The sequence below is a fragment of the Oncorhynchus clarkii genome, chromosome 9 (genome assembly GCF_045791955.1).
Source record: "Oncorhynchus clarkii lewisi isolate Uvic-CL-2024 chromosome 9, UVic_Ocla_1.0, whole genome shotgun sequence".
NCBI classification, from domain to species: Eukaryota; Metazoa; Chordata; class Actinopteri; order Salmoniformes; family Salmonidae; genus Oncorhynchus; species Oncorhynchus clarkii.
This window is the reverse complement of record NC_092155.1, coordinates 74,568,534-74,640,622: the sequence shown is the minus strand read 5'-3', so window position 1 is coordinate 74,640,622 and position 72,089 is coordinate 74,568,534. Positions and strand designations below refer to the sequence as shown.

The 72,089-nt window shown below is 42.5% G+C and overlaps 3 protein-coding genes across 4 annotated transcripts in view; 1 reads left to right on the top strand and 2 right to left on the bottom strand.

The window, feature by feature from the left end:
* The window catches only part of LOC139416947 (enolase 1a, (alpha)), a 29,068-nt gene extending 20,720 nt beyond the window's left edge, over positions 1-8,348 (bottom strand). Inside the window, exons 1-2 of one of the 2 annotated variants that reach the window (XM_071166134.1) lie at positions 7,984-8,348; positions 154-248 (exon numbers count right to left, since the gene is read on the bottom strand). In XM_071166134.1, the coding sequence (XP_071022235.1) occupies positions 154-238 (85 nt within the window). In that variant the 5' untranslated portion in view covers positions 239-248; positions 7,984-8,348. The remainder of the gene's footprint in view (positions 1-153; positions 249-7,983) is intronic. The other variant, XM_071166135.1, reaches the window with a different exon arrangement.
* Positions 8,349-17,234: 8,886 nt separating this feature from the next.
* On the top strand, positions 17,235-42,600 carry LOC139417418 (solute carrier family 2 member 5). The gene is made up of 12 exons (XM_071166696.1): positions 17,235-17,294; positions 18,297-18,395; positions 18,662-18,822; positions 19,009-19,133; positions 19,657-19,809; positions 20,051-20,176; positions 20,585-20,772; positions 21,727-21,837; positions 22,134-22,235; positions 30,649-30,724; positions 35,068-35,195; positions 42,376-42,600. The coding sequence occupies exons 1-12, from the start codon at positions 17,247-17,249 to the stop codon at positions 42,598-42,600; spliced, it is 1,542 nt and encodes a 513-aa protein (XP_071022797.1). The 5' UTR covers positions 17,235-17,246.
* Positions 42,601-44,357: 1,757 nt separating this feature from the next.
* On the bottom strand, positions 44,358-63,413 carry LOC139416946 (carbonic anhydrase VI). Its single transcript, XM_071166133.1, has 11 exons — positions 63,271-63,413; positions 62,066-62,245; positions 61,398-61,546; positions 58,306-58,401; positions 53,323-53,389; positions 52,646-52,803; positions 49,850-49,976; positions 48,717-48,800; positions 48,600-48,632; positions 45,892-46,097; positions 44,358-45,283 (listed from the first exon to the last, which is right to left on the bottom strand). The coding sequence occupies exons 1-11, from the start codon at positions 63,380-63,382 to the stop codon at positions 44,870-44,872; spliced, it is 1,626 nt and encodes a 541-aa protein (XP_071022234.1). The 5' UTR covers positions 63,383-63,413; the 3' UTR covers positions 44,358-44,869.
* Positions 63,414-72,089: the final 8,676 nt, after the last annotated feature.

Below are 72,089 nucleotides of genomic sequence, written 5' to 3'. Positions count from 1 at the left end.
AACAATCACGCCACATGACTTAATAATGTAAAGTAGAAGTTCCAAAAATGATTCGGGCAAAGGCAGCGTCTGCAAGGCATGCACCCAAAGTCGAACACAAACCCTTGAGAGAACAAAGTTTACAGATAATACTGGAGCAGGGCTATCTCTTACCTTTCTTGGTGTACAGGTCGACCTCCACGGTGGGGTTTCCACGGGAGTCGAAAATCTCACGAGCATGAATCTTCAGGATCGACATGGTTCTGGAACTACACAGGAGAGAAGAGAGGAGAGAAAGAGGGTGGGGAGAGAGGAGAGAAAGAGGGTGGGGAGAGAGGAGAGAAAGAGGGTGGGGAGAGAGGAGAGAAAGAAGGTGGGGAGAGAGGAGAGGAAGAGGGTGGGGAGAGAGGAGAGGAAGAGGGTGGAGAGAGAGGAGAGGAAGAGGGTGGAGAGAGGAGAGGAAGAAGGTGGAGATTGGAGAGGAAATGAGAAAGAGGATGTTAGCGCTTAAGATGGCAGCCACCTCACTCTCTCCCATTTAACCAGTGGATACAGTTACTATTAGAAGTTATAACATCAGAATTATCAACAGTGAAAATAAATGGTGCTCGTCAACAAACAATTGAGGCCTGGATAAATATACTTGACTCTGTAAAGAACAATCTCAGCTAAATCAACACATATACAAACCAGTTATACTGTATATATATTTATCTATATGTTTTCTTTCCATTCAGTCCCACGGGGAAGGGGTGTGGTTCTCTGGTCGTTGTGGGGAGAGCGGGGGAGGATGTACGGGAGAGATTCAGAGGATTGATGGGGGGGGGGGGGGGGGGGGGGGGGGGGGGGGGCGTATCTATCAGTACCACATACATGTCTGTGAATACACACAACAAGTAGGTCACATGGGGGGGGGGAGGCATTGTGCCGTGAGGTGTTGCTTTATGTGTTTAAAAAAAACAACAGTTTTGCTGTTCACTTGCGCTAATTGAAATGGAAGGTAGTTGCATGTCTGGTGGGGTAAGTGTGTGTGTGTGTTTGTGTGTTTGTGTGTCCTGCTTTGTTAAAACACAATGTTTCTTATAAAAACTAGAAGTGATGCAGTCAGTGTCTCCTCAACTCTCAGCCAAGAGAGACTGGCAGCAAAGTATTTATATCAGTCCTCTGATTACAATGAAGAGCAAAACGTGGTGCCCTGTTCTGGGTCAGCTGCAGCTTAACTAGGACCTTATGTGTAGTACCTATATGACTGGACAATAATCAAGATAAAAACTCAAGCCTGCTCCTTGCTTTGTGGAGTGTGGTGTCAAAAAAGCAGACAGTCTTGTCCCCATCTTTACAACCATTCAATCTATATGTTTTGACCATGACAGTTTATAATCTAAGGTAACGCCACGTAATTGAGTGTCCTCAACTTGTTCATCAGCCACACCATTCATTACCAGATTCAGCTGAGGTCTAGAACTTAGGGAATGATGTGTACCAAATACAATGCTCTTAGTTTTAGAGATGTTCGGGACCAGTTTATTACTAGCCACCCATTCCAAAACTGCAACTCTTTGTTAAGGGTTTCAGTGACTTCATTAGCTGTGGTTGCTGATTATTATATGGGTGAATCATCAGTATACATGGACACACTGGCTTTGTTTAATGCCAGTGGCAGGTCATTGGTAAAAATAGAAAAGAGTAGAGGGCCTTGAGAGCTGCCCTGCGGTACACCACTCTCTACATGTTTGACATTAGAGAAGCTTCCATTAAAGAAAACCCTCTGTGCTCTATTAGATAGATAGCTCAGAATCCACATTATGGCGGAGGTTGAAAAGCCATAACATACGTTTTTTCAACAACAAGTTATGGTCAATAATGTCAAAGGCTGACATCTAACAGTACCGTTCCCACAATCTTCTTGTTATCAATTTCTTTCAACCAATCATCAGTCATTTGTGTCAGTACAGTACATTTTGAGTACCCTTCTCTATAAGCATGCTGAAAGTCTGTTGTTAATTTGTTGACAGAGAAATAGCATTGTATTAGGTAAAACACAATTTTTTCCCAACAGTTTGCTAAGAGCTGGCAGCAAGCTGATAGGTCGGCTGTTAGAACCAGTAAAGGTCATTTTACCACTCTTGGGTAGAGCAATTACTTTGGCTTCTCTCCAGGCCTGAGGACAAACACCTTCCTCTAGGCTCAGATTAAAGATATGACAGAGAGCTGACTCTATAGCCACTCCTACCATCCTCAGTAGCTTTCCATCTAAGTTGTCAATGCCAGGAGGTTTGTCATTATTGATTGATAACAATATTTTTTCCACCTCTCCCACACTAACTTTACAAAATGTAATCCTGCAGTGCTTTTGTTTAATTATTTGTTTTTTTTATGCATGAATACAATGGCTCACTGTTTGTTGTTAACATTTACTGCCTAAGTTTGCCCACTTTGCCAATTAAAGTAATCATTAAAATAATTGGCAACATCAAATGGTTTTGTGATGAATAAGCCATCTGATTGGATGATGGAGTTGAATTAGTCTTTCTGCCCATAAGTTTTTTTTCTGTCGTTCTTTATATCGTTGATCTTGGCTTCATAATACAGTTTCTTCTTCTTCTTGTTGAGTTTAGTCACATCATTTCTCAATTTGCAGTCAGTCCGCCAGTCAGATGTGCACTCAGACTTATTAGCCCCTCCTGTTGCCCCATCTCTTTCAACCATACAGTTTTTCAATTCCTCATCGATCCATGGAGCCTTGACAGTTCTAACAGTCCGTTTCTTAACAGGTGCATGTTTATCAATAATTGGAAGAAGCAATTTCATTAATGCATCAAGTGCAGCTTCTGGATGCTCCTCATTAGTCACATCAGACTAACAAATATTTTTGAACATCATCCACATAAGACTCACAGCAAAATCTTTTGTATGATCTCTTATACACTATTATAGGCCCAGCTGTTGGAACTTTGGCTCTCCTGTATATAGCCACTATACTGTGATCACTGTATCCAATGGGTACGGATACAGCTTTAGAACAACGTTCTACAGTATTAGTAAACATGTGATCAATACATGTGGATGATGTTGTTCCTGTAGTGTTTGTAAACACCCTGGTAGGTTGATTAATAACCTGTATTAGTAAACATGTGATCAATACATGTGGATGATGTTGTTCCTGTAGTGTTTGTAAACACCCTGGTAGGTTGATTAATAACCTGTATTAGTAAACATGTAATCAATACATGTGGATGATCTTGTTCCTGTAGTGTTTGTAAACACCCTGGTAGGTTGATTAATAACCTGTATTAGTAAAAATGTGATCGATACATGTGGATGATGTTGTTCCTGTAGTGTTTGTAAACACCCTGGTAGGTTGATTAATAACCTGTATTAGTAAACATGTGATCAATACATGTGGATGATGTTGTTCCTGTAGTGTTTGTAAACACCCAGGTAGGTTGACTAATAACCTGAACCAGACTACAGGCACTGGTAAGTGAAGCTTCCTGTTGAGCGGACAGCTTGATGAAAACCAGCTTCCTGTTGAGCGGACAGCTTGATGAAAACCAGCGTCCTGTTGAGCGGACAGCTTGATGAAAACCAGCTTCCTGTTGAGCGGACAGCTTGATGAAAACCAGCGTCCTGTTGAGCGGACAGCTTGATGAAAACCAGCGTCCTGTTGAGCGGACAGCTTGATGAAAACCAGCGTCCTGTTGAGCGGACAGCTTGATGAAAACCAGCGTCCTGTTGAGCGGACAGCTTGATGAAAACCAGCGTCCTGTTGAGCGGACAGCTTGATGAAAACCAGCGTCCTGTTGAGCGGACAGCTTGATGAAAACCAGCGTCCTGTTGAGCGGACAGCTTGATGAAAACCAGCGTCCTGTTGAGCGGACAGCTTGATGAAAACCAGCTTCCTGTTGAGCGGACAGCTTGATGAAAACCAGCTTCCTGTTGAGCGGACAGTTTGATGAAAACCAGCGTCCTGTTGAGCGGACAGCTTGATGAAAACCAGCTTCCTGTTGAGCGGACAGCTTGATGAAAACCAGCTTCCTGTTGAGCGGACAGCTTGATGAAAACCAGCGTCCTGTTGAGCGGACAGCTTGATGAAAACCAGCGTCCTGTTGAGCGGACAGCTTGATGAAAACCAGCGTCCTGTTGAGCGGACAGCTTGATGAAAACCAGCTTCCTGTTGAGCGGACAGCTTGATGAAAACCAGCTTCCTGTTGAGCGGACAGCTTGATGAAAACCAGCTTCCTGTTGAGCGGACAGCTTGATGAAAACCAGCGTCCTGTTGAGCGGACAGCTTGATGAAAACCAGCTTCCTGTTGAGCGGACAGTTTGATGAAAACCAGCTTCCTGTTGAGCGGACAGCTTGATGAAAACCAGCGTCCTGTTGAGCGGACAGCTTGATGAAAACCAGCGTCCTGTTGAGCGGACAGCTTGATGAAAACCAGCTTCCTGTTGAGCGGACAGCTTGATGAAAACCAGCGTCCTGTTGAGCGGACAGCTTGATGAAAACCAGCTTCCTGTTGAGCGGACAGCTTGATGAAAACCAGCTTCCTGTTGAGCGGACAGCTTGATGAAAACCAGCGTCCTGTTGAGCGGACAGCTTGATGAAAACCAGCGTCCTGTTGAGCGGACAGCTTGATGAAAACCAGCTTCCTGTTGAGCGGACAGCTTGATGAAAACCATATTCAGGCCCGTGCAGATAATGCAGAAGAAGTGCTGCAGACAACGTCATGTGATGCACGTGTGTAGAATACCTGTACAAAGTTGCTGCTGTCACACCCTGATCTGTTTCACCTGTCTTTGTGCTCGTCTCCACCCCCCTTCCAGGTGTCGCCCATCTTCCCCATTATCCCCAGTGTATTTATAGCTGTGTTCTCGGTTTGTCTGTTGCCAGTTCGTTTTTTTTGTTCGTAGAACCTACCAGCATTTTGTTTCCCTGCTCCTGTTTCTCTAGTTTCCCGGTTCTGACTATTCTGCCCGCCCCGACCCTGAACCTGCCTGTCGTCCTATACCTTCGCCCCGCTACTCTGGATCACCAAGAGGACCTACAGAGAAGAATGGGAGAAACTCCCCAAATACAGGTGTGCCAAGCTTGTAGAGTCACACCCAAGAAGACTCAAGGCTGTAATTGCTGCCAAAGGTGCTTCAACAAAAGTACTGAGTAAAGAGTCTGAACACTTATGTAAATGTAATATTTCAGTTTGATTTATTTTAAAAATGTTAAGTTGCAAAAATGTATTAATATCTGTTTTTGCTTTGTCATTATGTAGATTGATGAGGGGGGAAAAAACAAATAAATGTGCCTCCTTTTTTCCTCCCCAATTTCGTGGTATCCAATTGTTTTTAGTAGTTACTATCTTGTCTCATTGCTACAACTCCCGTACGGGCTCGGGAGAGACGAAGGCTGAATGTCATGCGTCCTCCAATACACAACCCAACCAGCCGTACTGCTTCTTAACACAGCACGCATCCAACCCGGAAGCCAGCCGCACCAATGTGTCAGAGGAAACACTGTGCCCAAAGCGACCTGGTCAGCGTGCACTGCGCCCGGCCCGCCACAAGAGTCGTTAGTGCGTGATGAGACAGGGATATCCCTACCGGCCAAGCACTCCCTAACCCAGACAACGTTAGGCCAATTGTGCTTCGCCCCATGGACCTCCCGGTCGCGGCCGGCTGCGACAGAGCCTGGGCTCGAACCCAGAGTCTCTGGTGGCACAGCTAGCACTGCGATGCTGCGCCACCCGGGAGGCCCTGGGAAATAACAATTTAATCTATTTTAGAATAAGGCTGAAACTTTATTTATTTTTTAAAGTCAAGGGGTCTAAATAATTTCCCAAATGCACTGTACATGTACCTCAGTGGGTTTGTCTTCTTAACCCTGGCTTATGAGCTTATCTACCTTACCTTATACATTTACTGTGATGTAGCCTAGTCCTGAGCATTTCTCTGGTCTATTAGCAGCCCAGCTATCTCTTCACATTCCAAGTCTCAAGTGTGTGGAAAGATAGATTTTAGACCAGACAGAGGCTCTATATTCAGCTAGCTTCCCAAATGCCAACTCTATAAAAAACTAGTGTCCTATATAGGGAATGGGTCACCATTTGGAACACAGCCAAGGCCCTGGTTGCCCCTAGAGCAGAGTTCCCCAACCTAGTGGCCAGAGGGACGAATTTGGCCTGCGATGTGGTTTTATTTGGCCGCTGCAAATCTTTCCAAGAATTTTAATTATTGGACATAAAAGACTATAAAAAAAAAACAGGAAATCAGCTCCCAAGTGATTTTAATTTTTGGACATTTGTTCCCAAGTATTTCTATGGCATAATAGAGAGACACGTGATAGTATACAAGGTTTGAAATGATCAAATATTATATCTGTTTGTGCTTCTTGCGGTCAATTGTACTGTCTACAAATGATTTGTCATTATGTTCCGGCCCCCTGACCATCCGCTCAAGAAAAATCGTCCCGCGGCTGAATCGAGTTGATGAACCCTGCACTCGAGTGACTGGACTATGTAATACAGAACATAGCGTATAGATCTGTTTGTTTTTTAAAATCTGTATTTGCCTTGACTTTCAGTTCATCTACCCCTCCACTGTTATAAATGCATGAATGAACCCCATGTTCCAGTCTCAACCACTGAAGCCTGTCAGACAGACACTCCACCAACCAACCCCTTCTGGACCAATGGAAAATACTCTGTCCTTAAATGTAGATCGTGTGGAAACTCGCCACTGGTTCAAAATGACAGAAAGGGAGGGCAGAGGGGGCAACTGTCGGCCCGCATTAACAGACGCATACACACAGAGACACGACTCTTGATCTCTATAGCACTCACAGTAATGTTTAGCCTACAGTCGGAACCACACAGCACCTAAAGTCCCCTGACATTTAAGGAAACAAAACATAATCCCTGTGGTAGTAATAACAGTGATAACACATTAAGTTATAACAGGTGGTGTTTTTGTCCGTCTGCCTTGTCTGATAAGGCTTCCTAAATGGCTTCCTCACAATGGAAATAAATTACAAAAGAGACTTGACATTCCAGGATTAAATTCAGCTTCTTGCCTCGATCTGTTTTTCATTATCTCTGAGTGGGTATGACAAGGAAGTTAAAATATCTCTAACAGATGGGGCTCCCGAGGGGCTCACCAGGCGGCACAGCGGTCTAAAGGCACCACATCTCAGTGCTAGAGGCGTCACTACAGACTCTGGCCGGGGTAGGGCGCCATTGTAAAACATCATTTGACTTGCCCAGTTAAATAAAAGTTCAATAAAAATCAATAAAGAATGTAAATGAAACTATTAATATAAATATTTATCTTAGTAAACGTGCACGATGTCTATTCCATTGTCGGCGTGCAAATAGAAACATTGTAACATTGATTTCTCAACATCTCCGAAAGAGAACCACAAAATAACCACAGTTGGCTACATTGTTTCAGCGACAGATTGCTACATTCTGTAGCTACACCCTCCCACATCTAGTACTAACTTGGCCACACTGCATACCAGCGAATGGCAAGCAAACAATAGTGAACTGTCTTCATCTAATAAAAATGGTACGGAAAGGTGTGGCAGAGTATTTCAGTAGTTAGGAAACACTGTTATGTGATTGCAACTTGACTCCCTTTCCTCTCCCCCAGACTCACACACTGCTGTATCTAAATGAGTAACATCTCGCCAGCTGACGGTTTAAAATAGACTAGCTACCAAGCTTCAAGACATGGCCAAGCAACATCATGTCATGAATAGCATTCCAAAAACTGAAAGCTCCAAAATGAAAATACAAAAGACCAAAGATATAGACCACTGAGAGAACTCGGCATTTTCGGTGATGATGATGATGATGAAGGGGATATGTCATCAGATGTCATCTACAATGTCATCAGACAAATTGTCTAAAACTAGCGGATATTTTATCAAATTTGAGACAAGAAGAAATTATAGTCATTACTAAGTAAACTAATGCCGCAAAATAATAAATACAATACATGTATTCATCTTACCTTTATCAGGCCTAACCGTGTGCAAGGGTAGTGTTCTCTCTCGTTCGGTCAACAGAGAAGGCGCTCGTGACAGGCCACCGTGCTGATAAGTGGACAGAAACCAGGAAGTGATTTCCTCCTCGCTATCTGATTGGCTAGGATGGACTCACGCGGCATATGAGAGTGCGAGACATACTGCACGTTCTCCAGCGGAATCACGACTTCGCCTAGAAAAAAAAAAATGATCTGGGGTCTTTTAAACCTTAGCGTCACCCCCCCCCAAAAACGTAAGAGATATCCATGCCTAAAAAAAACTAAATGCAGCAGAAATGTAATAGGCTACAAATTGATGAATTGATCCAACATGAGTGGTCACGGAGAAGGGTGACGTAAACGATGCAGGAAACTGACGCAGAATTGAGTACGTGCAGAATATCAGCTGCTGGTCTCCTCTGCGACATCAGCTTGCATCTCATGTTTCAGTGTCTTTATGTCTCAAACTCTGTAGGTGAGGCACATTTGTTTCGCCGGGTTGAAGTGCAGGCCTGATATATGTCATTTCTCATTTATCCCGGATGTAATGGGATTTTATTATGAATGTATTATGTAACAGATGATTGAATCTAGTACCACTTTCCTTATTACACCCCAGGCTCTACCTTGTAAAGCCATTCAGTTCAAATGAGTGTACCCAAGTCCCATAAACGTGTCACACTGTTGAATATGTTCCAGAATAGCCTGCATTTCTTAATTATACTTTGACTTTAAGAACAAAAAAGTCCCATGTAAAGTATTTTCTGGTCTTGTCCATCCATGCATGATGTACCAATTCAATTATCATCCAGCAAGAGGCCTATAGTAACAATTTAGAGATTGGCCCTCCATTTCTAAAAAGGAATATCCTGGAGAATGAATAATCTTGTGCTAAATGAATTACACACTAAATCAAACCAACTCTGACTAAATTGCTGTCTGGTGCATGGAGTACAATAGAGGGAGTTTTGCTGGCAGTGTTTCATCTTGAATGATGAAAGGGGCCATGTTAGAGGAAGGGCCATGTTAGAGAGAAAGGGAATGTTAGAGAGGAGGGGCCATGTTAGAGGAAGGGTTATGTTAGAGAGAAAGGGAATGTTAGAGAGGAGGGGCCATGTTAGAGAGGAGGGGCCATGTTAGAGGAAGGGTTATGTTAGAGAGAAAGAGAATGTTAGAGAGGAGGGGCCATGTTAGAGGAAGGGTTATGTTAGAGAGAAAGGGAATGTTAGAGAGGAGTGGCCATGTTAGAGAGCAGGGGCCATGTTAGAGAGGAGGGGCCATGTTAGAGAGGTGGGGCCATGTTAGAGGAAGGGTTATGTTAGCGAGAAAGGGAATGTTAGAGAGGAGGGGCCATGTTAGAGAGAAGGGGCCATGTTAGAGAGGAGGGGCCATGTTAGAGAGGAAGGGCCATGTTAAAGAGATTGGGGCCATGTTAAAGAGATTGGGGCCGTGTTAGAGAGATTGGGGCCGTGTTAGAGAGGGGCCATGTTAAAGAGATTGGGGCCATGTTAGAGAGGAGGGGCCATGTTAAAGAGATTGGGGCCGTGTTAAAGAGATTGGGGCCATGTTAGAGAGGAAGGGCTTAAAGAGATTGGGGCCATGTTAGAGAGGAAGGGCCATGTTAGAGAGGAGGGGCCATGTTAAAGAGATTGGGGCCATGTTAGAGAGGAGGGGCCATGTTAAAGCATTCCTTGCATCCTATCTCTTCGCCTCCTTGTCAAACTGTATTGAAGGACAAGGTCCCGACCATCAGGATCTTCTTCATCTTCTTCATCTTCTTCTTCAGGAAACAGCAGAGGGTGCGCTCCCCTATCTACATCGACGGGGCCGAGGTGGAGAAGTTGGAAAGTTTTAAGTTCTTCGGCGTACACATCACTGAGAAACTGAAATCGACCACCCACACAGATAGTGTGGTGAAGAAGGCACAACAGAGCCTCTTAAACCTCAGGAGGCTAAAGAAATTTGGCTTGTCACCTAAAACCATCACAAACTTTTACAGATGCACAATTGAAAGCATCCTATTGGGCTGTATCACCTCCTGGTAAGGCAACTGCACAGTCAGAAACGGCAAGGCTCTCCAGAAGGTAGTGCGGTCTGCCCAACGCATTACCGGGGTCAAACTACCTGCCCTCCAGGACACCTACAGCACCCGATGTCACAGGAAGGCCAAAAAGATCATCAAGGACATCAACCATCCGAGCTGGGTATATGTTGTGTAATTTCTTAAATATTACTTCGATATTAGATATTACTGCACTGTCGGAGCTAGAAGCACAAGCAATTTCGCTACACCAGCAAATAACATCTGCTAATCACATGTATGTGAACCAATAACATTTGATTTGATTTGACGACTGACTGCTTGTTGCAGTGACTTTGAGCCCAATAGAGCCACAACGGCGCCATCTGCTGTCAGCTCTCTGCTATTGAAAATAGCAAGTCATAAAGTGAAAGTGAGGGGGGAAGGGTTGCTGTTGAACATAGTAGCGGCAGGATCTCAAGTCAGGTGACACCACCGGGGTTCAAGATTTAATTTCTCGCTATGGCAACACACACACTAAAGCTTTTAGGTCCCACTGGTTCTGCCGGGTCAGCTATAGACAGAATACAATGTCAGTTTCTTACAGAAGTTGACAAGTGAAGAATTTATTATGTTCTATTTCTATTTTATTGTCCTCTGGTTTTTGGGTGACTACAGTCAGGTAAGTGTAACAGTATAACTTTAAACCGTCCCCTCGCCCAATACCCGGGCGCGAACCAGGGACCCTCTGCACACATCAACAACAGTCACCCACGAAGCATCGTTACCGATCGCTCCACAAAAGCCACGGGGGGAACTACTACTTCAAGGTCTCAGAGCAAGTGATGTCACTGATTGAAACGCTATTTAGCGCGCACCACCGCTAACTAGCTAGCCATTTCACATCCGTTACATAAGCTTGGCTAGGACCCGTCCATGGTCTTCCTAAATAGTTACAGCGCCATGTAATAAGCCTTAACTCATCTTTAAACCAGTGTTTCTCCACTTCCTGTTTCTACAGTTTATAAACAAAAAGGCTGTTATGTAATCTATAGCTACCCTGTCAGAGAGTGGATGAGCCATAAAGTCCATGCCTCTCATGTCTATCGAGTTTCAGATAGACAGCATGATGAAGGATGTGTTTTTTAAATGTTGTGATCTCAATACTTATCAACCCCATTTCAAGACTTCCTGGTCTGGATAAGATTATTGAATCCTGGGTAAATGTACAACTTTGCTCTTTTTTTTATCTGAGAAATGTATTTAGAATGTAAACCAGTCAGGGTCTAGGACACAGGGTTTAGGACACAGGGTTTAGGACACAGTACTATTACAACAACCACTACAGTCAGGGTTTAGGACACAGGGTTTAGGACACAGGGTTTAGGACACAGTACTATTACAACAACCACTACAGTCAGGGTTTAGGACACAGGGTTTAGGACACAGGATTTAGGACACAGTACTATTACAACAACCACTACAACAACCACTACAGTCAGGGTTTAGGACACTGGGTTTAGGACACAGTACTATTACAACAACTACTACAGTCAGGGTTTAGGACACAGGGTTTAGGACACAGGATTTAGGACACAGTACTATTACAACAACCACTACAACAACCACTACAGTCAGGGTCTAGGACACACGGTTTAGGACACAGGGTTCAGGACACAGGGTTTAGGACACAGGGTTTAGGACACAGGGTTTAGGACACAGTACTATTACAACAACCACTACAGTCAGGGTTTAGGACACAGGGTTTAGGACACAGGGTTTAGGACACAATACTATTACAACAACCACTACAACAACCACTACAGTCAGGGTCTAGGACACAGGGTTTAGGACACAGGGTTTAGGACACAGGGTTTAGGACACAGGGTTTAGGACACAGGGTTTATTCCTGGGCATTTAATTATCACAGTAACCAGTTTAGCTGTTAATTATCGTGTCGATACTTTAGACTCCAAAATGAAATGTGCTGCTTTATTTCTGGACCTGTCAAAAGCTTGTGATACTGTTGATCATGGTATTTTATTGAACAAGTCCTTGATAGGCATGTTGATGGTATCACAATGAGCTTAGCCATCGTCATTGACGGGGTTCAGTCTGCATGTCTTGAAATACATAAAGGTGTACCACAGGGGTGGATTCTGGGACCTGATCTCTTCACTATTTATAGAAACACCATTGGTCAATCTGTTTTTTTTTTAAAATGGTAAACTTTATCTATAGGTAGATGATACTATATATTGTGTATGCTATTACTCCGACTGTTGATCTGGCTGTGTCAAAACTACACTCCCATTTTAAAGGTACCATATGCAGTAATCGATTGGTGATTTAAAACTTGTGCTTAATACAGGCAAAAATAAAATACATGTTGTTTTCAAACTCTCTCGAAGAATGTTTCAGATGAACTACATGTTCACTCATTAGATGGTTCTCCAATAGAACGTAGATTTGATGGTTAAAAAAAAACATATAAGATGATCTGGTTAAGAAGCTAAGATTTAAAGTTGTTATTTTTCTACTGAAACAGATGGTGCCTTTCTCTGAGCGGTAGGAAGCAGAGTATTCAGTCAACCTTTTTTATCTGTTGTTGATTATGATGATATTATTCATCAAAGTGCAGCTGCTAAAACTCTTGAACCTTTGGAATTAGGACACATGGTTTAGAACACAGGGTTTAGAACACAGGGTTTAGAACACAGGGTTTAGAACACAGGGTTTAGGACACAGGGTTTAGGACACAGGGTTTAGAACACAGGGTTTAGAACACAGGGTTTAGAACACAGGGTCTCCCATAATGCCCTTTTGTTTTGTTACAGGTGACAGTTTTGATACTCACCACTGTATCCTGTATCAAAAGGTTGGCTGGACTTGGCTAAAGAGCCGTTGATCTCTACATTACTCTAATCTAAATTTGCTGTTGCAGTATAGACACCGAAGTTGCCGAATCCGTTCACAGGACTGGTTAAGTCTTGAGGTTCCTAGGGTCTCCACCGAGCGAGGTAAATCTGCTTTTTAATACACTTTATTGGCTGGAACAAAATAAAAAAATATATGTTTTTATCTTGATGGTCTGGTGCCGTTCAGGCAATATAAAGTATTTATTGGGGACGTATTTGTGGAGGAATGTATCTGTTTTTCTGGGTGAGTTGTGATGTTTTATTTGTGCTTCCCATGACTGTGTTTTTGTATTTTAATGTGTATTTACAGGGCATTCAGAAAGTATTCAGGCCCGATCACTTTTTCCACATTTTGTTATGTTACAGCCTTATTCTAAAATGGACCAAATAGTTTTTTCCCTCATCAATATACACACAATAGTCAATAATGGCAAAGCAAATTATTATCATTGTTTTTTAAATGTTTGCAAATGTATTAAAAATAGGAAACAAATACCTTTTTTAATAAGTATTCAGACCCTTTGCGACGAGACTCTAAATTGAACTCAGGTGCATCCTGTTTTCATTGATCATCCTTGAGATGCTTATACAACTTGATTGGAGTCCACCTGTGGTAAATTCAATTGATTGGACATGATTTGGAAAGGTATACACCTGTCTATATAAGGTCTCACAGTTGACAGCACATGTCAGAGCAAAAACCAAGCCATGAGGTCGAAGGAACTGTCCGCAGATGTAACGAGTGCTCTGAGAGTCGGGAAGCAAGTACATGGAGTGAGTTTTTTAATGAATAAACAAAACAATAAACACGAAACACAAACAACGCACCAACATGAAACAGTCAATAACACCAGAGGAAAGAACCAAGGGGAGGGACAGATAGAGGGAAGACAATCAAGGAGGTGATGAAGTCCAGGTGAGTCTCATGAGACAGAGTCAATAACACCTGAGGAAAGAACCAAGGGGAGTGACAGATAGAGGGGAGACAATCAAGGAGGTGATGGAGTCCTGGTGAGTGTCATGAGACAGTCAATAACACCTGAGGAAAGAACCAAGGGGAGGGACAGATAGAGGGAAGACAATCAAGGAGGTGATGGAGTCCAGGTGAGTGTCATGAGACAGTCAATAACACCTGAGGAAAGAACCAAGGGGAGGGACAGATAGAGGGAAGACAATCAAGGAGGTGATGGAGTCCAGGTGAGTGTCATGAGACAGAGTCAATAACACCTGAGGAAAGAACCAAGGGGAGTGACAGATAGAGGGAAGATAATCAAGGAGGTGATGGAGTCCAGGTGAGTGTCATGAGGCGCTGATGTGCTTGACTATGGTGACAGGTGTGCGGGATAACCAGCAGCCTGGTGACCTAGAGGCCAGAGAGAGAGTAGATGTGACAGCAGAGTTCCAAGACAGGATTGTGTTGAGGCACATATCTGGGGAAGGGTAGAAAATATGCCTGAAGCATTGGAGGTCCTTAAGAACACAGTGGCCTCCATCGTTCTTAAATGGAAGAAGTTTGGAACCACCAAGACTCTTCCTAGAGCTGGCCGCCCAGCCATACTGAGCAATCGAGGGAGAAGGGCCTTGGTCAGGGAGGTGACCAAGAACCCGATGGTCACTCTGACAGAGCTCCAGAGTTCCTCTGTGGAGATGGGAGAACCTTCCAGAAGGACACCCATCTCTGCAGCACTCCACCAATCAGGCCATTATGGTAGAGTGGCCAGACAGAAGACACTCCTCAGTAAAAGGCACATGACAGCCCACTTAGAGTTTGCCAAAAGGCACCAGAAGGACTCTCAGACCATGAGAAACAAGATCCTCTGGTCTGATGAAACCAAGATTGAATTATTTTTCCAGAATGCCAAGTGTCACGTCTGGAGGAAACCTGGCACCATCCCTACGGTGAAACATGGTGGTGGCAGCATCATGCTGTGGGGATGTTTTTCAGCAGCAGGGACTGGGAGACTAGTCAGGATCGAGGGAAAGATGAATGGAGCAAAGTACAGAGAAATACAGAGAAATCATTGATGAAAACCTGCTCCAGAGCACTCAGGACCTCACAGTGGGGCAAAGGTTCACCTTCCAACAGGACAACGACCCTAAGCACACAGCCAAGACAACGCGGGAGTGGCTTCGGGACAAGTCTCTGAATGTCCTTGAGTGGCCCAGCCAGAGCCCGGACTTGAACCCAATCGAACATCTCTGGAGAGACCTGAAAATAGCTGTGCAGCGATGCTCCCCATCCAACCTGACAGAGCTTGAGAGGATCTGCAGGGAAGAATGGGAGAAACTCCCCAAATACAGGTGTGCCAAGCTTGTAGCGTCATACCCAAGAAGACTCAAGGCTGTAATCACTGCCAAAGGGGCTTCCACAAAGTACTGAGTAAAGGGTCTGAATACTTATGTAAATGTAATATTTCAGTTTGGTGTGCAATAGTAAAGCACTTTACTCCGTTACTCTCTCTCTCTGCGTCCGATTCCTGCACACACACCTCGTCCCGCGTGACACAACCACACACAAACTATTTTTCAGCCAATAAATTCAGATTAGTTTATTTTATTATCTCGCATTATCAAAGCTCAACACCATACAGTGTGCAACATAGTACCACAACAATGCACCGTGGTACATTCAGTGTGCAACATAGTACCACAACAATGCACCGTGGTACATTCAGTGTGCAACATAGTACCACAACAATGCACCATGATACATCCAGTGTGCAACATAGTACCACAACAATGCACCGTGGTACATTCAGTGTGCAACATAACATAGTACCACAACAATGCACCGTGGTACATTCAGTGTGCAACATAGTACCACAACAATGCACCGTGGTACATCCAGTGTGCAACATAGTACCACAACAATGCACCATGATACATCCAGTGTGCAACATAGTACCACAACAATGCACCATGGTACATACAGTGTCTTCAGTATTCCTTGGCTGCCGGGCTGCTTGACTTATTTCACATTTTGTTGTGTTACAGCCTGAATTCAAAATTAATTCAATATTTATTCTTCTCACTCGTTTACACACAATACCCCATTATGGCAAAGTGATAACGTGTTTTTAGAAATGTTCTCAAATGTATTGAAAATGAAATTTTTGAAATATCTCATTTACATAAGTATTCACACAATACATGTTAGAATCACCTATGACAGTGTTTACAGCTGTGAGGTGTTTCTGGGTAAGTCTCTAAGAGCTTTCCACACCTGGATTATAAATTGACTGCGAATCATTGCTAGACAGCCATTTTCAAGTCTTGCCACAGATTTTCAAGCCGATTTTCAAGTCAAAACTGTAAATAGGCCACTGGTAAGCAACTCCAGTGTATATTTGGCCTTGTGTTTTAGGTTATTGTTCTGCAGAAAGGTGAATTTCAAGTCAAATCCAAATTAAATTTGATTTGTCACATATAAAGGTACCTTGTCACAACAACTGATTGGCTCAAACGCATTAAGAAGGAAAGAAATTCCAAAAAAATAACTTTTAACTAGGCACACTTGTTAATTAAAATGCATTCCAGGTCACTACCTCATGAAGCTGGTTGAGAGAAAGCCAAGCGTATGCACTTGAAGAAACTTCCAAAGTTCTTGAAATGTTCCGTATTGACTGACCTTCATGTCTTTAAGTAATGATGGACAGTCGTTTCTCTTTGCTTATTTTAGCTGTTCTTGCCCTAATATGGTCTAGAGAAGATATCCCTATTTGATAAAATACCAAGTCCATCCGTGTCAGCGTGCACTGCGCCCGGCCCGCCACAGGAGTCACTAGTGCGCGATGGGACAAGGACATCCCTGCCCGGCCAAACCTGCCGGCAACTACAATGTTGTTACATTTTAACTCCTGAACTTATTCAGGTTTGCCAATAACAAAATGGATTTAATACTTGACTCAAAACATTTCAGCTTTTCATTTTGTAATTAATTTGTAAACTTCATTCCACTTTGACGTTATAGGGTGTTGTGTGTAGGCCAGTACAACACAACACATCTCAATTGAATCCATGTAACATTCAGGCTGTAACAGCAACGTCATGTGAAACAAAGTGAAGAAGAGGTGTGAACCCTTTCTGGAGACACCTTAACATGCCATAAAGGCAACAAAACACTGCGTTTGAAGTATTAACACGAGGGGGTAGTAAACTCTAATCTACCGTCTGATCCTCTGATCCAACGTCCAAAGTACATCTGTGGAGCCGTCAGGGCAGCGCTGGTCTGATATCTGTGGAGCCGTCAGAGCCGCACTGGTCTGCTCTCTGTGGCTGAGAGAGGGGACAATAGAAACCTCAAGTCCAGAGCCATGGAAGAAGAAAATCATTTGGGGAAACCTTTGGAAGAGAGGAGAGGGGTGAGAAAATGACTTTACATTGTTGATAAACATCCCAACATTATGTTACGCTGCATACTTTGATTTTTTAATAGTTTTTAAAAAAACAATATTTTTATTTGTATTATACTTAGCACATGGATAGTATGTTACTACATAGGAAACATAACTACTGCATGAAAAGTGTTAGCAATAAGGTCGAAAATGTGTGGTTATTTGCAGATTGTTGTGATAAATTCCTACAGTATCATGTTTTATTAAGGTATGACCTAGGTGCAGACAGTGTTGAAGAAACAAAAGCGTTTTCTTTAAACAGGGGCAGGCAAATGACAGGTCAAAGGCAGGAAGGGGGCAATAATTCAGAGTAGTGGGGGGCGAAGGTACAGGACGACAGGCAGGCTCAGGGTCAGGGCAGGCAGGGGGCAATAATTCAGAGTATTGGGGTCGAAGGTACAGGACGACAGGCAGGCTCAGGGTCAGGGCAGGCAGGGGGCAATAATTCAGAGTAGTGGGGTAAAGGTACAGAACGGCAGGCAGGCTCAGGACAGGCAGGCTCAGGGCAGGCAGGCTCAGGGCAGGCAGGCTCAGGGCAGGCAGGCTCAGGGGCAGGCAGGCTCAGGGGCAGGTCAGGCAGAGGTCAGTGATCCAGAGTAGTGGGGTAAAGGTACAGAATGGCAGGCAGGCTCAGGACAGGCAGGCTCAGGGCAGGCAGGCTCAGGGCAGGCAGGCTCAGGGGCAGGTCAGGCAGAGGTCGGTGATCCAGAGTAGTGGGGTAAAGGTACAGAACGGCACGCTCAGGGTCAGGTCAGGAAAGGTCAAAACCGTGAGCAGCAAGGGAAACCGCTGGTAGGTTTGAACGAACAAAACGAAGTGGCACAGACAGACAGAAAACACAGGTATAAATACCCAGGGGATAATGAGGAAGATGGGTGACACCTGGAAGGGGGGGTGGAGACAAGCACAAAGACAGGTGAAACAGATCAGGGCGTGACACTACACTATGTTCTCCTTTTGACGTGACAGAAGCTGACTGTTGTCCTGATGTTGGCTACCCTCATATCTGCCTTTGGATCATCCTTCCAGTATGGATACAACGTGGCTGTGATCAACTCTCCATCGCTGGTAATTTATACCACACTGAATTTATCTGAAGTATAAACATTTAAAAAAATGAAATAATACATTCATTTCAATACAATCTATTTCCCTTAATAAACTGCACTGAAACTTCACATTTCTACCTATTGTATTTGGGCTAAAATGAATTGAATTGTTGTGTTGACACGTAATCGATTTTTTTGTAAAAAAAAAAAAGAGGTATTTTGACCTTAATGGGAACTTCCTGTATAAAATACAAGTTAAATACAATAAAATGTGTCTTTGTCCAGTTCATACAACAGTTCTACAACACTACCTACGTGGAGCGTTACGGTGGACCTATGGAGGACAGCTTCCTCACCTTGCTGTGGTCTCTGTCTGTCTCCATGTTCCCCCTGGGAGGGTTGTTTGGCTCACTGATGGTGGCCCCGCTCGTCAACAAACTAGGAAGGTAATGACCCGGTTATTAAAGATGCATTAACTGTCTATACATCCAAATAATAAGTTATCCGTTTATAAAACTTAAAATACAACTGGAATAGGCTTGTAAATTATCTATTGAAATGTTCAGAAAACATACTTTGATCATCATGAAATACTATTTTTGTTTATCTCTAATGAAAAATGTGTCTGACAGGAAAGGCACCCTCCTCTTCAATAACATCTTCTCCATTGTTCCTGCTGTGATGATGGGAGTGAGCGAGATCGCTAAGTCATATGAGATCATCATCGTGGCTAGGATTATAGTGGGGATCTGCGCAGGTCAGCAAAAAAAAAAAAACTCTATCACACTAATTTTGATCACGTTTAATGGACAGAAAAGTTTGTATATCTTATCTCATTTAATATTTTCTTATCTTTCCAACTTTTATTCAAGAACAACACATACTTCGAATTCGTAGCTATATGTATATGAACTCTGTCAGTTTCTGATGAAATTTGATTAATAACGGCAGTCTCACGAGGCTCTCGAGTGGCACAGCTGTCTAAGGCACTACATCTCAGTGCTAGATGCGTCACTCCAGACCCTGGTTCGATCTCGGGCTGTATCACAACTGGCAGTGATTGGGAGTCCCGTAGGGTGGTGCACAATTGTCTGGGTTAGGGGAGGGTTTGGCTGGGGGCAGGCTGTCATTGTAAAATAAGAATTTGTTCTTAACTGACTTTCCTAGTTAAATAAAGGTTAAATAAAAACATTACCTTATTTATTGATCAGATGCAATCAGATGCTAATTGAAGTGCAGACTGTAGCCTGATGCATTCTCTGTCGTCACCCCTCCTCTAGGTCTTTCGTCCAACGTGGTGCCTATGTACCTGGGTGAACTCTCTCCTAAGAACCTGAGAGGAGCGATCGGCGTCGTGCCTCAGCTCTTCATCACCATCGGGATCCTCAGTGCACAGGTGTTAGGTATCAGGAGCATTCTGGGAAACAACACAGGTAGGGCAGCCTCGAGCAGAGGTTCCACAAAATCTTCTGGTACACAACGCCACATTGATATCAGGGGATTTCTGGGGGACCGCGACTAATTGAAAAGTCACGTTTTTAATGTCACACGGGCCTACCCAACACCGCCCAACCAACCCAGAGTTTGGGAACCGCTGGCCTAGAGGTTAGAGGTTGACCTGTAGCTGGATTGTCTGTGGCTCAGTAAGGTGTGTGTGTCCTGTCCTCTCCCCAGGCTGGCCTCTCATGCTGGGTCTAACAGGTATCCCTGCCCTGGTAGAGCTGTTGCTACTACCGTTCTTCCCAGAGAGCCCCAGGTACATGCTGATCCAGAGAGGAGACGACAAGACCGCCCGGAGAGGTAACACACCTGACAGTTCATTTCACGACCTCTGCCAATTTTCACAGAGAGATAGAGAGAGAAAGAGAGGTAGAAAGAGAGAGAGAGAGAGAGAGGTAGAGAGAGAGAGAGAGAGAGAGGTAGAGATAGAGGTAGCGAGAAAGAGAGAGAGAGAGAGGTAGAGATAGAGGTAGAGAGAGAGAGGTGGCGAGAGAGAGAAAGATAGAGACAGACAGACAGACAGACAGACAGACAGACAGACAGACAGATAGATAGAAGCGGCAGGTAGCGTTGGGCCATTTACCAAAATGTCGCTGATTGGAATCCCCAAGTTGACTAGGTGAAAGGGGGGGATAGATAGATACATAATGCTTGGTTGGTTGATTGACTGACTGATTGATGAGGAGGTTGTGCGTTCCTTTCCCTCAGCGCTGCAGCGTCTACGAGGCTGGGAGGATGTGGACAGAGAGATGGATGAGATGAGACTGGAGCACCAATCAGAACAAGCCGAGGGCCGCCTGTCCGTCCTCAACCTCCTGTCCCTCCGCTCCCTGCGCTGGCAGCTCATCTCCATCGTAGCCATGAACATGGGTCAACAGCTGTCTGGGATCAACGCGGTAAAACATGCGTATGAGACCAGAAGACCTGAGCTAAATGGTTTTAGATCAGCGGGCTAACACAGTCAAATGTGTACGAACATGAGCAGCTGTCTGGGGATCAATGAGGTAAGGTGTAACCATAGAGATGTACAGAGAACTCTAGTGGCCAAAAGCCTGTTTTAGCACGGGCAGAGCCATTCAGGACTTTCACCATTTTGAAGTAGTCAATTGGGTGGGACAGCCTATGGTTTAAGGATCACATAATTCCATCCAGGACATGAGGAGGGATCAGCGAATTATTTATACTTGTGAGAAAACACTTTATAACTGCAGGTGGCAGTAAATCACCAGCCTTGGCTTCATACCTGTTCAAACACCCTCCAGATGACTGTATGCACCCTTTCAGTTTGTTTACCAACTCAGAAGTAGAAAATGGACTACTTCAAAATGGAGATGGCCTCAATGGCGTTACCCGCGCTCTCACAGACGCCCTAATGGGACAGATACAACGATGCATTCTCTATACTATCTCTATGTGTGTAACCATCCGGGATTCAAACCCAGGTTTCCTGAGTACCACAAGACAGTGTTATCCCGCTGAGCTAATGCAAGGGAGCTAACGCAAGTCTTCAGTTCCTGGGGACAAGTTTATTCCTCACACAAGCTTGGTCCCCTGAAACATCTGCGTTACAGATCCACTATTGTTGAATATTATATGGATCTGATGACCCTCTAGTGGGAGAAATCATTATTTTGGGCTAGAGTTGCAAAATTCCAGCTACTTTCCCAAACGTCACAGGTTTTCCATAAATCCTGGATAGAAGATTCCCTGAATTGGGAGGGAATAAGCCAGGAATCCAGAATCCTTCAACCGGGATTTTTAGAAAACCTGGGAATCTCTGTAAAGTTCCCAGAACCCTAATTTTGCCATTAAATTATCTGAAGCTAGAACCCTGTCTCTCCTCTCCTCAGATATACTACTATGCTGACAGTATCTACAGCTCGGCGGGAGTCCCGGAGAGTGACATTCAGTACGTCACAGTTGGAACTGGGGCTGTCAACGTCTTCATGACCATCACCGCGGTACGAAATACCCTCTCTCCAGTCTCCAACACTGTACTGAAGGGCTCACTTCAATTGAACACACATTTTAACATACTGTAGAAACATAAAGCTGGGTTTACACAGGCAGCCCAATTCGGATCTTTTGCCCAAATATTGACAAAAGAGCTGATCTGATTGGCCAAAAGACTAATTCGTGGGAAAAGATCAGAATTGGGCTGCCTGTGTAATGCAGCCATAGATTCACAAGTAAATGCTTCCAGTTTTCAGGAGTCACCTTCGACCTTTCCTTCATGTTTGTGACTGTGGTTCAACAGGTGTTCATTGTGGAGGCCGCAGGCAGGAGGCTGCTCCTCCTCATTGGGTTTGGGATCTGCTGTGTGTCCTGTGCTCTCCTCACTGTGGCCCTCACTTTCCAGGTAAGCCACACTGCACCCAAATCACACCCCTTTCCCTTCATAGTGCCCTACTTTGGACCAAAGCCATCGGGTCTGGTCCAAAGTAGTGCACACTATGATCAATAGTATTGCACTAGGCATATATAGTAAATCTGTTGTTGTTAGAGACATACTACAATAACTGCAACTCCCATATCACCCGCCAAACACTACAAGCTAAAACTACAACTCCCATAACACTTCCAAACACTACAAGCTAAAACTACAACTCCCATAACACCAGCCAAACACTACAAGCTAAAACTACAACTCCCATAACACCAGCCAAACACTACAAGCTATAACTCCAACTCCCATAACACCAGCCAAACACTACAAGCTAAAACTCCAACTCCCATAACACCAGCCAAACACTACAAGCTATAACTCCAACTCGCATAACACCAGCCAAACACGACAAGCTATAACTACAACTCCCATAACACCAGCCAAACACTACACCAGCAAAACACTACAAGCTAAAACTACAAATCCCATAACACCAGCCAAACACTACACCAGCCAAACGCTACAAGCTTGAACAACTCCCATAACACCAGACAAACACTACAATCTAGAACGTCAACTCCCATAACACCAGCCAAACACGATAAGCTAAAACTTTAACTCCCATAACACTAGCCAAACACAACAACAGCCAAACACCACAAGCTAAAACTCCAACTCCCAGAACACCAGCCAAACGCTACAAGCTGAAATGACAACTCCCATAACACCAGCCAAACACGATAAGCTAAAACTTTAACTCCCATAACACTAGCCAAACACAACAACAGCCAAACACCACAAGCTAAAACTCCAACTCCCAGAACACCAGCCAAACGCTACAAGCTGAAATGACAACTCCCATAACACCAGCCAAACACAACAAGCTAAAACTCCAACTCAACATCCCCTTTAGTGTGAATGCTTTATTGCACCTGCAGTTGATACTGGTAACGTGATACAAAGGTTGCAGAATTATAGTCCCATAAATCAGGTATCCACCAGTTGGCACAGGACCAGACTAAGCTGAGGGCCTAAGACTTCAACCCTGGGAGCAGTGGTGGAGGGGGTCTACTGGGGATGGGATTTAGAGAGAGATACAGAGAGATATATAGAGTTATATAGAGATATAGAGAGATATAGAGATATAGAGAGTTATAGAGAGATATAGAGAGAGATATAGAGAGATATAGAGAGATATAGAGAGTTATAGAGAGATATAGAGAGATATAGAGAGATATAGACAGATATAGAGAGTTATATAGAGATATAGAGAGATAGAGAGAGATAGAGAGATATAGAGAGTTATAGAGAGATATAGAGAGATATAGAGAGTTATAGAGAGATATAGAGAGATATAGAGAGATACAGTGCCTTGCGAAAGTATTCGGCCCCTTTGAACTTTGCGACTTTTTGCCACATTTCAGGCTTCAAACATAAAGATATAAAACTGTATTTTTTTGTGAAGAATCAACAACAAGTGGGACACAATCATGAAGTGGAACGACATTTATTGGATATTTCAAACTTTTTTAACAAATCAAAAACTGAAAAATTGGGCGTGCAAAATTATTCAGCCCCTTTACTTTCAGTGCAGCAAACTCTCTCCAGAAGTTCAGTGAGGATCTCTGAATGATCCAATGTTGACCTAAATGACTAATGATAAATACAATCCACCTGTGTGTAATCAAGTCTCCGTATAAATGCACCTGCACTGTGATAGTCTCAGAGGTCCGTCAAAAGCGCAGAGAGCATCATGAAGAACAAGGAATACACCAGGCAGGTCCGAGATACTGTTGTGAAGAAGTTTAAAGCCGGATTTGGATACAAAAAGATTTCCCAAGCTTTAAACATCCCAAGGAGCACTGTGCAAGCGATAATATTGAAATGGAAGGAGTATCAGACCACTGCAAATCTACCAAGACCTGGCCGTCCCTCTAAACTTTCAGCTCATACAAGGAGAAGACTGATCAGAGATGCAGCCAAGAGGCCCATGATCACTCTGGATGAACTGCAGAGATCTACAGCTGAGGTGGGAGACTCTGTCCATAGGACAACAATCAGTCGTATATTGCACAAATCTGGCCTTTATGGAAGAGTGGCAAGAAGAAAGCCATTTCTTAAAGATATCCATAAAAAGTGTTGTTTAAAGTTTGCCACAAGCCACCTGGGAGACACACCAAACATGTGGAAGAAGGTGCTCTGGTCAGATGAAACCAAAATTGAACTTTTTGGCAACAATGCAAAACGTTATGTTTGGCGTAAAAGCAACACAGCTGAACACACCATCCCCACTGTCAAACATGGTGGTGGCAGCATCATGGTTTGGGCCTGCTTTTCTTCAGCAGGGATAGGGAAGATGGTTAAAATTGATGGGAAGATGGATGGAGCCAAATACAGGACCATTCTGGAAGAAAACCTGATGGAGTCTGCAAAAGACCTGAGACTGGGACGGAGATTTGTCTTCCAACAAGACAATGATCCAAAACATAAAGCAAAATCTACAATGGAATGGTTCAAAAATAAACATATCCAGGTGTTAGAATGGCCAAGTCAAAGTCCAGACCTGAATCCAATCGAGAATCTGTGGAAAGAACTGAAAACTGCTGTTCACAAATGCTCTCCATCCAACCTCACTGAGCTCGAGCTGTTTTGCAAGGAGGAATGGGAAAAAATGTCAGTCTCTCGATGTGCAAAACTGATAGAGACATACCCCAAGCGACTTACAGCTGTAATCGCAGCAAAAGGTGGCGCTACAAAGTATTAACTTAAGGGGGCTGAATAATTTTGCACGCCCAATTTATCAGTTTTTGATTTGTTAAAAAAGTTTGAAATATCCAATAAATGTCGTTCCACTTCATGATTGTGTCCCACTTGTTGTTGATTCTTCCCAAAAAATACAGTTTTATATCTTTATGTTTGAAGCCTGAAATGTGGCAAAAGGTCGCAAAGTTCAAGGGGGCCGAATACTTTCGCAAGGCACTGTATATAGAGAGATATAGAGATATAGAGAGATATAGAGAGATATAAAGAGTTATAGAGAGATATAGAGAGATGTAGAAAGATATAGAGAGATATAGAGAGATAGACAGATATAGAGAGATATAGAGAGATATAGAGAGATAGACAGATATAGAGAGATATAGAAAGATATAGAGAGATATAGAGTTATAGAGAGATATAAAGACATATAGAGAGATATAGAGATAAAGAGAGATATAGAGAGATATAAAGAGTTATAGAGAGATATAGAGAGATATAGAGAGATATAGAGTTATAGAGAGATATAGAGAGATATAGAGAGTTATAGAGAGATAGAGAGATATAGAGAGATATAGAGAGATATATAGAGTTATAGAGAGATATAAAGACATATAGAGAGATATAGAGATAAAGAGAGATATAGAGAGATATAAAGAGTTATAGAGAGATATAGAGAGATATAGAGAGATATAGAGTTATAGAGAGATATAGAGAGATATAGAGAGATATAGAGAGTTATATAGAGATATAGAGAGATAAAGAGAGATATAGAGAGATATAGAGTTATAGAGAGATATAGAGAGATATAGAGAGTTATATAGAGAGTTATAGAGATATAGAGAGTTATATAGAGAGTTATAGAGATATAGAGAGATATAGAGAGTTATAGAGAGATATAGAGAGATATAGAGAGATAGAGAGAGATAGAGAGAGATAGAGAGTTATAGAGAGATATAGAGAGATATAGAGAGATATAGAGAGATATAGAGAGATATAGAGAGATATAGAGAGATACAGTGCCTTGCGAAAGTATTCGGCCCCCTTGAACTTTGCGACTTTTTGCCACATTTCAGGCTTCAAACATAAAGATATAAAACTGTATTTTTTTGTGAAGAATCAACAACAAGTGGGACACCATCATGAAGTGGAACGACATTTATTGGATTTTCAAACTTTTTTAACAAATCAAAAACTGAAAAATTGGGCGTGCAAAATTATTCAGCCCCTTTACTTTCAGTGCAGCAAACTCTCTCCAGAAGTTCAGTGAGGATCTCTGAATGATCCAATGTTGACCTAAATTACTAATGATGATAAATACAATCCACCTGTGTGTAATCAAGTCTCCGTATAAATGCACCTGCACTGTGATAGTCTCAGAGGTCCGTCAAAAGCGCAGAGAGCATCATGAAGAACAAGGAATACACCAGGCAGGTCCGAGATACTGTTGTGAAGAAGTTTAAAGCCGGATTTGGATACAAAAAGATTTCCCAAGCTTTAAACATCCCAAGGAGCACTGTGCAAGCGATAATATTGAAATGGAAGGAGTATCAGACCACTGCAAATCTACCAAGACCTGGCCGTCCCTCTAAACTTTCAGCTCATACAAGGAGAAGACTGATCAGAGATGCAGCCAGGAGGCCCATGATCACTCTGGATGAACTGCAGAGATCTACAGCTGAGGTGGGAGACTCTGTCCATAGGACAACAATCAGTCGTATATTGCACAAATCTGGCCTTTATGGAAGAGTGGCAAGAAGAAAGCCATTTCTTAAAGATATCCATAAAAAGTGTTGTTTAAAGTTTGCCACAAGCCACCTGGGAGACACACCAAACATGTGGAAGAAGGTGCTCTGGTCAGATGAAACCAAAATTGAACTTTTTGGCAACAATGCAAAACGTTATGTTTGGCGTAAAAGCAACACAGCTGAACACACCATCCCCACTGTCAAACATGGTGGTGGCAGCATCATGGTTTGGGCCTGCTTTTCTTCAGCAGGGATAGGGAAGATGGTTAAAATTGATGGGAAGATGGATGGAGCCAAATACAGGACCATTCTGGAAGAAAACCTGATGGAGTCTGCAAAAGACCTGAGACTGGGACGGAGATTTGTCTTCCAACAAGACAATGATCCAAAACATAAAGCAAAATCTACAATGGAATGGTTAAAAAATAAACATATCCAGGTGTTAGAATGGCCAAGTCAAAGTCCAGACCTGAATCCAATCGAGAATCTGTGGAAAGAACTGAAAACTGCTGTTCACAAATGCTCTCCATCCAACCTCACTGAGCTCGAGCTGTTTTGCAAGGAGGAATGGGAAAAAATGTCAGTCTCTCGATGTGCAAAACTGATAGAGACATACCCCAAGCGACTTACAGCTGTAATCGCAGCAAAAGGTGGCGCTACAAAGTATTAACTTAAGGGGGCTGAATAATTTTGCACGCCCAATTTATCAGTTTTTGATTTGTTAAAAAAGTTTGAAATATCCAATAAATGTCGTTCCACTTCATGATTGTGTCCCACTTGTTGTTGATTCTTCCCAAAAAATACAGTTTTATATCTTTATGTTTGAAGCCTGAAATGTGGCAAAAGGTCGCAAAGTTCAAGGGGGCCGAATACTTTCGCAAGGCACTGTATATAGAGAGATATAGAGATATAGAGAGATATAGAGAGATATAAAGAGTTATAGAGAGATATAGAGAGATGTAGAAAGATATAGAGAGATATAGAGAGATAGACAGATATAGAGAGATATAGAGAGATATAGAGAGATAGACAGATATAGAAAGATATAGAGAGATATAGAGTTATAGAGAGATATAAAGACATATAGAGAGATATAGAGATAAAGAGAGATATAGAGAGATATAAAGAGTTATAGAGAGATATAGAGAGATATAGAGAGATATAGAGTTATAGAGAGATATAGAGAGATATAGAGAGTTATAGAGAGATAGAGATATATAGAGAGATATAGAGAGATATAGAGAGATATATAGAGTTATAGAGAGATATAAAGACATATAGAGAGATATAGAGATAAAGAGAGATATAGAGAGATATAAAGAGTTATAGAGAGATATAGAGAGATATAGAGAGATATAGAGTTATAGAGAGATATAGAGAGATATAGAGAGATATAGAGAGTTATATAGAGATATAGAGAGATAAAGAGAGATATAGAGAGATATAGAGTTATAGAGAGATATAGAGAGATATAGAGAGTTATATAGAGAGTTATAGAGATATAGAGAGTTATATAGAGAGTTATAGAGATATAGAGAGATATAGAGAGTTATAGAGAGATATAGAGAGATATAGAGAGATAGAGAGAGATAGAGAGAGATAGAGAGTTATAGAGAGATATAGAGAGTTATAGAGAGATATAGAGAGATATAGAGAGATATAGAGAGATATAGACAGATATAGAGAGTTATATAGAGATATAGAGAGATAGAGAGAGATAGAGAGATATAGAGAGTTATAGAGAGATATAGAGAGATATAGAGAGTTATAGAGAGACATAGAGAGATATAGAGAGATACAGTGCCTTGCGAAAGTATTCGGCCCCCTTGAACTTTGCGACTTTTTGCCACATTTCAGGCTTCAAACATAAAGATATAAAACTGTATTTTTTTGTGAAGAATCAACAACAAGTGGGACACCATCATGAAGTGGAACGACATTTATTGGATTTTCAAACTTTTTTAACAAATCAAAAACTGAAAAATTGGGCGTGCAAAATTATTCAGCCCCTTTACTTTCAGTGCAGCAAACTCTCTCCAGAAGTTCAGTGAGGATCTCTGAATGATCCAATGTTGACCTAAATTACTAATGATGATAAATACAATCCACCTGTGTGTAATCAAGTCTCCGTATAAATGCACCTGCACTGTGATAGTCTCAGAGGTCCGTCAAAAGCGCAGAGAGCATCATGAAGAACAAGGAATACACCAGGCAGGTCCGAGATACTGTTGTGAAGAAGTTTAAAGCCGGATTTGGATACAAAAAGATTTCCCAAGCTTTAAACATCCCAAGGAGCACTGTGCAAGCGATAATATTGAAATGGAAGGAGTATCAGACCACTGCAAATCTACCAAGACCTGGCCGTCCCTCTAAACTTTCAGCTCATACAAGGAGAAGACTGATCAGAGATGCAGCCAAGAGGCCCATGATCACTCTGGATGAACTGCAGAGATCTACAGCTGAGGTGGGAGACTCTGTCCATAGGACAACAATCAGTCGTATATTGCACAAATCTGGCCTTTATGGAAGAGTGGCAAGAAGAAAGCCATTTCTTAAAGATATCCATAAAAAGTGTTGTTTAAAGTTTGCCACAAGCCACCTGGGAGACACACCAAACATGTGGAAGAAGGTGCTCTGGTCAGATGAAACCAAAATTGAACTTTTTGGCAACAATGCAAAACGTTATGTTTGGCGTAAAAGCAACACAGCTGAACACACCATCCCCACTGTCAAACATGGTGGTGGCAGCATCATGGTTTGGGCCTGCTTTTCTTCAGCAGGGATAGGGAAGATGGTTAAAATTGATGGGAAGATGGATGGAGCCAAATACAGGACCATTCTGGAAGAAAACCTGATGGAGTCTGCAAAAGACCTGAGACTGGGACGGAGATTTGTCTTCCAACAAGACAATGATCCAAAACATAAAGCAAAATCTACAATGGAATGCTTCAAAAATAAACATATCCAGGTGTTAGAATGGCCAAGTCAAAGTCCAGACCTGAATCCAATCGAGAATCTGTGGAAAGAACTGAAAACTGCTGTTCACAAATGCTCTCCATCCAACCTCACTGAGCTCGAGCTGTTTTGCAAGGAGGAATGGGAAAAAATGTCAGTCTCTCGATGTGCAAAACTGATAGAGACATACACTTCATGATTGTGTCCCACTTGTTGTTGATTCTTCCCAAAAAATACAGTTTTATATCTTTATGTTTGAAGCCTGAAATGTGGCAAAAGGTCGCAAAGTTCAAGGGGGCCGAATACTTTTGCAAGGCACTGTATATAGAGAGATATAGAGATATAGAGAGATATAGAGTTATAGAGAGGTATAGAGACATATAGAGAGATATAGAGAGATGTAGAAAGATATAGAGAGATATAGAGAGATATAGAGAGATATAGAGAGATGTAGAGAGATATAGAGTTATAGGGAGATATAGAGAGATATAGAGAGTTATATAGAGATATAGAGAGATATAGAGTTATAGAGAGACATAGAGTTATAGAGAGATATAGAGAGACATAGAGTTATAGAGAGATATAAAGAGATATAGAGAGATATAGAGAGACATAGAGTTATAGAGAGATATAGAGAGACATAGAGTTATAGAGAGATATAAAGAGATATAGAGAGATATAGAGAGATATAGAGTTATAGAGAGATATAGAGAGTTATAGAGACATAGAGAGATATAGAGAGTTATAGAGATATAGAGAGTTATATAGAGAGTTATAGAGATATAGAGAGATATAGAGAGTTATAGAGATATAGAGAGTTATATAGAGAGTTATAGAGATATAGAGAGATATAGAGAGAACGAGGAAGTGAACAGCTGTAAATACAGCGGGTTTATGATAACAGCCCCAGTTTTGTTGACACACAGGAGAGTACGGAGTGGATGCCCTACGTCAGCATCGCCTGTGTCATCGTCTATGTTGTTGGACACGCGGTCGGACCCAGTAAGTCGACCTCATGTGTGGTCAGACACACTGTAATGGTTTGAATATTCAATTGCCTTTTAAACATGCGATATGCAGTATAATAATGTGTCAAAGACATGATGACCAGAACATGACGTAACAACATGACCAGAACATGACATAATGTCAGGTTCTGGTGCATATAGAATACATACCATCTATACGGTAGCATTAGTCAATTAATTAGTCAATTAGTCATAGACTACATGTCTCTTCCCATAAATCCTATTCTCAGTGAGTACAGAGATGATGTTGCTCTAACATAGACCTGTCAATAGTCTCTAACGTAGACCTGTCACTAGTCTAACGTAGACCTGTCACTAGTCTCTAATGTAGACCTGTCACTAGTCTCTAACGTAGACCTGTCACTAGTCTCTAACGTAGACCTGTCACTAGTCTAACGTAGACCTGTCACTAGTCTCTAATGTAGACCTGTCACTAGTCTCTAACGTAGACCTGTCACTAGTCTAACGTAGACCTGTCACTAGTCTCTAATGTAGACCTGTCACTAGTCTCTAACATAGACCTGTCACTAGTCTCTAATGTAGACCTGTCACTAGTCTGTAACGTAGACCTGTCACTAGTCTCTAATGTAGACTTGTCACTAGTCTCTAACGTAGACCTGTCACTATTCTCAAACATAGACCTGTCACTAGTCTCTAACGTAGACCTGTCACTAGTCTCTAATGTAGACCTGTCACTAGTCTCTAACGTAGACCTGTCACTAGTCTAACGTAGACCTGTCACTAGTCTCTAATGTAGACCTGTCACTAGTCTCTAACGTAGACCTGTCACTAGTCTCTAATGTAGACCTGTCACTAGTCTCTAACGTAGACATGTCATTAGTCTCAAACATAGACCTGTCACTAGTCTCTAACGTAGACCTGTCACTAGTCTCTAATGTAGACCTGTCACTAGTCTCTAACATAGACCTGTCACTAGTCTCTAACGTAGACCTGTCACTAGTCTAACATAGACATCTCACTAGTCTCTAACGAAGACATCTCACTAGTTTCTAACGTAGACATCTCACTAGTCTCTAACATAGACATATCACTAGTCTCTAACGAAGACATCTCACTAGTCTCTAATGTAGACCTGTCCCTAGTCTAACGTAGACCTGTCACTAGTCTCTAACGTAGACATCTCACTAGTCTCTAATGTAGACCTGTCGCTAGTCTCTAACGTAGACCTGTCACTAGTCTCTAACGTAGACATCTCACAAGTCTCTAATGTAGACCTGTCACTAGTCTCTAACGTAGACCTGTCACTAGTCTTTAACATAGACCTGTCACTAGTCTCTAACGTAGACATGTCACTAGTCTCTAACGTAGACCTGTCACTAGTCTATAACGTAGACATCTCACTAGTCTCTAATCAAGACCTGTCAATAGTCTCTAACGTAGACCTGTCACTAGTCTCTAACATAGACATGTCACTAGTCTCTAATGTAGACATCTCACTAGTCTCTAATGTAGACCTGTCAATAGTCTCTAACATACACATGTCACTAGTCTCTAACGTAGACCTGTCACTAGTCTTTAACATAGACATCTCACTAGTCTCTAACGTAGACCTGTCACTAGTCTCTAACGTAGACATCTCACTAGTCTTACGTAGACGTCTCACTAGTCTCTAACGTAGACCTGTCACTAGTCTCTAACAGACCTGTCACTGGTCTCTAACGTAGACCTGTCCCTAGTCTCTAACGTAGACCTGTCACTAGTCTCTAATGTAGACCTGTCACTAGTCTCTAATGTAGACCTGTCACTAGTCTCTAACGTAGACCTGTCCCTAGTCTCTAACGTAGACCTGTCACTAGTCTTTAACATAGATCTGTCACTAGTCTCTAACGTAGACCTGTCACTAGTCTCTAACGTAGACCTGTCACTAGTCTCTAACGTAGACCTGTCACTAGTCTCTAACATAGACCTGTCACTAGTCTCTAATGTAGACCTGTCAATAGTCTTTAACGTAGACATCTTACTAGTCTCTAACATAGACCTGTCACTAGTCTCTAACAGACCTGTCACTAGTCTAACTTAGACATCTCACTAGTCTCTAACGAAGACATCTCACTAGTTTCTAATGTAGACATCTCACTAGTCTCTAACATAGACATGTCACTAGTCTCTAACGTAGACCTGTCACTAGTCTCTAACGTAGACCTGTCACTAGTCTAACTTAGACATCTCACTAGTCTCTAACGAACACATCTCACTAGTCTCTAACATAGACCTGTCACTAGTCTCTAACGTAGACCTGTCACTAGTCTCTAACATAGCCCTGTCACTAGTCTCTAACGTAGACCTGTCACTAGTCTCTAATGTAGACCAGTCACTAGTCTCTAATGTAGACCTGTCACTAGTCTCTAACGTAGACCTGTCACTAGTCTAACGTAGACATCTCACTAGTCTCTAACAAAGACATCTCACTAGTTTCTAACGTAGACATCTCACTAGTCTCTAACATAGACATGTCACTAGTCTCTAACATAGACATGTCACTAGTCTCTAACATAGACCTGTCACTAGTCTCTAACGTAGACCTGTCACTATTCTCTAACATAGACCTGTCACTAGTCTCTAACGTAGACATCTCACTAGTCTCTAACATAGACCTGTCACTAGTCTCTAACGTAGACCTGTCACTAGTCTAACTTAGACATCTCACTAGTCTCTAACGAAGACATCTCACTAGTTTCTAATGTAGACATCTCACTAGTCTCTAACATAGACATGTCACTAGTCTCTAACGTAGACATCTCACTAGTCTCTAACATAGACCTGTCACTAGTCTCTAACGTAGACCTGTCACTAGTCTAACTTAGACATCTCACTAGTCTCTAACGAAGACATCTCACTAGTCTCTAACATAGACCTGTCACTAGTCTCTAACGTAGACCTGTCACTATTCTCTAACATAGACCTGTCACTAGTCTCTAACGTAGACATCTCACTAGTCTCTAACATAGACCTGTCACTAGTCTCTAACGTAGACCTGTCACTAGTCTAACTTAGACATCTCACTAGTCTCTAACGAAGACATCTCACTAGTTTCTAATGTAGACATCTCACTAGTCTCTAACATAGACATGTCACTAGTCTCTAACGTAGACATCTCACTAGTCTCTAACATAGACCTGTCACTAGTCTCTAACGTAGACCTGTCACTAGTCTAACTTAGACATCTCACTAGTCTCTAACGAAGACATCTCACTAGTTTATAATGTAGACATCTCACTAGTCTCTAACATAGACATGTCACAAGTCTCTAACGTAGACCTGTCACTAGTTTCTAATGTAGACATCTCACTAGTTTCTAATGTAGACCTGTCACTAGTCTAACGTAGACCTGTCACTAGTCTCTAACGTAGACATCTAACTAGTCTCTAATGTAGACCTGTCACTAGTCTAACGTAGACCTGTCACTAGTCTCTAACGTAGACATCTCACTAGTTTCTACCGTAGACATCTCACTAGTCTCTAACATAGACATGTCACTAGTCTAACGTAGACGTCTCACCAGTCTTTAACGTAGACCTCTCACCAGTCTCTAACATAGACATCTCACTAGTCTCTAACAGACCTGTCACTAGTCCTTAACATAGACATCTCACTAGTCTCTAACGTAGACATCTCACTAGTCTCTAACGTAGACCTGTCACTAGTCTCTAACATAGACCTGTAACTAGTCTCTAACGTAGTCGGTCACTAGTCTCTAATGTAGACCTGTCACTAGTCTCTAATGTAGACCTGTCACTCGTCTCTAACATAGACCTGTCACTAGTATCTAACGTAGACCTGTCACTAGTCTCTAACGTAGACCTGTCACTAGTCTCTAACATAGACCTGTCACTAGTCTCTAATGTAGACCTGTCACTAGTCTCTAACAAAGACATCTCACTAGTCTCTAACATAGACCTGTCACTAGTCTCTAATGTAGACCTGTCACTAGTCTCTAACGTAGACCTGTCACTAGTCTCGGAATCCTGACCCTAGGCAACAGCAGGGACTATGGTCTGTTTCCTCTTTACAAATCACGAGGCAGACATGCCAGAACATCGTGATTGGAAACCAAAGTTTGCGGGCGAAACCTTTGCATTAGTTTTATTGAAGGTAGTTGATGCAAACTAGTCACTTCCGAAATACACTCATTAAAAATCATCTCCGTAATCTCTATTTTGTGTTTGGGGTATGAAGAAGCAGATAAGGCATTGACGTACTTCCTTCAATGCCAAACTGACGTTCTGTTTCGTACAAACGTGTTAAGCCGGAACATTGCAACATTGTGGATGTCTAACCTCTGACCTCTGTCCCAAGGTACTATTCCCTACGTGGTGACCACAGAGATGTTCCGCCAGTCGTCCAGACCAGCAGCCTTCATGGTGGCAGGGTCTATCCACTGGCTGTCCAACTTCACTGTGGGACTGGTGTTCCCCTTCATGGAAGTCAGTTCTCTAAGCCGGAAAGACGCCATTTTGATGTCAACAAAGAGAGATTCTGGATATATTGTATATACAGTGCCTTGCGAAAGTATTCGGCCCCCTTGAACTTTGCAACCTTTTGCCACATTTCAGGCTTCAAACATAAAGATATAAAACTGTATTTTTTTTTGTGAAGAATCAACAACAAGTGGGACACAATCATGAAGTGGAACGACATTCATTGGATATTTAAAACTTTTTTAACAAATCAAAAACTGAAAAATTGGGCGTGCAAAATTATTCAGCCCCTTTACTTTCAGTGCAGCAAACTCTCTCCAGAAGTTCAGTGAGGATCTCTGAATGATCCAATGTTGACCTAAATTACTAATGATGATAAATACAATCCACCTGTGTGTAATCAAGTCTCCGTATAAATGCACCTGCACTGTGATAGTCTCAGAGGTCCGTCAAAAGCGCAGAGAGCATCATGAAGAACAAGGAACACACCAGGCAGGTCCGAGATACTGTTGTGAAGAAGTTTAAAGCCGGATTTGGATACAAAAATATTTCCCAAGCTTTAAACATCCCAAGGAGCACTGTGCAAGCGATAATATTGAAATGGAAGGAGTATCAGACCACTGCAAATCTACCAAGACCTGGCCGTCCCTCTAAACTTTCAGCTCATACAAGGAGAAGACTGATCAGAGATGCAGCCAAGAGGCCCATGATCACTCTGGATGAACTGCAGAGATCTACAGCTGAGGTGGGAGACTCTGTCCATAGGACAACAATCAGTCGTATATTGCACAAATCTGGCCTTTATGGAAGAGTGGCAAGAAGAAAGCCATTTCTTAAAGATATCCATAAAAAGTGTTGTTTAAAGTTTGCCACAAGCCACCTGGGAGACACACCAAACATGTGGAAGAAGGTGCTCTGGTCAGATGAAACCAAAATTGAACTTTTTGGCAACAATGCAAAACGTTATGTTTGGCGTAAAAGCAACACAGCTCATCACCCTGAACACACCATCCCCACTGTCAAACATGGTGGTGGCAGCATCATGGTTTGGGCCTGCTTTTCTTCAGCAGGGATAGGGAAGATGGTTAAAATTGATGGGAAGATGGATGGAGCCAAATACAGGACCATTCTGGAAGAAAACCTGATGGAGTCTGCAAAAGACCTGAGACTGGGACGGAGATTTGTCTTCCAACAAGACAATGATCCAAAACATAAAGCAAAATCTACAATGGAATGGTTCAAAAATAAACATATCCAGGTGTTAGAATGGCCAAGTCAAAGTCCAGACCTGAATCCAATCGAGAATCTGTGGAAAGAACTGTAAACTGCTGTTCACAAATGCTCTCCATCCAACCTCACTGAGCTCGAGGTGTTTTGCAAGGAGGAATGGGAAAAAATGTCAGTCTCTCGATGTGCAAAACTGATAGAGACATACCCCAAGTGACTTACAGCTGTAATCGCAGCAAAAGGTGGCGCTACAAAGTATTAACTTAAGGGGCTGAATAATTATGCACGCCCAATTTTTCAGTTTTTGATTTGTTAAAAAAGTTTGAAATATCCAATAAATGTCGTTCCACTTCATGATTGTGTCCCACTTGTTGTTGATTCTTCACAAAAAAATACAGTTTTATATCTTTATGTTTGAAGCCTGAAATGTGGCAAAAGGTCGCAAAGTTCAAGGGGGCCGAATACTTTCGCAAGGCACTGTATATAGAGATATATATAGAGATATAGAGAGATATATAGAGTTATAGAGAGATATAAAGAGATATAGAGAGATATAGAGAGATAAAGAGAGATATAAAGAGTTATAGAGAGATATAGAGAGATATAGAGTTATAGAGAGATATAAAGACATATAGAGAGATATAGAGAGATAAAGAAAGATATAGAGAGATATGAAGAGTTATAGAGAGATATAGAGAGATATAGAGAGATAAAAAGAGTTATAGAGAGATGGGGGGCCGAATACTTTCGCAAGGCACTGTAAAATAGCACATCCTAGATCTGAATGAATTAAATATTCTTATTAAATACTTTTTTCTTTACATAGTTGAATGTGCTGACAACAAAATCACACAAAAATGATCAATGGAAATCAAATTTATCAACCCGTGGAGGTCTGGATTTTGAGTCACACTCAAAATTAAAGTGGAAAACCACACTACAGGCTGATCCAACTTTGATGTCATGTCCTTAAAACAAGTCAAAATGAGGCTCAGTAGTGTGTGTGGCCTCCACGTGCCTGTATGACCTCCCTACAACGCCTGGGCATGCTCCTGATGAGGTGGCGGATGGTCTCCCGAGGGATCTCCTCCCAGACCTGGACTAAAGCATCCGCCAACTCCTGGACAGTCTGTGGTGCAACGTGGCGTTGGTGGATGGAGCGAGACATGATGTCCCAGATGTGCTCAATTGGATTCAGGTCTGGGGAACGGGCGGGCCAGTCCATAGCATCAATGCCTTCCTCTTGCAGGAACTGCTGACACACTCCAGCCACATGAGGTCTAGCATTGTCTTGCATTAGGAGGAACCCAGGGCCAACAGCACCAGCATATGGTCTCACAAGGGGTCTGAGGATCTCATCTCGGTACCTAATGGCAGTCAGGCTACCTCTGGCGAGCACACGGAGGGCTGTGCGGCCCCCCAAAGAAATGCCACCCCACACCATGACTGACCCACCGCCAAACCGGTCATGCTGGAGGATGTTGCAGGCAGCAGAACGTTCTGTCACATGTGCTCAGTGTGAACCTGCTTTCATCTGTGAAGAGCACAGGGCGCCAGTGGCGAATTTGCCAATCTTGGTGTTTTCTGGCAAATGCCAAACGTCCTTCACGGTGTTGGGCTGTAAGCACAACCCCCACCTGTGGATGTCGGGCCCTCATACCACCCTCATGAAGTCTGTTTCTGACCCTTTGAGCAGACACATGCACATTTGTGGCCTGCTGGAGGTCATTTTGCAGGGCTCTGGCAGTGCTCCTCCTGCTCCTCCTTGCACAAAGGTGGAGGTAGCGGTCCTGCTGCTGGGTTGTTGCCCTCCTACGGCCTCCTCCACGTCTCCTGATGTACTGGCCTGTCTCCTGGTAGTGCCTCCATGCTCTGGACACTACGCTGACAGACACAGCAAAACCTTCTTGCCACAGCTCGCATTGATGTGCCATCCTGGATGAGCTGCACTACCTGAGCCACTTGTGTGGGTTGTAGACTCCGTCTCATGCTACCACTAGAGTGAAAGCACCGCCAGCATTCAAAAGTGACCAAAACATCAGCCAGGAAGCATAGGAACTGAGAAGTGGTCTGTGGTCACCACCTGCAGAACCATTCCTTTATTGGGGGTGTCTTGCTAATTGCCTATAATTTCCACCTGTTGTCTATTCCATTTGCACAACAGCATGTGAAATTTATTGTCAATCAGTGTTGCTTCCTAAGTGGACAGTTTGATTTCACAGAAGTGTGATTGACTTGGAGTTACATTGTGTTGTTTAAGTGTTCCCTTTATTTTTTTGAGCAGTGTATATATATATATATATATCCATAAGAGTCTCGGTAGTGTTTATGGACCATTTGTATTTGTATGTATTTCTTTTTGTTATGGATCCCCAGTAGCTGCTGTCTCTTCCTGGCGTCCAGCAAAAATTAAGGCAGTAATATACATTATAATACCATTTTTAAACATTCAAATACATTTTACAACAGATTTCACAATACATTAAGTGTGTTCCCTCAGGCCACTACTCTATTAATACACACTATCCGGGTGTGCGTGTGTGTATAGCGTGTGTGTTGTGTCAATACATACAGGAGTCAACCTCTTATGTTTCACCGAGTCGTGGCTGAACGACGACATTCATAACATACAGCTAGCTGGCGGGTTATACACTCTATCGGCAGGATAGAACAGCAGCCTCTGGTAAGACAAGGGGTGGGGTCTATGTATATTTGTAAACAACAGCTATCTACAACGATATCTAAGGAAGTCTCAAAGTTTTGCTCGCCTGAGGTGGAGTATCTCATGATAAGCTGTAGACCACACTATCTACCTAGAAATTTTTTGCCTGTATTTTTCGTAGCTGTCTACATAGCACCACAGACCGATGCTGGCACTAAGACCGCACTCAATGAGCTGTATACCGCCATAAGCAAACAGGAAACCGCTCATCCAGAGGTGGCGTTCCTAGTGGCCGGGGACTTTAATGCAGGGAAACTTAAATCAGTTTTACCTAATTTCTATCAGCATGTTAAATGTGCAACCAGAGGGGGAAAAAAAACTCTAGACCACCTTTACTCCACACACAGAGACGTTTACAAAGCTCTCCCTCGCCCTCCATTTGGAAAATCTGACCATTCTATCCTCCTGATTCCTGCTTACAAGCTAAAAATTAAAGCAGGAAGCACCAGTGATTCGGTCTATGAGTACCCCACATCACTCATTGGCTTCATCAATAAGTGCATTGATGACATCGTCCCCACAGTGACCGTACGTACATACCCCAACCAGAAGCCATGGACTACAGGCAACTTTCGCGCTGAGCTAAAGGATAGAGCTGTCGCTTTCAAGGACTCTAACCTGGAAGCTTATAAGAAATCCCGCTATGCCCTCCGGCGAACCATCAAACAAGCAAAGCGTTAATATAGGACTAAGATCGAATCATAGTACACCGGCTCCGATTCTCGTTGGATGTGGCAGGGCTTGCAAACTATTACAGACTACAAAGGGAAGCACAGCTGAGAGCTGCCCAGTGACACGAGCCTACCAGACGAGCTAAATAACTTCTATGCTCGCTTCGAGGCAAGTAACACTGAAACATGCATGAGAGCATCAGCTGTTCCGGACGACTGTGTGATCACGCTCTCTGCAGCCGATGTGAGTAAGACCTTTAAACAGGTTAACATTCACAAGGCAGCAGGGCCAGATGGATTACCAGGACGTGTACTCCGAGCATGCGCTATCTTCACTGACATTTTCAACCTCTCCCTGTCTGAGTCTGTAATACCAACATGTTTCAAGCAGACCACCATAGTCCCTGTGCCCAAGAACAGTAAGATAACCTGCCTAATTACTACCGACCCGTAGCACTCACGTCTGTAATACATTTTTTGCACTATTGGTTAGAGCCTGTAAGTAAGCATTTCACTGTAAGGTATACCTGTTGTATTCAGCGCACGTGACAAATAAACTTTGATTTGATTTGTAGCCATGAAAAGCTTTGAAAGGCTGGTCATGGCTCACATCAACACCATTATCCCAGAAACCCTAGACCCACTCCAATTTGCATACCGCCCCAACAGATCCACAGTTGATGCGATCTCTATTGCAGTCCACAATGCCCTTTCACACCTGGACAAAAGGAGCACCAATGTGAGAATGCTATTCCTTAACAACAGCTCAGAGTTCAACACCATAGTGCCCTCAAAGCTCATCACTAAGCTAAGCTAAGTGTTGCAGTGATTTCACACTCTGTAGTAGTTGACGTGTATAGTGTTTAGTCATCCACATACATAGACACACAGGCTTTACTCAGAGTCAGTGGTCATGACGTTGCCCTGTTGGGTGAGGTTTATGACCCTCCCATAAATACCTTTCACCCTTTTCTCTCCACTCTACAAAATGGACTGTTGGAAAGCCCTTCGTTAACATAGAGAGAGTATGGTAACATCAAAAGGTTGGGGAAAGGTACAATATTTCTGTAATCCAACCAGTTGAAAGTGTCCGTTGGTACTTAAAGAATATGATGTCAGATCAGTTGGTGTCTGGGACATTATATCTGATGATAGGATGATATAATATGATGTTAGGCCAGTTGGTGTCTGGGACATTATATCTGATGATAGGATGATATAATACGATGTCAGGTCAGTTGGTGTCTGGGACATTATATCTGATGATAGGATGACATAATACGATGTCAGGTCAGTTGGTGTCTGGGACATTATTACTGATGATAGGATGATATAATATGATGTCAGATCAGTTGTTGTCTGGGACATTATATCAGATGATAGAACGACAGATTTACATGGAATTACTGTGAAATTTAAATGTTTAAATATGAAACAATTTGTGAAAAGATTAAATGTAATTTTTGATTCTAAACGAGAGAATTGTTTTCACATGTAAACATTGCTCACTCAGTGGCCACGCTCAAGTGAACAGACATTGGTTGAGAACTATGAAACACGCCCTTCTCTCCCCCAATAGATAAGCCCGTCGATGGAAGTCAACCTCATGTTCCTGACGATGTGAAATCATCGGGAACCTATCTCTCTTTACACCCACCCACCCACTTACCTATCTCTTGACCTCTACCTCTATATCTCTACTTCGACCTCTACCTCTACCAATCTCTCTCTACCTCTACCTATCTCTCTCTCCCTCTATCTATGTCTCTACCTCTACCTATCTCTCTCTCCCTCTATCTATGTCTCTACCTTTACCTATCTCTCTTTACACCTACCTACCTACCTACCTATCTCTCTTTACACCCACCCACCCACCTACCTATCTCTCTTTACACCCACCCACCCACCTACCTGTCTCTCTACCTCTCTACCTCTACCAATCTCTCTCTACCTCTACCTATCTCTCTCTCCCTCTATCTATGTCTCTACCTCTACCTATCTCTCTCTCCCTCTATCTACCTTTACCTATCTCTCTACCTCTATTTATCTCTCTCTACCTCTACCTATCTCTCTAACTCTACCTATGTCTCTACCTCTCTCTCTACCTCTACCTATCTCTCCACATCTCTACCCCTACCTCTACCTACCTATCTCTCTACCTCTCTACCTCTACCTACCTATCTCTCTATCTCTCTACCTCTACCTACCTATCTCTCTACCTCTCTACCTATCTCTCTACCTTTATCTACCTATCTGTCTACCTTTATCTCTTTACCTCTACCTATCTCTCTACCTCTGTCTCTACCTCTACCTATCGCTCTACCTCTACCTCTGTCTCTACCTCTACCTATCTCTCTACCTCTACCTCTGTCTCTACCTCTACCTATCTCTCTACCTCTACGTCTCTACCTCTGTATGTCCGTCTCCAGAGAGACCCGAGCACCAATAGTTTCATCATCAGTACAGTACCGTAGAGTATATACGCTGTTATGTCCAGAAGTTGTGTGTGACCTGAATGTCTTCCTCTTTCTGTCTGTGTTTCTACATATCTATCTCTGCCCTCCAGAGTGGCCTGGGCTCCAACAGTTTCATCATCTTCTGCTTCATCTGCTTGGCGACACTGTTCTACATCTGGCTGATCGTCCCGGAGACCAAGAACAAGACCTTCCTGGAGATCAGTCAGATGTTCGCTGACAGGAACCAGGTGGAGATACAGGTGGGAAATGCTCCGTTGAAACCAGAAACCGGAGACGGCAGGGAAGGCGACGCATTCAAGGTCACTGCCTTCTAAGGAGGAGGATTGAGGCCGTTTATTTAAGGACTCTGTTTGAGAGAAGAAAGGAGAAGAACAAAAAAAAACAGGTTGTTCTATTTGAATGTTGACAGAATGGACTGGAACCACTTGGTGTAATTTGTATTTATTAAATGATACGCCCAATGCAGACGTTGTTATGTCAATACCAAATCATTTCTGGGAAACAGAAACAGCAATGAATCCCTTTGAAAGTGGCCTGTGTCAAAGTTGACTTCAAAGTGTAAACAGGATAATTTTGGTCATAAAGTCAGTCTCATCTAAAATGGAGTTCAAATCAAATCAAATTTGATTTGTCACATACACATGGTTAGCAGATGTTAATGCGAATGTAGCGAAATGCTTGTGCTTCTAGTTCCGACAATGCAGTAATAACCAACGAGTAATCTAACCTAACAATTCCACAACAACTACCTTATACACACAAGTGTAAAGGGATAAAGAATATGTACATAAAGATATATGAATGAGTGATGGTACAGAACGGCATAGGCAAGATGCAGTAGATGGTATCGAGAACAGTATATACATATGAGATGAGTAATGTAGGGTATGTAAACATTAAAGTTTGGAACATCTGTGCATCACAACAGGAACATTAAGGTTTGGGTTTTTTGGTTTGACGATGTCCATTTACCCACTAACATGTGGTGAACAGCTGCGGTGATTTCTCTCTATCCAATAGCATAGACAGTGAGACAGACCTGCCCAGCAGCTCCGAACTTTGTTTACATAAGAAAACATGTCACACATTTGTTTTACTTGAGAAATACTGTCCCAAACACCTTCGTTAGATGTAAAACTGCACAGATGTTCCGAACTCCATTTTAGACGAGACTGACTTTATGACCAAAATGATCCTGTTTACACTTTGTAATCAATTTTGACACTGGAATAACTGTCTGAGTCAAATCAATGCCACGTAGGCCTGTTACCCAGAAGTGATTTGGTATTGACATAATAACGTCTGCATAATTTAATAAATACAGATTACACCAATAAGTCACAGTCCAGTTATCTTAGTTTCACTCTGAAGATTTTGAGGAAGTGAAATAGGCTTCTTACGGTATCTCATGGGGGACAAACATAATTAACCAAACGCGGAATAGGACAAGGAAACACACCTCTAAGACTATAAAGTAGTGCACTGGGCCCTTTATTAGTCCTTATTTAGCAGAACGATAGTCTGTAGCGCGGGCAAAAAGACCTGAAAACACCCTCTCCCCTGTAAGTATCTTACTGTATTGCTTTTTAGCAGCAAAAAAAACTATTTCTCAAGGAAGAATTTTGCTAAGATTGTCTGGGAGGGGTCTGAGCGGGGGGGAAAACTTAAAACTAGGTGTTATTGGCAGACAGGTTTGGAACTCGCTTTATTATTGGTCTATTAACCAATTTACCGCCGAAAGTCACGCCCATATGCAAACAAGCTGATTAGAAGGTACTGTGAAGATTATATTTCAACCAGTAACTATCAGGAAATAACACTGATAATTATTATTATTTTTTTTTTTAATTTTATTTTATTATTTTTTTAAATCAAGAAACACAGTGTTTCATCAGCTGTTGTACAATATGATACAGACCACAGGGAGTAAAACAGAAGTTTGACTGTACTAGGCCTTTAAATGTTTTGTTGCTATGGTGATATGTCTGTGTCTGTTTTATAGTTCACTGGCTCTGCAGCCTGTCTAACAACGCAAGGCTGTTACAGTGGATGAAATAAACATACAAGATGCTTTAATATAGAACTTTATTGAGGAAACATAGATATGAATTACGATAGATGGCTGATGCTCTGAGCCCACACGGACGTTCAGAGATCTTCTGTGTTTTACTTCACTTAAACAATAAACCTTGTCATTACTAAACCTGATACCCATGTCTCAAACAGATGACTTATCCTTCACACCCAATAGTCATCAGCAGTAAAGGATAGATTTGATATATTGACTGGACATAATAACAGACCAAACAGAACTACATTGTGTTGATAGTGGGAATCCTCTGCTCTGTGAGAAACAGGGTCATGTTCAGTAGAGACAAAACGTTTTGAAACGGCACGGAACACGGTGTTACTGCACTTCCTGAACTTGTCCAATAAGAACTATGATTTTTTTAAACATTTTATTTCCGTTGCAAAATGTTTTGTTACGTTGTGCCCTACTGAACACCACCCAGGCTTCCCTGTGCTTCAGCTGTCCCCTCACCTCAGGGACACCTGTAGTCTGTCTCCAGCTGACCCCTCCCCTCAGGGACACCTGTAGTCTGTCTCCAGCTGGACCCCCCCATAGAGACTCATAGGAGTGACCCCCCAGCTGAGCACGTTCCCCCTGGGAGAGGTGGTGTTCTCACAGGACATCTGTTCCCGGATCTCAGCCGAGTTCAAAACGTAATCCCACACGTTGACATCCGTCATCTGACCCACGAAGGCGTCCGTGTCAGAGATCCCCAGGAAGCCGTCCTGGTCCTTCCCCAGGATGAAGACCCCTGCTGGGCTGACTGTGTATCTCCTCCGGAGGTACTGCTCCTCCCCCACCAGCCCGTTGATCCACAGCTCAGCCCCCCCGGAGTGGGACGACCAGGTGACACAGTAGTTGACCCAGTCACGGGAGTGGAAGTTGTGGGGCAGGTTGACAAACTCGTTGCCGATCCACAGACCCACCTGGGTGGATCACATGAAAAATAGAAATAAGACTGTTGATTACTTTTCCATCCTTCCCTCGCTTACTCCACCCCAACTCCCTCCCTCCCTCCCTGACTCCCTCCCTGACTGCCCTCCCTCCCTGACTCCCTCCCTGACTCCCCTCCCTCCCTGACTCCCTCCCTGACTCCCTCCCTGACTGCCCTCCCTCCCTGACTCCCCTCCCTCCCCTCCCACCATAACTCCCTCCACTCGCCTCCCACACTGACTCCCTCCATGACTCCCTCCCTGACTCCCTTCCCTCCCTGACTCCCTCCCCTCCCTCCATAACTCCCTCCCCTCGCCTCCCACACTGACTCCCTCCCCTCCCTCCATGACTCCCTCCTTGACTCCCCTCCCTCCCTGACTCCCTCCCTGACTCCCCTCCCTCCCTGACTCCCTCCCCTCCCTCCATGACTCCCACCCTGACTCCCCTCCCTCCATGACTCCCTCCCTGACTCCCCTCCCTCCCTGACTCCCTCCCTTCCCTCCATGACTCCCTCCCTGACTCCCCTCCCTCCATAACTCCCTCCCCTCGCCTCCACACTGACTCCCTCCATGACTCCCCTCCCTCCCTGACTCCCGCTCACCTCATATCCCATGGTTATCATCAGTTCGTTGTCGTTGCCCTGGCTGGAGTACGACAGGACAGTGTGTATCTCTCCAGGGCGCGTCTTCAGGTGCATGCAGGCGGTGAAGGAGTGCAGGTCCATGGAGTGAGCCAGGTGGGCCCGGGCATAGCTCTCGGTGTTCCTCTCTGGGAAGTGGAGCACCAGGGGAGACATCACTCGGGGCTCTATGGGGGACAGAAATTATAGGGTTAACATCTGACACAGAAGAAGGAATGATACATATCTACTGCATCACACAACAACTCTCTAAATATAAGCACCCTAAATATAAGTACTGTAAATATAAGTACCCTAAATATAAGTACTGTAAATATAAGTACTGTAAATATAAGTTATCCACATAGAAATAGTATAAATATAAGTACTTTAAAGCGAAGTACTGTAAATAGAATTACTCTAAATAGATCATAAAAGAGCAATTTCGTGTAAAATGTTCCACTATACATTAAATATACCTGTAGTTGTATTGTAACTACTATTGTGACTACTATTGTGACTACTAGTGTGACTACTATTGTATTTACTAGTGTGACTCCTAGTGTGACTACTAGTGTGACTACTAATGTAACTACTAGTGTGACTACTAGTGTGACTACTATTGTAACTACTAATGTAACTACTAGTGTGACTCCTAGTGTGACTACTAATGTAACTACTAGTGTGACTACTAGTGTGACTACTAGTGTGACTACTAGTGTGACTACTAGTGTAACTACTATTGTAACTACTATTGTGACTACTAATGTGACTACTAGTGTGACTACTAGTGTGACTACTAGTGTGACTACTATTGTAACTACTAATGTGACTACTAGTGTGACTACTAGTGTAACTACTATTGTAACTACTATTGTGACTACTAATGTGACTACTATTGTGACTACTAGTGTGACTACTAGTGTAACTACTATTGTAACTACTATTGTGACTACTAATGTGACTACTATTGTGACTACTAGTGTAACTACTATTGTAACTACTATTGTGACTACTAATGTGACTACTATTGTGACTACTAGTGTGACTACTAGTGTAACTACTAGTGTGACTACTATTGTAACTACTAGTGTGACTACTAGTGTGACTACTAGTGTGACTACTAGTGTGACTACTATTGTGACTACTAGTGTGACTACTAGTGTGACTACTAGTGTGACTACTAGTGTGACTACTACTGTAACTACTAGTGTGACTACTAGTGTGACTACTATTGTAACTACTAATGTAACTACTAGTGTGACTCCTAGTGTGACTACTAGTGTAACTACTATTGTAACTACTATTGTGACTACTAATGTGACTACTATTGTGACTACTAGTGTGACTACTAGTGTAACTACTATTGTAACTACTATTGTGACTACTAATGTGACTACTATTGTGACTACTAGTGTGAATACTAGTGTGACTACTAGTGTGACTACTAGTGTGACTACTATTGTAACTACTAGTGTGACTACTAGTGTGACTACTAGTGTGACTACTAGTGTAACTACTAGTGTGACTACTATTGTGACTACTAGTGTGACTACTAGTGTGACTACTAGTGTGACTACTATTGTAACTACTAGTGTGACTACTAGTGTGAATACTATTGTAACTACTAGTGTGACTACTAGTGTGACTACTAGTGTGACTACTAGTGTAACTACTAGTGTGAATACTATTGTAACTACTAGTGTGAATACTAGTGTGACTACTAGTGTGACTACTAGTGTGACTACTATTGTGACTACTAGTGTAACTACTATTGTAACTACTAGTGTGACTACTAGTGTAACTACTAGTGTGACTACTATTGTGACTACTAGTGTGACTACTAGTGTAACCAATTTCCCTTTTTTTTGGCACTGAGCAAATTCCAGGTCTGCTGAGCGCAAACTTTAATGTTGTGAAAATGATGTGCAACATCCAGCAAGCGTTTACTGTGAACAATGAGGCTGTACTCGCTTTAAGTTACAGTTTCAGACAGTGGTCAAGTTGGCTACCGTGGCTATTTGATCCTAATTTAGTCCTACCAGAGTAGCCTACCATCAAAAACAATAGAGAACATGAACCACCCCTAATATTTTAACATGGAAATAGCTGTTCTGTCACGGATTGGTGAAGTAGTTTAATAAGCTAAATGTAAAATACTGTTGTTTTAACAGGTTTAAAAAAAAAAAAAGGAACAGAAAGGAACGCAATAAACCAGTACTTTTTTGGGGGTTTGAACCAGTTCAGAACTTTATTTTGTTGCTCGGAACAGTGGAGTGAAACTATAAAAATAGTGTTTCTGTTCAGAACAAAACGATTGGAAAATAATGTTGGTTCCAACCCCTGATTGTAATAACATTGTGATAACATTGTAATAACATTGTGATAACATTGTAATAACATTGTAATAACATTGTGATAACATTGTGATAACATTGTAATAACATTGTGATAACATTGTAATAACATTGTAATAACATTGTGATAACATTGTAATAACATTGTGATAACATTGTAATAACATTGTGATAACATTGTAATAACATTGTGATAACATTGTAATAACATTGTAATAACATTGTGATAACATTGTAATAACATTGTGATAACACATTGGTGTTATTACACGTAACATATAAGAGCAACCTCGTAGAGTACGGTGTACTCCAATACCTAACTACAGTACTCACCTTGTTTGGAAGGCCTTGCATCCCCAATTTCACCTACATTAACAAAAACACAAAGTCAGTTCACATAATCTTTCACTCATTGTTATACTTTGAAATGTCAATAAAGATATGTCTCACTTGAATGTATGTGTTTTCCAAGAGAAGTAATCAGACCCTCGATCTTCAGAAGCTTTGATTCGATTTCATCTTGTCTACAGAACGCTGAGTGGAGAAAGAGAGAGAGAGAGTGAGAGAGAGAAAGAGAGAGAGAGAAAGAAAGAGAGGGAGGGAGAGGGAAAGAAAGAGAGAGTGAGAGAGAAAGAGAGAGGGAGAGAGAGTGAGAGAGAGGGAGAGAGAGTGAGAGAGGGAGAGAGGGAAATAAAGAGAGATAAAGAGAGAAAGAGAGAGTGAAAGAGAGGGAGAGAGGGAAAGAAAGAGAGGGAAAGAGAGAAAGAAAGAGAGATAGGGAGAGAGGGAAAGAGGAAGTGAACATGGTCAAGGAAAGGCCTTGAGGCTGATTCCTCTCAGATGGGTTCCATATGTAGAGCATCATAAATCATCTAAAAACATACTGTGAGATGAGCATCATCTTAGAAATCCACTATATTAAAGACATATGTTGAGCATCAATATGATATATATCTTATCTGTATCTATTTGCCTGTTTAGTTGATCCATTCCTTAACATTGATCTCAGTCATTTCATGTCCCAAGGGTTACTCGGGAAAACAGAAAGATCGTAAGAAGAGCAAAGGCACAATTACTGTCTGGCAACACAAGACTATCCATTCCCTAACACACACACAGACCAGGGCCCGTATACAGATGTAGGATCTCAATTTGATCTCTCTTTTGTAGCTGAGAATTTTCCTGCTAAGCAGGAAATTCAAACTCGTAGTATATTAAAGTATTTTTAAAGACTTCTAAAGTTTGTAATTTCCAATTAGAAATTTCAGACAAGTTTTTCCCTAACAAAAAATGTATCAACCCCTATAAAAAATGTTCATTAATTATAAAAATCAACATAATAATTCACGCATCCTGTTGCTGCAGGATAATTTTCCTGTTGTAGAAAACTGGCTCAAATTAAGATCCTACATCTGTAGATACAGTGCTACCTTTTTCAAACGGAGGCTACAGCCATATTAGGACAACAAATTGATCCATTCCCTATCATATACAGCATGACCTATATCTACATAGATACATAATCATATTTTCCTGTTTAGTTTATCTTTTTAATTCCCTAAGAGTAGGTTCTGTCCACGTACTGCCTTTCCCCAGGCGAGGCAGGAAGGAGGACTCGACCACGCGATCGTTGAGTGGCTGGGCCATGCGGTAATCATTCCACAAAGTCTTATTGTCCATGTCCATCAGAGTACTTTCCAACTTTCTGATCTGGATGTGGGGGGGGGGGGGGAATAGGAAAGAAAGTTTATGAGTCAATTAATTCAATAATGAATCAATGAATCAATTAATTCAATAATGAATCAATGACTCAATTAATTCAATAATGAATCAATGAGTCAATTAATTCAATAATGAATCAATTAATTCAATAATGACTCAATGACTCAATTAATGAAATAATGAATGAATCAATCAATCAATAAAAGGATGAATGAATAAACGGATGAATCAGTAAATCTTTCACAGGGCTGTTTCATCTGCTTTTTAGGGAGGCTAGGAGCAGAGTTCACGTCCATTGTTGAAAAATGTAAAGGTTTAATTTACACATCAGCAGTTTTGTGAGACAGCAGGGAGAGCAATCAATGAACTAACCAATCAAGTAATCAATAAATCAATCAATCACAGGGCTGTTTGATCTCCTTTTCATTCACGGCTATAGGTACAAATTTCAACAACAAAAAAGTTGAGTAAAATTTCAAAGAAAATTGATGTGGAGAATTGAAAAGTTAATTTTACAAATCAGATGGTTTGTGAGAGAGAGAGAGCAGGGTTACCTGGCTGAGAGAGAGAGAGCAGGGTTACCTGGCTGAGAGAGAGAGAGCAGGGTTACCTGGCTGAGAGAGAGAGCAGGGTTACCTGGCTGAGAGAGAGAGAGCAGGGTTACCTGGCTGAGAGAGAGAGAGCAGGGTTACCTGGCTGAGAGAGAGAGCAGGGTTACCTGGCTGAGAGAGAGAGAGCAGGGTTACCTGGCTGAGAGAGAGAGAGCAGGGTTACCTGGCTGAGAGAGAGAGCAGGGTTACCTGGCTGTGAGAGAGAGAGAGCAGGGTTACCTGGCTGTGAGAGAGAGAGAGAGAGCAGGGTTACCTGGCTGTGAGAGAGAGAGAGAGCAGGGTTACCTGGCTGTGAGAGAGAGAGAGAGCAGGGTTACCTGGCTGTGAGAGAGAGAGAGAGGGTTACCTGGCTGTGAGAGAGAGAGAGAGCAGGGTTACCTGGCTGTGAGAGAGAGAGAGAGCAGGGTTACCTGGCTGTGAGAGAGAGAGAGAGGGTTACCTGGCTGTGAGAGAGAGAGAGCAGGGTTACCTGGCTGTGAGAGAGAGAGAGAGGGTTACCTGGCTGTGAGAGAGAGAGAGAGGGTTACCTGGCTGTGAGAGAGAGAGAGAGCAGGGTTACCTGGCTGTGAGAGAGAGAGAGCAGGGTTACCTGGCTGTGAGAGAGAGAGAGAGGGTTACCTGGCTGTGAGAGAGAGAGAGCAGGGTTACCTGGCTGTGAGAGAGAGAGAGAGCAGGGTTACCTGGTTGTGAGAGAGAGAGAGGGCAGGGTTACCTGGTTGTGAGAGAGAGAGAGCAGGGTTACCTGGTTGTGAGAGAGAGAGAGCAGGGTTACCTGGTTGTGAGAGAGAGAGAGCAGGGTTACCTGGCTGTGAGAGAGAGAGAGCAGGGTTACCTGGCTGTGAGAGAGAGAGAGCAGGGTTACCTGGCTGAGAGAGAGAGCAGGGTTACCTGGCTGTGAGAGAGAGAGAGCAGGGTTACCTGGCTGTGAGAGAGAGAGAGCAGGGTTACCTGGCTGAGAGAGAGAGAGCAGGGTTACCTGGCTGTGAGAGAGAGAGAGCAGGGTTACCTGGCTGAGAGAGAGAGAGAGCAGGGTTACCTGGCTGTGAGAGAGGGTGATGGGTATAGTACCTGGTTGTGAGAGAGGGTGATGGGTATAGTACCTGGTTGTGAGAGAGGGTGATGGGTATAGTACCTGGTTGTGAGAGAGGGTGATGGGTATAGTACCTGGTTGTGAGAGAGGGTGATGGGTATAGTACCTGGTTGTGAGAGAGGGTGATGGGTATAGTACCTGGTTGTGAGAGAGGGTGATGGGTATAGTACCTGGCTGTGAGAGAGGGTGATGGGTATAGTACCTGGTTGTGAGAGAGGGTGATGGGTATAGTACCTGGTTGTGAGAGAGGGTGATGGGTATAGTACCTGGTTGTGAGAGAGGGTGATGGGTATAGTACCTGGTTGTGAGAGAGGGTGATGGGTATAGTACCTGGTTGTGAGAGAGGGTGATGGGTATAGTACCTGGTTGTGAGAGAGGGTGATGGGTATAGTACCTGGTTGTGAGAGAGGGTGATGGGTATAGTACCTGGTTGTGAGAGAGGGTGATGGGTATAGTACCTGGTTGTGAGAGAGGGTGATGGGTATAGTACCTGGTTGTGAGAGAGAGAGCAGGGTTACCTGGTTGTGAGAGAGAGAGCAGGGTTACCTGGCTGTGAGAGAGAGCAGGGTTACCTGGCTGTGAGAGAGGGTGATGGGTATAGTACCTGGTTGTGAGAGAGGGTGATGGGTATAGTACCTGGTTGTGAGAGAGGGTGATGGGTATAGTACCTGGTTGTGAGAGAGGGTGATGGGTAAAGTACCTGGTTGTGAGAGAGGGTGATGGGTATAGTACCTGGTTGTGAGAGAGGGTGATGGGTATAGTACCTGGTTGTGAGAGAGGGTGATGGGTAAAGTACCTGGTTGTGAGAGAGGGTGATGGGTATAGTACCTGGTTGTGAGAGAGGGTGATGGGTATAGTACCTGGTTGTGAGAGAGGGTGATGGGTAAAGTACCTGGTTGTGAGAGAGGGTGATGGGTATAGTACCTGGTTGTGAGAGAGGGTGATGGGTATAGTACCTGGTTGTGAGAGAGGGTGATGGGTGTGTCGAACACTGTCCACAGGATGCTCTCGTAACAGGGAGGGGTGGTAAGAGAGCCTTGGTACCTGAAGAAATGGTTCAGGTTCTCAGGAAGCATGGAACGCACGTTGAGGGTGGATATGTTCATGGACTGGCCTGTACAACAACAATATGTTCATGGACTGGCCTGTACAACAACAATATGGTGAAAACAGAAACTGAGCATCAGTAATACTGTTGTTAATGTAGATAGATTCAGTAATACTGTTGTTAATGTAGATAGATTCAGTAATACTGTTATTAATGTAGATAGATTCAGTAATAAATACTGTTGTTAATGTAGATATTCAGTAATACTGTTATTAATGTAGATAGATTCAGTAATAAATACTGTTGTTAATGTAGATATTCAGTAATACTGTTATTAATGTAGATAGATTCAGTAATACTGTTGTTAATGTAGATAGATTCAGTAATACTGTTGTTATTGTAGATAGATTCAGTAATACTGATATTAATGTAGATAGATTCAGTAATACTGATATTAATGTAGATAGATTCAGTAATACTGATATTAATGTAGATAGATTCAGTAATACTGATATTAATGTAGATAGATTCAGTAATACTGATATTAATGTAGATAGATTCAGTAATACCCCAAAGAAAACCCACCTGCGTACTTGACTTTTCCCAGGTTGCTGATGAAATCGCTGTAGTAGGTGTTCTCAAAATGTCCGTCCTGTAACGGACAAAAACACAATCAAACCTACGAACAGGTAAGTGATGGATTCTGCATTCCTAGGCTACATGGTCTCCTTGCCAAAATGAGGCAAAAACAACCACACTGGCTAAAAGAAGAAACTCGGCCTGACTGCAACTAGACAACAACGAGAGAATGAGTTAGTTTGTTGATGAAATCGCTGGTAGTAGGTGTTCTCAAAAATGTCCATCAAACTAACTGGCTAAAGGTTTTACATAAAATAAAATGTCAAATAAAATGTTTGTTTTTTTTGTCACGTGCTTCGTAAACAACAGGTGTAGATTAACAGTGACGGCCCTTCCCACCAATGAGGAGAGAGGAAAAAAATAAGAAAGAGTAGAAGATTTTTTATAAATAATAACATGAAGAAAAAATAGGAAAATAATTACACAAGGATAAATACACAATGAGAAATGATAACTTGGCTATCTACAATAAATACACAATGAGAAATGATAACTTGGCTAGTTACAATAAATACACAATGAGAAATGATAACTTGGCTATCTACAATAAATACACAATGAGAAATGATAACTTGGCTAGTTACAATAAATACACAATGAGAAATGATAACTTGGCTATATACAATAAATACACAATGAGAAATGATAACTTGGCTATCTACAATAAATACACAATGAGAAATGATAACTTGGCTATATACACAGGATACCAGTACTGAGTCCATGTGCAGGGATAGGAGGTCATTGAGGTAGATACAGTGCCTTGCGAAAGTATTTGGCCCCCTTGAACTTTGCGACCTTTTGCCACATTTCAGGCTTCAAACATAAAGATATAAAACTGTATTTTTTTGTGAAGAATCAACAACAAGTGGACACAATAATGAAGTGGAACGACATTTATTGGATATTTCAAACTTTTTTAAATAAATCAAAAACTGAAAAATTGGGCGTGCAAAATTATTCAGCCCCCTTAAGTTAATACTTTGTAGCGCCACCTTTTGCTGCGATTACAGCTGTAAGTCGCTTGGGGTATGTCTCTATCAGTTTTGCACATCGAGAGACTGAAATGTTTTCACATTCCTCCTTGCAAAACAGCTCGAGCTCAGTGAGGTTGGATGGAGAGCATTTGTGAACAGCAGTTTTCAGTTCTTTCCACAGATTCTCGACTGGATTCAGGTCTGGACTTTGACTTGGCCATTCTAAAACCTGGATATGTTTATTTTTGAACCATTCCATTGTAGATTTTGCTTTATGTTTTGGATCATTGTCTTGTTGGAAGACAAATCTCTGTCCCAGTCTCAGGTCTTTTGCAGACTCCATCAGGTTTTCTTCCAGAATGGTCCTGTATTTGGCTCCATCCATCTTCCCATCAATTTTAACCATCTTCCCTGTCCCTGCTGAAGAAAAGCAGGCCCAAACCATGATGCTGCCACCACCATGTTTGACAGTGGGGATGGTGTGTTCAGCTGTGTTGCTTTTACGCCAAACATAACGTTTTGCATTGTTGCCAAAAAGTTCAATTTTGGTTTCATCTGACCAGAGCACCTTCTTCCACATGTTTGGTGTGTCTCCCAGGTGGCTTGTGGCAAACTTTAAACAACACTTTTTATGGATATCTTTAAGAAATGGCTTTCTTCTTGCCACTCTTCCATAAAGGCCAGATTTGTGCAATATACGACTGATTGTTGTCCTATGGACAGAGTCTCCTACCTCAGCTGTAGATCTCTGCAGTTCATCCAGAGTGAGCATGGGCCTCTTGGCTGCATCTCTGATCAGTCTTCTCCTTGTATGAGCTGAAAGTTTAGAGGGACGGCCAGGTCTTGGTAGATTTGCAGTGGTCTGATACTCCTTCCATTTCAATATTATCGCTTGCACAGTGCTCCTTGGGATGTTTAAAGCTTGGGAAATATTTTTGTATCCAAATCCGGCTTTAAACTTCTTCACAACAGTATCCCGGACCTGCCTGGTGTGTTCCTTGTTCTTCATGATTCTCTCTGCGCTTTTAACGGACCTCTGAGACTATCACAGTGCAGGTGCATTTATACGGAGACTTGATTACACACAGGTGGATTGTATTTATCATCATTAGTCATTTAGGTCAACATTGGATCATTCAGAGATCCTCACTGAACTTCTGGAGAGAGGTTGCTGCACTGAAAGTAAAGGGGCTGAATAATTTTGCACACCCAATTTTTCAGTTTTTGATTTGTTAAAAAAGTTTGAAATATCCAATAAATGTCGTTCCACTTCATGATTGTGTCCCACTTGTTGTTGATTCTTCACAAAAAAATACAGTTTTATATCTTTATGTTTGAAGCCTGAAATGTGGCAAAAGGTCGCAAAGTTCAAGGGGGCCGAATACTTTCGCAAGGCACTGTATGTACATATAGCTAGGGATGAAGTGACTAGGTAACAGGATATATAATAAACAGTAGCAGTGTATGTGAGTCAACTATTTAGCAGTCTTATAGATTGTGGGTCGAAGCTGTTTTAGGGTCCTGTTGGTTCCAGTCTTGGTGCATCATTACCGGTTGCCATGCGGTAGCAGAGAGAACAGCCTATGACTTGGGTAGCCGGAGTCTTTGACCATTTTTAAGGCCTTCCTCTGACACCGCCTGGTATAGAGGTGCTGGATGGTAGGGAGCTCTGTACCACTGACGTACCGGGCCATACGTACTACCCTCTGTAGCGCCTTGCTGTCGGATGCCAAGCAGTTGTCATACCAAGCGGTGATGCAACCAGTCAAGATGCTCTCAGTGGTGCAGCTGTAGAACTTTTTTGAAGATCAGAGGGCCCATGCCAAATTGTTTCAGCCTGCTGAGGGGGAAGAGGCATTGTCATGCCCTCTTCATGCCAGTGTTGGTCTGTGGACCACGATAGTTCCTCAGTAATCTGGTCACCGAGGAACTTGAAGTTCTCGACCTGCTCCACAACAGCCCTGTAGATGTGGATGAGGGTGTACTCAGCCCTCCATTTCCTGTAGTCCACGATCAGCTCTTCTGTCTTGCTGATGTTGAGGGATAGATTGTTATCCTGGCACCACACTGCCAGGTCTCTGACTTCCTCCCTGTAGGCTGCCTCATTCTTGTCGGTGATCAGGCAAAACCCTGTCATGCTGTCTGCAAACTTAATGATGGTGTTGTGTGTGGCCACGCATTCATTATGGAAGAACAGTACTGGCAAAACAACCACACATTGGCTGAAACAGAAACAGGCTGGCAACATGACTACAGGAGAGATAAACAGACTGGCAACATGTCTACAGGAGAGATAAACAGACTGGCAACATGACTACAGAAGAGATAAACAGACTGGCAACATGACTACAGGAGAGATAAACAGACTGGCAACATGACTACAGGAGAGATAAACAGACTGGCAACATGACTACAGGAGAGATAAACAGACTGGCAACATGACTACAGAAGAGATAAACAGACTGGCAACATGACTACAGGAGAGATAAACAGACTGGCAACATGACTACAGGGGAGATAAACAGACTGGCAACATGACTACAGGAGAGATAAACAGACTGGCAACATGGCTACAGAAGAGATAAACAGACTGGCAACATGACTACAGGAGAGATAAACAGACTGGCTCATGACGACAGGAGAGATAAACAGACTGGCAACATGACTACAGGAGAGATAAACAGACTGGCAACATGACTACAGGAGAGATAAACAGACTGGCAACATAACTACAGTAGAGATAAACAGACTGGCAACATGACTACAGGAGAGATAAACAGACTGGCTCATGACGACAGGAGAGATCAACAGACTGGCAACATGACTACAGGAGAGATAAACAGACTGGCAACATGACTACAGGAGAGATAAACAGACTGGCAACATGACTACAGTAGAGATAAACAGACTGGCAACATGACTACAGCAGAGATAAACAGACTGGCAACATGACTACAGGAGAGATAAACAGACTGGCAACATGGTTACAGGAGAGATAAACAGACTGGCAACATGACGACAGCGGGTGAGAACCTAGAGGTGATAGACATGTCCAGCTGTGTTTCATCACTGTGTGTGAGAGTGTAACAATGACAGTTGGCTGTGGAGCAATAGGCACATCAGCAGTGGCTGGGGTCGGGCTGGTCTAGCGGATTACTGCTGTTGCTTGCAGCACATATTTCCTACTTGTCAGTACACTCCCATGTTTGTCTCTTCACATTCCATGTATCTCTCATCACCTCTCTTTAACGTCTAAAGGAAAAACAAAAAATATGAAATATACTCGCCTAAAAAAAGTAAAATAAAATAAAAAGGCATAAAGGAGAGCTAGGGGTGGGAGAAAACTCCAGGTGTATGTGCGACTTGAACATTGTCTCAGTAAGCTGGACTACCAGTACTAGGGCAATAGAACACCGGCACACACACACCCGCTACACAGCTGCAGTCCATTAGGTAGCTGGGGAGGATGCCTGTGCCCTGTGGCAGCGTTGCCTAAGCGATGACCTCTAACCCACAGCAAAGTGTTGGAACTGACTGGCTAGCTGGCTGGCTGCCTGACTGGCTGAATTAATGGCTAACTGACTGGCTGACTGGCTGATTGATGGTTTGACTGGCTGACTGGTTGGCTGGCTGAATGAATGACTGGGTGACTGGCTGGCTGGCTGCCACTTGTTCCTATCTCTAGAAGCCAACTTTCCCTCAGTGGGCCAAACAGCACGCAATCGCCCAATCAATGGGCCCATTAACTGCGCAGGCAGGATGTCCGATACTATTATACTATCAAATGCTATGACAGGGGGCACCGGGCCAGGAGGCACCGGGCCAGGAGGCACCGGGCCAGTTACCCACAAAGCTGTTCTATGTGTCATCTGTTCCGAGTTCATATACTGGAATTCACAAGAAGAATGTAAAATAAGAACAGGAAGATGAACAACCTGTCTTCAGATCTCACCTCGTAGAAGAAGGCTAGAACTGCCAGTCCGTCAGGCTTGTCGCTGGCCTCTTGAAAGCTCTTGTACTTATCAGAGTTATAATGGACAACGTGGAGCTGCAAACACAGAGGACAAATTGTAAGTTGAAAGTTGCTCCAGTTGTCAAACACCAAGTTGGAAGTAATTTAATTTGTAAACATCCATATGTACAGCGACTCAAACTAATCTGTACTTTATCCAATCAACAACTGAAGAAGATCCACTTGTCATTGTTAGAGGGTGAGAAAGCAGCGTAAGACCAGCAACATTGGATAACTTTAGTACAGGCCCCAAGAGGATAACTTTAGTACAGGCCCCAAGAGGATAACTTTAGTACAGGCCCTATGTTCCTCCGGGAACCAAGAGGATAACTTTAGTACAGGCCCTATGTTCCCCCGGGAACCAAGAGGATAACTTTAGTACAGGCCCTATGTTCCCCCGGGAACCAAGAGGATAACTTTAGTACAGGCCCTATGTTCCTCCGGGAACCAAGATGATAACTTTAGTACAGGCCCTATGTTCCCCCGGGAACCAAGAGGATAACTTCAGTACAGGCCCTATGTTCCCCCGGGAACCAAGAGGATAACTTTAGTACAGGCCCTATGTTCCTCCGGGAACCAAGAGGATAACTTTAGTACATAACCTATGTTCCTCTGGGAACCAAGCGGATAACTTTAGTACAGGCCCTATGTTCCTCCGGGAACCAAGAGGATAACTTTAGTACAGGCCCTATGTTCCTCCGGGAACCAAGAGGATAACTTTAGTACAGGCCCTATGTTCCTCCGGGAACCAAGAGGATAACTTTAGTACAGGCCCTATGTTCCCCCGGGAACCAAGAGGATAACTTTAGTACAGGTCCTATGTTCCCCCGGGAACCAAGAGGATAACTTTAGTACAGGCCCTATGTTCCTCCGGGAACCAAGAGGTTAACTTTAGTACAGGCCCTATGTTCCTCCGGGAACCAAGAGGATAACTTTAGTACATAACCTATGTTCCTCCGGGAACCAAGAGGATAACTTTAGTACAGGCCCTATGTTCCTCCGGGAACCAAGAGGATAACTTTAGTACAGGCCCTATGTTCCTCCGGGAACCAAGAGGATAACTTTAGTACATAACCTATGTTCCTCCGGGAACCAAGAGGATAACTTTAGTACAGGCCCTATGTTACTCCAGGAACCAAGAGGATAAATTTAGTACATAACCTATGTTCCTCCAGGAACCAAGAGGATTATGTAAATAATCCATACAACAGTCATCCATACAAATAGTCCAGCAGAATATATATTATAGTATATATTACTAGCATATATCTATCTATCAATATATATATCCAGTACCAGTCAAAAGTTTGGACACACCTACTCATTCAACTGGTTTTCTTTATTTTACTATTTTCTACATTGTAGAATAATAGAAAAGACATCAAAACGATTAAATTAAACATATGGAATCATGTAGCAACCAAAAAAGTGTTAAACAAATCTAAATATATTTTAGATTTTAGATTCTTCAATGTAGCCACCCTTTGCCTTGATGACAGCTTTGCAAACTCTTGGCATTCTCTCAACCAGCTTCACCTGGAATGCTTTTCCAACAGTCTTGAAGGAGTTCCCACGTATGCTGAGCACTTGTTGGCTGCTTTTCTTTCACTCTGCGGTCCAACTCATCCCAAACCATCTCAATTAGGTTGAGGTCGGGTGATTGTGGAGGCCAGGTCATCTGATGCAGTACTCCAGCACAGATTTTCACCAGTCTAATGTCCATTGCTCGAGTTTCTTGGCCCAAGCAAGTCTCTTCTTCTTGTTGGGGTCATTTAGTAGTGGTTTCTTTGCAGAGATTTGACCACAAAGGCCTGATTCACGCAGTCTCCTCTGAACAGTTGATGTTGAGATGTGTCTGTTACTTGAACTCTGTGAATCATTTATTTGGGCTGCTATCTGAGGTGTAGTTAACTCTAATGAACTTATCCTCTGCAGCAGAGGTAACTCTGGGTCTTCCTTTCCTGTGGCGGTCCTCATGAGAGCCAGTTTCATCATAGTGCTCGATGGTTTTTGCGACTGCACTTGAAGAAACTTTCAAAGTTCTTAAATTTTTCCGAATTGACTGTCTGAAAATAATGATGGACTGTCGTTTCTCTTTGCTTATTTGAGCTGTTCTTGCCATAATATGGACTTGGTCTTTTACCAAATAGAGCTATCTTTTGTATACCAACCCTACCTTCTCACAACACAACTGATTGGCTCAAACACGTTAAGAAGTACATCAATTCCAAAAATGAACTTTTAAGAAGGCACACCTGTTAATTGAAATGCATTCCAGTTGACTACCTCATGAAGCTGGTTGAGAGAATGCCAAGAGTGTGCAAAGCTGTCATCAAGGAAAATGGTGGCTACTTTGAAGAATCTAAAATATATTTGTATTTGTTGAATTGCTTTGGGGTTACTACATGATTCCATATGTGTTATTTCATAGTTTTGATGTCTTCACTGTTATTGTACAATGTAGAAAACAGTAAAATAAAGAAAGAAAAGCCCTTTGAATGAGTAGGTTTGTCTAAACTTTTGACTGGTACTGTATGCATATATAAATATATATTGAACATTTGCACTGCTGGACTGTTTTATGGATAATAACATGTAGTATTGACATTCTTCAGAAACTGAAAGTGGGATGTGTTGTTTCGGGGTAGTGCAGCTGGTTCAGCCTACAATATTTACACAGCAATTCAGCTCCCAGCTGCGAATGACCTTGAACATCAATATCAAATAAATCATATTTGAATATTGTGCTAGACTTGTGACCGTTGTATGGCTATGATGGCGATACACTGTTGAGTTAGAGGTAGCCTGGTCTCAGAACTGTTTGTGCTATCAGGTCAACTCTTTTTGACGTTGCCATGACGAGGAGTGGCAATGAGTGTCATGATGGTACAAAGGCTGCTGTTAAGACCTTAGTTCCACTATGGTCAAGTCAAGCCCACCTCTATTTACTCTGCTGTTTTAAATGGTTCCGAAACAGATGATAATTTTTTCTTGGGGGGGGGGGGGTTAATGTATCTGTAACACTAGCGTACCTCTGCCATGTATCTGATGCCATCCAGGGTGTGCTCTGCCCCGCTCTCCTCCAGGTCCCAGCCGCCCCAGTGGAGGTGCATCTGGACGGCCGTGTAGCCCCCGGGGAGACCCTTGGTAATCACCATGCTGGGAGGGAGGACGATTTCAACTGCCCACAACACAACAAGACATTTTAATATTTACAATAATATTAAAATATATGCCATTTAATTAATTAATTAATAAATATATGCCATTTAATTCATGAATAAATAAATATATGCCATTTAATTAATTAACAAATAAATATATGCCATTTCATTAATTAATGTATTTATAAATATATGCCATTTAATTAACTAATAAATATATTCCATTTAATTAATTAATTAATTAATTAATTAATATATACCATTTAATTAATTAATTAATAAATATATGCCATTTAACAGATGCTTTTATCCAAGTCCCCATTGAGATTAGGCTAAAGGGACCAATACTAACTCATTTAGATACAATGTTTAATTAAGATGTTCTTGTTGAAAAAATATGTTTCAATGGTATTGAATGTTCATTGTTAATTCACTATAACAAAACAGTAAAGACTAAAACTGTTAAAAAGTTCACAGGGAATATGAAGTTGGTTTAATTGTACATTATTTCCGGGTGTTTTTTTTGACTTGTTTACCTGAGTGTCCGTTGTTTTTCATGAGGAAGTTACCCTTCTGAGCATCATATCCAGTGAGCTCGAGCTGCAGCATGCGGGGGTTGTGACGCACACTCCTCCGCTGGATGTCGATCGGGGACTGTCTGCGGCCGCCACACGCGGGATACTCCTCCGCCCAGTGCACCTGGTCCAGGGCCCCTTCTGGAGAAGGAGAAACAGAACAGATGGATGGATGATAACGACGACGATGAACAATACAACAATGTGAACTTGGCCCAATGTCTAAAAACTGGCTACCCAAGCCTCCCAACTATAGTCCCGAGTAGACATTCCCACAGAGGCCAGTTTGTTCACGCAGAGGAGAGAAGGAACCAACGGAGCACTACTGTATAAAGTTCCTCTGTTTCTCCCTCTACCTTCACAGCACCTTGATGTAACCACAAAACCTCTAAAGCCAAATGTCTGAGTGATGGTTTGTAAGAGAGGTCTGTCACGAACCAAATGGCTGTTTGAAAGGGCTCAGACATTACACACTATGATAACGAACACAAATGGCTGTTTGAAAGGGCTCAGACATTACACACTATGATAACGAACACAAATGATATATCGTTCCTAGCTGTAATCATATACGTCTACAGTCTACACTGGGGATCAAATCATCATGCCACCTGTTTGTCATAGTGAGCGGTATATCTATATGATTTAAACAGCAATTATAAACTGGGTGGTTCCAGCCCTGAATGTTGATTGGTTGACAGCTGTGGTATATGAGACAGTAAACCACCGGTATGACAAAACATTTATTTTTACTGCTTTAATTACGTTGGTAAGCAGTTTATAATAGCAATAAGGCACCCCGGGGGTCTGTGATATATGGCCAATATACCACGGCTAAGGTCTGTGTCCAGGCACTCCGCGTTGCGTCTTGCCTAAGGACAGCCCTTAGCCGTGGTATATTGACCATATACCACACACATTGCAAACTTTCATCAGTTTTATCATGTCTAAAACTACAACTATTTATATTCATCCTTTTTTTCCAGACTTAAAATATCCTAGAGTTAATCATCTCTACAAATAAGACATAATAATAATACATTGAAATATCTGAGAATGAGTTCAAGACTTTGTGTTTTTTTTCTGGGGGGTTTGGAGTCCCCCCCCCCAAAAAAAAAACACAATGGATAACGAAAAGGAAATTAGGTCATCAATTAATCCCATACCTGTATATGTCCAATGTATTCCATCTATCCCAGCAGAGGCAAAGCTTACCAACATGAAATGAACTAAAAGACTAAAGTACTTCATTTCAATGGAAATCCTCGACACACACATACACACGTCCCTCACTTCTCTCTGTCTCTCTCCCTCTCCCTCTCTCTCTCCGTCTCCCTCTCTGTCTCTCTCTCTCTCTAACTGCAACTGAAAGGAGGTATTGAAACTTCTGTGAAACCAACGCCCCAGGCTAACTGCTCCCCGCTGCTCACCACAGTGTTACACAAGAGCACCAACCTCTGGTTGACTATTGATTACTTGAGCTTTAACCAAAATGTTTTACAAAACGAAATGGTAACAGCACACTTCCCCAATTGTGACTCATTGTATACAAATATTGACGTAGGCTCATGGATCTTTTTGCTCGGGAGGCATGAGAGTTCTATGGAATGAAATGTCATGAAATGCTCTTTACTTTTTAGTTTTGAATGTTTGTTGCTCCCTCGTTGTCCAGTTGTTTATTCTTGATGTAAATTGTACTTAATGTAAATAATATTGTTTCTTTTAAACTGAGGATTAATTTGGATGCGTCACGACCATCATGATCAAGGGAATGTGGTCCAAGCACATCTGGTTCTTGTTAACGTTTGTTCATAATCTAAACAGACCCGTTCCATTTATTTAGTTTATATTATTGATTAAAAGTGTTGAGATAATATTGTAGACATATTTTACATTGATAGAATTACTTTTATTGTTGTGGTTATAATGGTAATTGTGTCAAGATGTGGGCTTATAGGGAAAAAAGGTGGACATGGAACTATTAACACTAACAGTCAAAAAAAATAAACTTGTTTTTTTATATTAATCTCTAATCATTTCAGACATTTTTGAATATGTAATAAATTCACCTTGAATTTGTAGACAAAATTATGAAATATTTGACAGGTGCTTCACCAAGTATTTTGAGAGGCAAACTTGCCCTTGACGATAATAATGTTTTTAAAAAATATTGTTCAATTTCCCTTTTTTTTTTCACTGCCTGGCTTAGCGATGAGGAAAGCCAAGCCTGCTATCATCAATTCCACAGAAACATCCTGCAAGTACAGTCATGTTGTCATCTGTCACTATAATGTGTGCCAGAAGGGATGTTACCCTGTCAGAGAGTGGATAAGTCCATAAATGGCACCCTATTTCCTACTTAGTGCACTACTTTTGACCAGAACTCATAGCAATGTAGTGCACTATATAGGGAATAGGTTGGCATTTGAGACAGAGCAATGAGTCTCATCTAACAGATGTTTCATGCATTACAACCATCAGCACATTAGAACAACCTTCAGACGGGTCTGAATACAGAGAGAGTGGGCTAACAGGTATAATTTGCTGGGAGCACCACCTGTTACAACATGCTCCTGACCAGGCCCTACTGCCTCAAAGAAAATCAAATAACCACAAGCCTCCTCTGTGTGTGTGTGTGTGAGAGAGAGAGAGTGTGTGTGTGTGTGTGTGTGTGTGCGTATGTGTGTGTGTGTGAGTGTGAGAGAGAGAGAGAGAGAGAGAGAGAGTGAGAGAGAGAGAGAGAGAGAGAGAGTGTGTGTGTGTGCGTATGTGTGCGCGTGTGTGTGTGTGTGTGTGCGTGCGTGCGTGCGTGCGTGCGTGCGTGCGTGCGTGTGTGTGTGTGTGTGTGCGTGCGTGTGTGTGTGTGTGTGTTTGAGTGAGTGTGTGTGTGTGTGTGTGTGTGTGCGTGCGTACTTTTTTTCTTTACTTCCTCTCGTCATCCCTCATGGGTATTTACGTTCACACTCTTTATACATTATACAGTGCATTCAGAAAGTATTCAGACCCCTTGACTTTTGACACATTTTGTTAAGCTACAGCCATATTCTAAAATGTATTAAATCGTCTGTCCCCCCCTCATCAATCTACACACAATACCACATAATGACAAAGCAAAAAACAGTTTTTTTGAAATGTTTGAAAATAATAAAAAAAATAAAATAGTGAAATATCACATTTACATTCAGACCCTTTCCTCAGGACTTTGTAGAACGAGCTTCGGCAGCGATTACAGCATAAAGTCTTCCTGGGTATGACGCTACAAGCTTGGCACACCTGTATTTGGGGAGTTTCTCCCATTCTTCTCTGCAGAGCCTCTCAAGCTCTGTCAAGTTGGATGGGGAGTGTCGCTGCACAGCTATTTTCAGGTCTCTCCAGAGCTGTTAGATCGGGTTCAAGTCCGGGCTCTGGCTGGGCCACTCAAGGACATACTGAGACTTGTCCCGAAGCCACTCCTGCGTTGTCTTGGCTGTGTTTTTAGGGTCGTTGTCCTGTTGGAAGGTGAACCTTCGCCCCAGTCTGAGGTCCTGAGCGCTCTGGAGCAGGTTTTCATCAAGGATCTCTCTGTACTTTGCTCTGTTCATCTTTCCCTCGATCCTGACTAGTCTCCCAGTCCCTGCCACTGAAAAACATCCCCACAGCATGATGCTGCCACCACCATGCTTCACCGTAGGGATGGTGCCAGGTTTCCTCCAGATGTGACACTTGGCATTCAGGCCAAAGAGTTCAAACTTAGTTTCATCAGACCAGAGAATGTTGTTTCTCATGGTCTGAGAGTCCTTTAGGTGCCTTTTGGTAAACTCCAAGGCCCTTCTCCCCCAATTGCTCAGTTTGGCCAGGTGGTCAGCTCTAGGAAGAGTCTTGGTCGTTCCAAACCTCTTCCAATTAAGAATGATGGAGGCCACTGTGTTCTTGGGGACATTCAATGCTGCAGATATTTTTTGGTACCCTTCCTCAGATCTGTGCCTCGACACAACTCTGTCTCGGAGCTCTATGGACAATTACTTTGACCTCATTGCTTGGTTTCTTCTCTGACATGTTGGACCTTATATAGACAGGTGTGTGCCTTTCCAAATCATGTCCAATCAACTGAATTCACCACAGGTGGACTCCAATCAAGTTGTAGAAACATCTCCAGGATAATCAATGGAAACAGGATGCACCGGAGCTCCATTTCGAGTCTCATCGCAAAGGGTCTGAACACTTAATAAACTTGCAAACATTTCTAGCAATCTGTTTTCACTTTGTCATTATGGGGAATTGTGTGTAGATTGATGAGGGAAAGGAATTATTGAATGCATTTTAGAATGAGGCTGTAACATAACAAAATGTGGAAAAGGGGACGAGGTCTGGATACTTTCTGAGTGCACTTTATATACAAAAGTATGTGGACACCCATTCAAGTGAGTGGATTTGGCTATTTCAGCCACACCCGTTGCTGACAGGTGTATAAAATCGAGAACAGAGCCATGCAATCTCCATTGACAAATATTGGCAGTAGAATCGCCTTACTGAAGAGCTCAGTGACTTTCAATGTGGCACCGTCATAGGATGCCACCTTTCCAACAAGTCAGTTCATCAACTTTCTGCCCTTCTAGAGCTGCCCGGGAAGTGGTACACCACACAAACTCACAGAACGGGACCGCCGAGTGCTGAAGCACATAAAAATCATCTGTCTTCGGTTGCAACATTCACTACTGAGTTCCAAACTGCCTCTGGAAGCAACTTCAGCACAAGAACTGTTCGTCAGGAGCATCATGAAATGGGTTTCCATGACCGAGCAGCCCGCACACAATGCCTAAGATCACCATGCGCAAGGCCAAGCGTTGCCAGCAGTGGTGTGAAGCTCTCCACCATTGGACTCTGGAGCAGTGGAAACGTGTTCTCTGCAGTGATGAATCACACTTCACCATTTGGCTGAAATAGCTGAATCCACTTATTTAAAGGCGTGTCCACACACTTCTAAAGTTTGTCATTTCTACTTTGACATTTCAGACTTCATTTTCCCTTTAAAAATGTATCAACCCCTACAAAAATGGTCAAAAATGTTATAATCCATGTAACAATTTACATTTCCTGTTGCTGCAGGATTATTTTCATGCTGTGGCAAACTGGCTCAAATTAAGATCCTACATCTGTAGATGATTCTCAGTTTGCTGTTGAATTCACCAATTGTTGGTTAAATGGTGTGAAATTGTGACGGAACCTACAGAATAATATTGTAGTCACACGGAATTCAGTCCTGGTCACGTTCTTTAACCAACAACAAGGCAAAACATAGCTATTGTGGATTAGGATCATAATGCACCACCCGATGTCACAGGAGGGCCCCAGAAAAAGATCATCAAGGACATCAACCACCCGAGCCACTGCCTGTTCACACTGCTATCATCCAGAAGGCGAGGTCATTACAGGTGCATCAAAGCTGGGACCGAGAGACTGAAAAAACAGCTCCTATCTCAAGGCCATCAGACTGCTAAACAGCCGTCACTAACTCAGAGAAGCTGCTTGCCTAGATGGAGACCACTTTAATAAATGGATCACTAGTCACTTTAAACAATGCCACTCTAAATAATGTCACTTTAATAATGTTTACATATCTAACATTACTCATATCACATGTATACACTGTATTTCATACCATCTATTGCACCTTGCCTATGCCTCTCGGCCATCGCTCATCCATATACACTTGAAGTCGGAAGTTTACATACACCTCAGGTTGGAGTCATTAAAACTCGTTTTTCAACCACTACACAAATTTCTTGTTAACTAACAAACTATAGTTTTGGAAAGTCGGTTAGGACATCTACTTTGTGCACGACACAAGCAATTTTTCCAACAATTGTTTACAGACAGATTATTTCACTTATGATTCAGTGTATCACAATTCCAGTGGGTCAGAAGTTTACATACACTTAGTTGACTGTGCCTTTAAACAGCTTGGAAAATTCCATAAAATTATGCCATGGCTTGAGAAGCTTCTGATAGGCTAATTGACATTATTTGAGTCAATTGGAGGTGTACCTGTGGATGTATTTCAAGGCCTACCTTCAAACTCAGTGCCTCTTTGCTTGACATCATGGGAAAATCAAAAGAAATCAGCCAAGACCTCAGAATTTTTTTTATAGACCTCCACAAGTCTTATTCATCCTTGGGAGAAATTTCCAAACGCCTGAAGGTACCACGTTCATCTGTACAAACAATAGTACGCAAGTATAAACACCATGGGACCACGCAGCCGTCATACCGCTCTGGAAGGAGACGTGTTCTGTCTCCTAGAGATGAATGTACTTTGGTGCAAAAAGTGCAAATCAATCCCAGAACAACAGCAAAGGAGCTTGTGAAGATGCTGGAGGAAACTGGTACAAAAGTGTCTATATCCACATTAAAACGAGTCCGATATCGACATAACCTGAAAGGCCACTCAGTAAGGAAGAGGCCACCGCTCCAAAACCACCATAAAAAAGCCAGACTATGGTTTGCAACTGCACATGGGAACAAAGATCGTACTTTTGGGAGAAATTCCATCGTTATGTTTGGAGGAAAAAGGGGAAGGCTTGCAATCTGAAGAACACCATCCCAACTGTGAAGCACGGGGGTGGCAGCATCATGTTGTGGGGGTGCTTTGCTGCAGGAGGGACTGGTGTACTTCAAAAAATAGATTACATCATGAGGAGGGAGAATGATGTGGATATATTGAAGCAAAATCTCAAGACATCAGTCAGGAAGTTAAAGCTTGGTCGCAAATGGGTTTTCCACATGGACAATGACCCCAAGCATACTTCCAACGTTGTGGCAAAATGGCTAAAGGACAACAAAGTCAAGGTATTGGAGTGGCCATCACAAAGCCCTGACCTCAATACTTTAGAAAATGTGTGGGCAGAACTGAAAAAGTGTGTGCGAGCAAGGAGGCCTACAAACCTGACTCAATTACACCAGCTCTGTCAGGAGGAATGGGACAAAATACACCCAGCTTATTGTGGGAAGGTTGTGGAAGGCTACCAGAAACGTTTGACCCAAGTTAAATTAAATCCTTCTCTCTACTATTATTCTGACATTTCACATTCTTAAAATAAAGTGGTAATACTAACTGACCTAAAACAGATATTTTTTTTTAGGATTAAATGTCAGGAATTGTAAAAAAAATAAAAATAAAAGTTTAAATGGATTTGGCTAAGGTGTATGTAAACTTCTGACTTCATGTGTAACTTACATGTACATATTCTCATTCACCCCTTTAGATGTGTTTATTAGGTAGATGTTGGGGAATTGTTAGATATTACTGCACAGTCGCAACTAGAAGCACAAACATTTCGCTACACTCGCGTTAACACCCGCTAACCAAGTGTATGTGACAAATACAATTTGATCTGATGTTCAAGCGGAACGTACCGGAAAACCACAGTACTTCCACAGAGTTTCTAAACCCAGAGGTGCAACATCACAAGACTTCCGGGAACACTTGCGAAACAGACCATTTGTTAATTTTCTCGAAATCTAAAGGCACAACCTAGTTTCCAGCCAATGTCTTTTTCGTCAAACTTTATATCGCAAGGAGTGACTTTGATTTTACTGCCTGCACATGCGCAGACACGATGACGTTTAGAAAGTGAACCTGAGTTTCGCTAGCCAACGTCGCCGTGACATCGCCCACAAGTGTAATCGGGGATTTCTATTGGAGAAGCAGTTTTAGCCTATCTTCATACTGAACTGTCTTTGGTCCTTACCCTTGATTTACATTTGCACAGAGTGTTGGCACCCCCCACTGGCCATATATTGTAGTCAAGCTCTATGGACTAGTTAGTATCGACACACGGTGTAGAGGCGTTCCAGAGCAGGCTGTGTGTAGTTACAGACCGGTTGTGCCCTAAAGATAGCGCTGTCGATCTACTAGGCAATAGACATAAGTTAGTATAACCAGTAGTTTTTATTTTATTTAAAAATGTTATTTTCAATGACAGCCTGTGAACAGTTAACTGCCTTGTTCAGGGGCAGAACGACAGATTTTTACCTTGTCAGCTCTGGGATTCGATCCGGCAACCTTTCGGTTACTGGCCTAAAACGCTCTAACCACTAGGATACCTGCCACCCCTTCAAGTATGCTTGACTCAAGTATGCTTCAATCACATGTACTGTACATGTCATTGTGCATAAAAATCGCAATGCTGTTAGCTAGATTGAATACTTTGGTCTGCATTTAATTGCCAAGTTGGCAAGACTGCATGAATAGACTTGATTATAGGTGATTACTATCCCCCTCCAGCAGGAAGCGCTGTTGATCTCTCATTAGTTTGTGGTGAAAAGATCACTCAGTCATCGTATCGATCTCATCCCTAATTAACAAGTGAGATATTTCACGTTTTGACCCAAACACTTTTTTTCCTCCATTTTTTTTCAACCTTTGGCCTAATACATCCTACCTGGCATTGGTTCAAAGAGCCATCAACACACTGCAATGGACACTGTGGTGGGTAGAAGGCCTTGCATTAACATGGTGTGTAAATACTCCCCCAACCCCAGCCCCAAGCCCCTCTGCTCCAATAGGTCCCAGTCATAAGTTAATGAATGAATTCGGCAGATAGCCATCAACCAGACAGAGAGAAAAACACATACCATCCTCTATCTATGGGGATAAAGCCTGTTTCAATGTCAGCCAAATGTGCCCAATCACTCCCAAGACCAACACAATGGATTAAGTCATAGTATGACCCAGCATTCCAAATGGGTCACTATTCCCTACATAGTGCCCTACTTTTGACCAGAGGCCCACTACAATCGGGAATAGGGTCCCATTTGGGACATATTGCGTGGACAAAAATGCAGTAGCGTCTTTACAAACCCCCCCCCACCCCCCCACCCCACACACAGTCTCTGGTTGTTCTCAAGGGCACTAAACTGTTTACTGTCCGTTTTCATCAGCATAAACAGACCTTGGACAGTGTCCCAAAAGTGCCCTGGTCAAAAGTAGTACACTATATATAGAAAATAGTGTTCCATTTGGGACGAGGTCCTTCCACTTCCTCAACAGCCTCCAAGCCACCATCATGCTTTGTCATGATGCATCTTGTCTATGCCGTTCTGTACCATCACTCATTCATATATCTTTATGTACATATTCTTCATCCCTTTACACTTGTGTGTATAAGTTAGTTGTTGTGAATTGTTAGGTTAGATTACTCGTTGGTTATTACTGCATTGTCGGAACTAGAAGCACAAGCATTTCGCTACACTCGCATTAACATCTGCTAACCATGTGACCATTAACATCTGCTAACCATGTGACCATTAACATCTGCTAACCATGTGACCATTAACATCTGCTAACCATGTGTATGTGACAAATACAACTTGATTTGATGCTTTGTCATTGTGACTGTTGGCTATAGGTCAAAAGGTCAACTATACTATATAGGAAAATTATATTTAAATGTGATCCCTTTATTTGTCATTTGTACACAAGGTGCAACGGAAATGTGACTTCCACTCTATCCCAACCACTCGGAAACACACACACACAGGTTAGAGAGGGGACTGTCACAGTGGGATGTCATTAGAGCAGCTGTTGCGGTAGGTTAAGTGCATTGGCTCCAGGGCACAACAGCAGTCAGGCAATGACATCTCGGCTTTAATACTAGCAACCCTATGGTTGACAGCTCAATTCTAACTTGATTTTTTTTGTGTCAGATGCAGGATTTAAACTTTCCAAACCTCTAGGTTTCCGGCTCGAGACTAACTGCTAGAACATCTAAAACAGAACTGATGCATATGACCATAGCCTTTCCTTCCACATGGACAGGCGTGGGTCTTTCTAGCCTGGTCCCAGATCTACAGAGAACTCGTATGACGTGACAACCCACAGGAGGTTAGTGGCACCTTAAATCGTTGAGGACAGGCTCGTGGTAATGGATGCAGCAGAATGGTATCAAACACATGGTTCCCAGCCATTATGAGCTGTCTTCCCCTCAGCAGCCTCCACTGACCTTAG

Excerpts from the sequence above, each read along its gene's own strand:
- LOC139417418 (XM_071166696.1), top strand. The coding sequence starts at position 17,247 with ATGGAAGAAGAAAATCATTTGGGGAAACCTTTGGAAGAGAGGAGAGGG. Across the intron at positions 30,725-35,067 it reads TGGACACGCGGTCGGACCCA|GTACTATTCCCTACGTGGTG; the intron begins GTAAGTCGACCT and ends CTCTGTCCCAAG. Across the intron at positions 35,196-42,375 it reads TGGTGTTCCCCTTCATGGAA|AGTGGCCTGGGCTCCAACAG; the intron begins GTCAGTTCTCTA and ends TCTGCCCTCCAG.
- LOC139416946 (XM_071166133.1), bottom strand. The coding sequence starts at position 63,382 with ATGTGTGTGTCGAGGATTTCCATTGAAATGAAGTACTTTAGTCTTTTA. Across the intron at positions 62,246-63,270 it reads AATACATTGGACATATACAG|AAGGGGCCCTGGACCAGGTG; the intron begins GTATGGGATTAA and ends CTCCTTCTCCAG. Across the intron at positions 53,390-58,305 it reads TTCTAGCCTTCTTCTACGAG|GACGGACATTTTGAGAACAC; the intron begins GTGAGATCTGAA and ends TGTCCGTTACAG.